Raw genomic sequence first — 72,089 nt, 5'->3', positions numbered from 1 at the left:
AACTGACACTACAGAAGGTTTGGCTATTGAAGATTAACTTCGTATAACGCATGTGTGCAGGCAGAGGGAACACGCAATTTCAGCAAATGCATCATTATAATCGCCCCTTGGTTGACATGAATTATCCCCAATTAATATGCTGCTGTTTATGAATGGGATATGAAGAGGAAGAATTGAACGGGCGCCATAAAATGCCGCTCTTGCAGTTCTGTGCTACATAAATACTTACGTTAGTTAGATGTGTAGATTGGTAATGTATGAATATTGCAGCCGTATTTAATTTCCACATATCGCCAGGTCACTGCTCTAAAGCGTGCTCAACGTGTCTTGTATTTCTCCTTCTTGTTTGGTATGCAGCCGGACATCTCTCTTAACACTTTGCAAGATCCGTATATCTAGTGACCGGCAGACTTTAAATTCAGGTAAATATTGTTTCTACATTTTTTTTCTTTTAAAAGCATACTGCATTCAATCAAATGTTCGGATTCACACATCTCACGATTTCAAATCAGTGGGACTCAACTTTTTCATGACCTGTGTGTCTGCCTTGCTCAGGAAGATTCTCCCCCTAGCAGAATGTTCATGCAGTGGGCATGGGGCAGTAGTGGCTGCCTCAGATAATAGTGCATTCCTGATTTATAAATGGATGGCCTTTCGACAGTGGCAGTCTATGCATCTGTTTTTATCCTAAGCCTTGTCTCCATTTGCAGAAGCCACGTTCACAGTAGTGTGAGCTCCGCCTTCGGAGTTCATCACTCTCCAAATTACAATTTGCCGTTCAACTCCGTTTGCTGCTGCACCACACCAGCCAAAGCGTGTTGCACGTTTGGCTTGAACCAATAAAGTACTGCTGCCTTGCATTGTTCGAGTCAACCATTCGAAGCACCAGCTTCTCCATCGCCACTCCTGTACGTTAATCGACCCGGCCCTGGTGTCTCCCGAACAGCAATTTTCAAGGATCTGCATCAAATCGACTTGCCTGTGCATCCTGGTACCAGCTCACCGTCCTCAAACCTGGTGAGTGCCCGATCGGCCCAGCTCGAGTAGATGCTTAAAGACAACAGCTACCTTCCTTTCGGCCCCTGACATCACTTTGCAGCTGGACCGCCACAACTGTCACATCTTTGAACTGAAGAGAACCTGCAATTGATGCAGAGAAGAAGCCCTATCTGTTGCCTACGGACATCCAAGACCGTTGCAAAGGTATTATTTAACAATATCTGTCCGCTGGTCCATCTTTGGGCTCTAAAGAGTGAATAGGACATTGTCATCACTTATGCAACATCAAGAACATGACATTTGAACATGTTTTTCCATTTCCTTTTCTCCCCCTTTTTTTATTTCCCAGAGTGCTGCTGCAGCTATTATCTGTGCATATTCAGTGTTCTTTCTACAGGGTTGAGGTTTACAGGGTTTTCTAGAAGTTTATAGAATCTTGATTGGACATTCCTTTTATTTTTTATTGTTATATCTCGCTGTAGAGTTAATATTGAACCACATTCACACCCCACTTGGAAATATAGCCTTCCCTCTGCCCAAGTTACCACAAAAGGTGAAGGAGGTATATCTCTTAACAGTGCCTGTTTTACCTTTATTATTGTTGGGCTGAGTGGGTGTTTTAGCCTCAACTATCTACCTTTCTGTGTAGTGGCTGTCCCTGGTGAAAGGGTGTTATTTGCCCTTACAAGGGAATAACGGGAGGCAATTCCTCAAGGCTACGGTCCTCCCAGTGGGCAGGCCAAACCTTGTCTGGAACAAATACACATAACCCTTCCATAACTGAACTGGGCCCACAGGGCTGATACGTCTGATATACATTTAATGTGGCTGTGATAACTATGAAAGATGTTGGCCACATACCCTAATTCAGGTAGGGCTATTTTTTACACGTTACCATGCCACCAAGAAAGGGTCTGTCAGTTGGAACAGGGTTGCATACTTTAAATCCAGCCCCTTTGCTACAGAGACCTGTCTGACACTGCAGCTGTCAAGAGGGCACCTGCAACCTCTGAAAGTGCTCTGTGCCACTGTTGGGGCAGGCTCTGTTTCTCTGGGTATCACTTCTGTGATTAAGCAGATCACTCTCAAGGAATACTTGGCTATTGGTTCTCTGGGTATCACTACTAGGGCGAGGGAGAACACTCACAAAGAAAATGTGACTCTTGGTTATCTGGGCATCACTACTGTGATGAAGTGGATCATTCCAAAGGAATAATTCACTCTTTGGGCTCCCTGGACCCCACCCGGCTTTTCTGCAACTTCTGTTATCTATATATTCATTCAGGAGCACTACCGGTTTGTCCTGGGGTCTCGGGTCGCTATTGGTTCTGCACACATTCTGTGTGTTTTCCTACTTTCTGCCTCTTTGGTGTGTGCGGCTCCACTGAACTGTTGCTGCAGCAGTCTTTGTACTTTTGGGACCACACAGTCCACCTTGGAGAGGCCACGCCACCGCTGGATTCTTCCTGTTTCTGCAGCAAGTTGGGTTTACTCTGGCTCGTGTGATTCCTTTCAGCTTCTTCTGAGACTGACAGTCTCTCGGTGCATTGGGCAGCTTGGGTTTGGATTTCCAAGGTTCTGCAGTGTGGATGCCAGCTTGCCTCACTGTGAATTCTGCTCCCGAACACTGCTATTCCTTCCTTGGTCTTTACTTTATATTGCTGGGACCACCCCGGCATAGCATCATTGTATGTTGTCAATGCTGCTGACTTAATAACACAAAGTAGTAATTTCAGGTTGGGAAGTAGGAGTCAATGTGGCCATGGCGTCTGGGCTCAAGTGTTTATATAGTTCTTTCATGGGATCGGAGTCCTTATCCCCATGAGGGGAGTCTCTCCCTATGAGGTCCTCCTGCTTTTTACCACCCCTAGAGTGACTATTGGGTAGCAGCCTCACCTCCCTAGCCTCATAGGGAAGGGATCCTGCTTGAGAGAAGTGACAAGATCCGGTGAATCATCAGAAATAAGTCAAATGGAGAATGAGTAAGAGGGGAAAAGATGAAAAAATGTGATTCTGGAATCACTCTTTACTCTTGCACGATTCACGAAGTGGGTCTTTGCACAGAGCGATATCTAACTAATAAAATATTAGAATGAGTAAAAGGGAAAATGATTACAAGTTTTGATTCTCAATTCTCTAACGAGTCTATACTTTCACATGATTCTCAAGGTTAACCTGGTACAGAACTTGAAAACGTTGATTTAGGATTGTTTAATGTTTGATTTGGTTGAGGGGAGAATGTTAGGGGCATAATGGACGCAGGGAAGTAGGGAAGTAGTGGAGAAGTGCAGTGTGCACAGAGATAAATGCATACTATGTTGTATGACTTCAACATTTGTTGAGTACTGGGACGAGTAAGAGTGAAAACGAGTAAGAGGGATGTATGGATATTAGTTTGCGATTCATGATTGGTACAAGTATTGATGAGAAACTGGAAAATACTAATTTGAAATTTTATGTGAAGTGTGATTGTAATAAATGTTGATTTCATGTTTGAAGTTGACAGTGTGTTAACTTTCTTATGTTTACAGTTTAGTATATTGTTGGCTCTTAAAAGAGCCTTTGGGTTTTCAGTGCGTCCATAAACGCTACTCTGAGAAACGATAGTCAAGTGTTTCGTTCAGATACCCATTTTTTTTTTCTGGCCATCTATTAGTGATTGGATTAACTCAGAATGTTTTTTTTCAAATGAGAGCTGTTTTTTTTTCTTACTAAAGCTATAGAAACATGTGGAAGCAGTGATGAAAAGCTTAACTTCTCGCACATAAAGCACATTTTTCTTCAATAACCTAGTGTAGGTAAAAAAAATAACCATACACCCAGTGACATTTTGGTTCACCATCATTGTCGACTGGGTTTCCTGCTCCACTGGTAGGATCACTGTTGCTTCCTTGTGAATGAAGTTCTTCATCTGAAATGATGCTCTCATTGCCATCATAATCTTTCTCTGTGCTGTCCCAGGGAGGTAAGGCAGTGTTTTATTGTTCTGTAGTGTCATCAGTCATAAAATGACATTGTGTTCTTGGTTCAATGGCTGAAGAACATCTCAGGTGCTTGACCTTTTATTGACCACTTTTCACATTCTATGGGTAGGACATCAATGATAAGTGAAATATAAAGAATATCTCCTTCTCTGTCATGCTAATGCATTTTAGTTTCAGTACAATACAGGTCAACAAAAACCTAAACAAGTCTGGTCAATTGCAAAACCATATTGTCTACAATGTCTAGGGAAAGACCTTATACAGTTTTATCAATCAAAGAAGTCAAACACACTACTAACCTAATGTTAATACATTTCAGGTGACATCCACTACTTGGTTCCGTATACAAAATATATTTTTATTTTAATCAAAGCACCATAGAAAATTTAGTACAAAGCATTTTTTAAAAACCTTATTGTAACAATGTTTTTTCTTAAGTTCTTTTCGACCCCCTACCACCTGGTCAAAAAATGAACACATAAAATACATGTGTACCTCAGACAACACCTTTCGACAATTGTGTTTGCAAACACAACAGTGCCAACATTTAACATTCACATAAATTGGTTTGTTGTATAATTCATCAAAACCAACGTGTTTCTGTCAAGAAGACCTTTTTGTGTCAGACATTCATCAGGGGAATGTATGTTCTTTTGTTCTGTGTCCAAACACTTGTATCCTCACGAGGGTTACGCTTTTCAAACACTGCTTGAATTAGCGATACATGATTCCATTTAATGGAGAGAGAACATTCCACAGCAATCCTTTTTTACTGAGATTGGAAAATGTCTTCAAACACTCTATTGATGGGTACGAGACTGGACACTCTTTCTTAAGAGGGATTGCTGTATATCATATACCACACGTATCACCACCTTCTTGTTATATTCAATCCTAATTTGTTGCCCCAACTCCTCAATGTGGCAACAAACAGCATTCTGAAAAATGTAGCACTCTGCTGGAAAGAAAAAAAGGCATTTTAGTTTTTTTCCATGCTAAGAAGAGAGGAAAAAGAGAAGATTTTGTTTTGTGGAGTGTGCTATGTTTGTATTGCTTGAGAAACCAGTGGGTGGCAAAGAATTTACCCTCAGAGGGAGAAAATGCATGGGAAGGATGTTGAGATGCTGCCGATTGAAGAACGTTTTGAGTTCTGTATTATATAGGCTTATTGTTTATGTTGCTGTATAATCTATTAAAGACTAATACATGTCAGTAATAGAGATCACTGGGGTATTATGTGAGGCTAAGGGTGGTTAATTAGTTAATTATAAAATTAAACATTTTGATTGAGGTGTTGATATATAACAACGTTTTTCATTGTAGCTTCTTTTCAGGCATAGGCGAGTGTTAGCATTAGTGCCATGGAAGGGGAAAATTAGGCCATCATGATAACGGTAGTGAATCCCTTTTGGGCACAGCAGTTATTGCTGCTTTTAATGACATGGTGTCTTGTAAAGGTGCTTGCTTCATTTGCCTGGTTTACGCCATAGGTAAGTGTTAGCATAAGTTGAATGGAGAGGGAGGAACATACCACCATGAAAATGGGCATGAATTGTTCTGGCAGAGTTAATGGGGTTGGTAGTGTCATGGGCCCAAGTTATTTGCTTTATTTGGATTTGCACGTTGGTGTCAGATTTTCTATGCCGTAAGTAATACGAGTTTGTAATAGAGATGATTTTGGTCTTAGGTATGCATTTGCATTTTAAAGTAGAAAGTATTGAAAGTTAAATATGTGAGTGAGGTACTTTTATTTAATTATGGTTTTTGCTTAGTGTCATTGAGAGAGACCCACATGTCACCATGGTAATTTCAGTGAATACCTCTGGTTAGCATAGTCATTTGGGTGTGGTAATGTTGTGAGGTAATGTTAAGGCAGTTGATTCATTTAGATCTGTAGGTTAGTGTCAGATTTGCTATGACCTAAGTACTAAAGATCAGCAATTAAGAGGATTGTGATTTTATGTATGTTTTAATATGGTAAAGAAGATGGTATTGAAAGTGTGATCTTAAATAAGTGAATTATTTATGTTCAGTGATATGTTTCACTGTAGAGTAGTTTAGGCTATGAGTAAGTAATGATTTCCATGGGGAGGGAGGAACATTCCACTATGAGTAGCGGTGAATCTCTCGGTAGGGAACATATTGGGCCTGGTAATGTCAAGGGTCTAATGTTAAGGCATTTGCTTCATTGGGTTTTTAAGTTGGAATCATGTTTTCTTTGACCTAAGTAATAAAGGTTGGAGCGGAGTTGGAGAGCCGAGGTGGAGAGCCAGTCTGCAGCTTTGTGCAGCCCATCCACGCTATTGTGCAGGAGGTGCCTATAAGTGCCTCAATACACCGCGGAGCAGTGAGCGGATTTGGAGAGCCAGTCTGCAGCAGTCCGCTGCAGACTCGGAGTCGTATGGAGCCGGAGGTTCGACCTCCAATTTCACTGAAACCCCTCTTGAGACCACGCCTAAGAAATTTTCCGTCTACCAAAACAAGCAAGCTGGAGGGGGCGATGGCCCCGGGATGAACCGACAGGAGGAGGAGTAAATCGGATTCGGCACCAAGACCGGCTTTAACATCACCAATGGCGGACCTTCTACCGATGGCGCCTGGACGGACATGTCCACAGGCACCGGTACAAGGTCTCGGCAAAAGAAGCAAAAAAGAAAATAACATCCTACTCGAACCACTAATAAACTGGCAGGAGTCCGCCGGAGTGAAGAAGCCCACAGCATTGGCAGAGGAGCAGGAGGAGTCACCTGCCCGGGAGGAGGGGGCTCAGGAGGGGCCGTGCCCGCCTACCTCGGTCATAGTACACCAAGCTGGGAGCGGTCCGCCATCACCGAAGGTGGCGAGTAGAGTTCGCTCGGGCGTGGTCGGAGGACGGTGCCCGTCCGACTTGATGCCACCGAAGGGCAGCGGTCTTGAGGAGAGTCCCGAACCAGAGTTCTGAGGATCGGGAGGTACACATACCCCTGGAGAAAGAAGCTGGAAACGGTGCGGCGGCCACCCAGCACGGAACCCGCAAAGCAGGTTCGATCTGGGGTCCACAGACTCAGCAGCAGGCTTGGAAACATCTGAGACATCAGACCAGCATTTGGGAGGAGAGGGGCTGTCACGTCAGCATAGCACCGAAGTAGAAGGGCTGACTAATTCGCCAGGTAGAGCTGAAATCGGCGAATTATACCCTAATATGGTGCGCATCCAAGTTATGCTCCATGACACAGACCTTGAAGGCGACGATCTCTTACAAAGGCATGGTAAAGGGCAACCAAGGGTCTTTAGACCTGTCATAGAGATCAGTGACAAGGAGAGGAACGCCTACCTAAGCAAAGAGGAGGAATCAGATGAATTTGGCTCGGAAAGTGAAAAACAAACGGAGGGAGAGCCGGAGGACTCGACTAAAGAGACGGATGGGGAGCAACTCAAAACTGGTTGCGCAGTGAAAAGAAAAAAGAGAAACCAATGCAATACCCCAGCCTAAGCAAGGCAACAAGGGACTAAAAACACAGCAAACATGAGAGCCCTGAATAAACTGTCCATGGGAGAATCAAAAGGAAAAAAGTGTCAGAAAACGGGGGCAAATATCTAAAGGACTGCCTAATCCACTTCTGTCTTGCCCGTTAAATGTGTTTTTTACCCAACAACATAAGAGGAAACAGAGTATAGAGACGGAAGTATCAGATGCGGAAACGCTTGAAATAGCAAATGAAGCACAGCCAGTTCTAAAGCGAGGAAAACTGAAACGGCCACATTGCCAACTAACAATCAAGGGCGAGAAACCGGTAGCCCCAAAGAGAAAGAACACCACTATTAAAGAACCAAGCAATGATGCAGAAAAGCCAAGGGCGGCAGGGAGTCGGGATACATCAGAACTGGGTTCATCGGTACAGAGCCTAAAGGCCCGATCAAGAGAGATGGCCCCCACCCCCCAGACTCAAAAGGCATTGAAGGGGGGTTCCGGCAATTACAGAGGAGATTGAGATACTGGAGGATGAACAGGAGTAAGAAAGGAGAAATTTGATCAAAGAACCTGGTACTCGAACTGTGAGTCCTTCACCTGACCGGAAAAAGAGCTCTGTCTTGCTTGGACAAAGCCCATCTGTCAACGGGCCATTAGACCTCTTCTCCGACTACGAAAGGACAAGAGTTAAAAGCAAATTGGGACAACCCTCAATTAAAAAATGGATCCTTAAGAAACCGGGTGAATTCGGATTGGAATACAAGATCCCCACTGGAAGGCTTGGTGCTCGATTCACCAATACCCGCAAGGCGATCTGAAAAAACCCAAGTATCGCCAAAAAAGAGACGAGTTAGTGACATTGCAGTAGCTATGCAAAATGAATAGCCAAATAAAAAAACAGACATGATAGCTATCATGTCGGCCATGACCATCGTGTTAGCACCCTTCTGCAAATTATATGAAGCTATAAAAAAAATGTACATGACAACACTGCAATCCTTTCGAATATAATAGGGAAATTAGCGATCGTAGAAGTTATATAACAGCATTTGAGGACAAAGCGCTCAATCAGAAAACCTGGGAAAGGAAAATCTTAGCCCTGGAAAAAAAGATCGAATTTATGGACACACAAAACAGAATTCAAAAACCAACAACACTGGTGCACGAGGAAATGGTTCAAGAGATTCAGGTGCGGCCAAAGCGAAAGGATGATAAAAGCGTCCCAACGCTCCCTCAAGTGTCAAACGAAAGGACGCATTCTGTAAAACCTAAAGACCCGCTGCCCATAACCCCCCAGATTGAGAGAAATGCTAAGTTCAAGAACAGCTTTGAAACGTTGGTTAAAGCAGACTGTAGAACTGGAGCGCCCCTAATAAAGGTTAACCAACTTGAGCCACTGATTCAGCTTGAAGAACAGAGCGCACCAAGATCGCCAAGAACAGCAGAAGAATTTTTAGTCAGCTCGGACTTAATGAATATATATTTACACTCAGAAAAGGAGAGGAAGGAGATAAAGGAGGACCGAACAGAAAGTAATGAAAAAAGAAGGCGAAATGATCAGGATGTTTCAGTTATAGACATAGATAAAGCGGCTAAAGAGGGAGCTGTCTGGAATAACGAGTGGTCTCTCCCAGCTGAATTCAAATGAGGCCCGGTTCAAAACCAAACCATACCGAAGCGGTGAAGAAAAGCAGGACATAAGCTATGAGGGTAGAGCAAGAAGGAGTCCATCGAAACCCCGATATGAACGAAAGGAGGTAGACAAACGAGGAAGCTTGTGGAAACACTGAGCCGAAAGTGGAGAACCACAGAAAAAAAATTGGACAAGAGACACGAGTTTCCAAATTGGAGCAAATGGAAGCAGATAAACTTCCTAATACTGAATAGACCGACATTATTGCAAATAACATGGAAAACAAAAACATTGAAAAAAATCAGAACGGAGGACTTTGAGCTTGTGGAACCATATCACAGGGAAATGAAGGCAAAAGCCTTTCTGCACATGAAATCGGCAGGCATTCAAAATATTGATGAGTCTGCATATGAAGAGCTAGAATTTTTGGGCTTCCGTCTGACGGAAATAAAAAGGAAGACTGAGAGTCAAGACGATGTTAAAAAAAAAAAGAGGAACAAAATCAAAAAGCACTACCGATCAAAAACGGAGGATCTGTACCGCAATAATCGATGGTACTCGTCTCAGGAGTCTGATGAATCCATCAGAAGACCTCATTGGAAGACTGGGGCAGAGAAGCGTTGGTTTGAGGCAACTAAGAGGGACTCTCCAAAAAAAAGAAGGAAAAGCCCAAGCAGCCGGGAGCAATCTGAATCGGATTGTAAGGGACCTAGATCCCAAAGAGGAACACCAGCAAGCCTCTCCCCGTACAGAAGTAGGTCCCAAATACTCGGACAAGAAGATAAATTCGTATGGACATACTCAAGAGACATCGGGATCAAGACAACCTAAAGGTCCCTGGAATTGGCTAATGTCAAATTGGAACAAAAATACTGGTAAATGGCAACAACCAGGGTTAGCCCGACTCGACAACATCTGTAAGAGAAATCGAGCGACCCGTAAAGGAAAAGTATAGTCTGGGCTCATGGAATACGCGAGGACATGTTCATCTCAGAACAGCTGGCGACGTCAATCTGGGGCTTTTCGACATAGTTTGTCTGCAAGAGAACTGGTTGTTGAACCAACCGGCTTTCGATGGCTTCGCAATGACAATATCACCAGCAGTGAAAGGCCTGTTAGGTAGACCATCATCGGGTCTTTTAACTGCTATCAAAACAGGAACGGGTCTGAGTGAACCCATCAAGTGGAAAGAGTCCTATGAAATGCTGGTAATTTTGACCTTGCAGCCAGAATTGAAGGACAAGAACCAAAATGGTCTGCGAAATCCCTTGGCCATAGCTAATTGTTATTGGAATCCACAGCGGATGTCGATAAAAACATTCTGTTGCAACATGAGTGCAATGATAGACCAGCTTTACGTTGAATTTGACAAAATTGAGCTCATCATCTGTGGTGATTTCAACGCCAAATGCTCGGTGACGGCGGTCGACAAACAAAGACCCGTCCAACCACTGGGAGGCTCTGATCACACCATCGAGAGAGGCAAGGCGTGGAATGAAGTTATTGCCTCAAACGTCCAAAATGTCGCCTCCCTGTTCCCAAATCAAGTGAACATCCCGACATGGGAGCGTGACTTTTCAAAAGCAACTCTTCATTATATTTTTGTCTCGAACGGGTTGATTCAAGACCTGATGGGCTTCAAGGTGCAAAAAATGGTGCACAGTGATCCTAACTTACTGATGTGTACGTGGCAAACAAGCATTTTGAAGCCAAGCTCTTACGATCTGGCCATTGAAACAAATATCCAACAGACCCGGCTACGACTGACTGAACAAGATATCGGGCAAATTAAACAGGCTTGGGAGCAGAGGGTCAACGGCAATGTCTTGAACCCAACGAAGGACAGACCGAATTACCTACCTCTTCTATTATCATTCCAAGTAAGGGGCAAGAAGAAATTAACAAAACCCGAGCATACGAACCATACCTATGACAAAGACCTGGTTGGGAAAAGAAAGGTGGGCCGCAGATTGAAAAGAATAGCAAAGAAATCAAATGCCCGGGAGGATTGGTAAAAATGACAAATGGAAATGAAAAGCTATAACACCTGGCGCAAACAATGCAGAGCAGCCCAATATCAAAACAATGCCGAGAATATGATGAGCAAACTGCAAACAAAAAAATCCAATGAATTTTGGACTCTGATAAAAGCAAAGCATAGCCCTCAAAGTGCAGTCAGTGTAATGCCGTGGCGGAAGAACGGTGGACCAACTATTTTGGAAAGGAATTTGAAGGCGTAAATCAAGATCCAACAACGATTGATCAGGTTTCCAACACACCCTGGGAAGGCCTCTCGAACGCAGAAAACATCGAAGCAGCCATAAGGAAACTGAAAACATCGAGAGCCCCAGGTCCTGATGGTTTGACGAACGTGGACTTAAAAATGTTCCCAACGCAATGGTCGGAAATGATCAGCATGATTTTCGCTGAATGTGGTAGAACAAAGATGATCTGAGTCATGGCAAAAAGCGCTGATAGTCCCGATTTACAAAAAAGGAGCTAGAAATGAACCTGAGAGCTACAGGCCAACAGCCCTATTGGACATAATAGGAAAAATCTATGCAACCCTCCTGCTAGCTCACTTCAGAATCTGGGAAAAAGACGGCCCTTCAAAAGACCATCTACAAACAGGCTTTCAAAAAAATGGCTGTACAACAATCAACCTAATGATGATAAACATCCTGAAAGCCAAAGTCAAAGAAGGTGCACCAAAGATCTACTTGGCTTTTGTTGACCTCTCGGAAGCTTTTGATAGGATCGACAGGAACAGACTGTGGTTGAAACTGCAAGGTTGGAATTGTCTGAAAAAAATACTCGATCCCATAAAAGCTCTTCATTCGAACACGAAAATCAGAGTTAAACTAAACCTCAAAGGCACACTTTCCGAGGAGATAGGGGTGAACAGAGGGGTCAAGCAGGGGTGCCCTTTTGCCGCGGTTCTTGTTCATAGCGTTTCTAGGTGATTACCAGCTGTCTGAAAGTAAAATAAGTGTGTTTCCTCCTAAAATTGGGAAAATGGAAATTCCACGTCTTCTGTACGCCGATGACGTCATCTTAATAATAGATCAGACCAAAGTGGGGCTTCAAAGAAATCTAGCTAACCTGGAGGAATACATCGCTGAAAACCAATTGGAGATAAATAAAACAAAGACGAAAATTTTGTAATTGCAAAAAGTAACCAACAAAGCAACGAAAAAACTAAATTGGTTTCTCGACAAGACCAAAATCGAAATCGTCAAAAATATCAAATATCTAGGGGTCCAGATGGACAGTTCAAGAACAGACATGAGTGCCGAAAACCAACTGTGGGAAAAAGTGAAATGTCTAACTTCCCAGACAAGAATGGTTGATTCCAAGTTTGGCAAGTTCTCCTTAATACCAGCGATAACCTTCTACAAGGCAAAAGTAATTCCTGCAATGACATATGGAATGGAAGCCTCGTTGTATATACCACAACATCTCTGGAGCAAACTAGAGGGCTATGTTTGGAAAACACTTCTGGGCCTTCCGAAATCCACTGCCATGCCGGCCATTAGGAGAGAGCTGGGGTTAGTCTCACTAGCATCAATGGTAGGTCAAAGCGCCATGAGACTGTACAGGAGACTAATCATGTCGGATACTTTCCCCATTCTTAACTTCATGAAGATGGAAATTGAAACGGGCAACTGTGAGGCATTGAAAAAATGGGTAAAGGCCAGAAAGACCAATCTAGCACTAATAGCATGCACAGAAGTAGAGCTGAAGGAAAATCCAGATCGAATCAAAAGAAAAATGGAAGAGATGGACTGGATTCTGACAACAGAGAAAGCGGTGGGAAACAAACTCCTAAGCCATTTGCCACCGGCTTTTAATAAACTAAGAACACTGAACTACTTCCAAAAATTTCCGGACAAGAAAATGAGAATATATGCCATGAAAGCGAGATTGAATCTTTTGTTGACACGAGAGATTACAGCAACTCGTGGAACCACAACCGACAAGAGATGTCGCCTATGTAAGGAGGATTCATCTGTTGAAACACTCAAACACCTGGTGATTGACTGTGCTAAAACCAAAGCAAACAGAAACCTCTACCTCCCATCGCTGGTGGAAAACACATGGATATTCAATTCTGACGATTTGTGGAACAGACTGATCTCTGGCGAAAAAACGAGATGGACCAGTGCCTTGGTCAAATTACTCGCATTCAAACATATAAACCGCCAAAGGCCCGAGGGTAGAGGGGCATAGGGCGCCAATCTCAAAAGACTGTCTTGGTTCCTTGCTCTCCTATACCAGCCACGGCTACGTACCAGTAAAGGTGGGAGGTTTATGTAGGTGGTGAAGTTTTAGCTTTTCTTTCGGCTGAAGATGAGGCAAAATTTTGATAACTTATTGTAAATAAGTAAAAGTTCAAATTAAAAAAAACAAAGGTTGGTAAAAGATGATTTTGGTTTTAGGTACACCTCAGTGTGGTAAAGCTGATGGTCAGACACAAGACTGAGGTGCTTACATTTAATGATTTCATTTACTGTACCTTAGGTGTAGGTGATAGTTGAGAGTAACCATAATTGTCATGGAGAGGGACAAACCTGCCACCATGCTAATATTAATGGATATTTGTTGGCAGGAGAGTTATTTGGGAGTGGTAATGTTATGAGGCAATGTTAAGGCATTTGCTTCATTGGATCTCTGTTTTGGTGTCAGGCTTTCTATCACATAAGTAATAAAGGTGTGCAAAGGATTGTGATTTTAGGTATGTTTTAAAAATGGTGAAGATACTATTTAATGTGAGATGTGAATTAAGGATTCATGTTTAGTGATTGTTTTCACTGTAGATTAGTTTTAGGCCATGTGTAAGTATTAGCAATAGTTCCATGGAGAGGGAGGAACATGCCAGCATGATAATAGTAGTGAATATTTTGGGCATGGTGTTTATTGTTGCATAATATGTCATGTAATTGTTAATGGAAGTGTTATATGGTTTACTACTTAGTTCATCCACATTGTTATACACTGCATACCTATATTAGGAGATTACCTTAAATCAATTTAAAGTAAGTATAGGAATTGATGTTCAATATAAGGTAATAAAACTTAAGGTGCAGAGGAGAAATGGTCAACCCTGACACATGGGTTGAAAAAACTGGAGCAGAACAAGACCACGTTCCCTATAAGGAAACTCCCGTCCTCTTCACCCTATCATATGCCCAGTAGTGAAGCCAAACTTTCAAGAGACAAAGTTCTTGGAATTATCGAAATCTTGGAATATTCTTTGTGTGTCAATGGGAATTCACAGATAACCCGTTCTCTCGTAACATGTTTCTACGAATGGACAAGATCAAAGCTGCCACGTATAATATAGCGCTCATTAATATTTATTGGAATCCTGCAGCCATAGAGATTGATGTATTTCTAGATGACCTTGAGTCTATGCTGGATAAAATCTCCACAGATAGATGTATACACTATGATGTTCTTACTGGTGATCAATTGCATACCTAAATCTGGTATGAGTCTTTCAGCCCGGGCTAAATGATGGTCACGCTTAATGGAAGAGAAACAATTTGTTATGGTAAATGGTTCCATGCAACATGACATACCACCTAAAAATACCTGGAATCAATTGCATCTATGTAGTCCTTAATCTCTTTGCAATAATTGACATGTTACAGGTTAAGCAGTAGCAATATAGTGATCATGAACTTGTGCCCCTTACATGGTCTTGGCCCGCTCCCACTACATTCTCAGAACATCAATTTGTTGTTCAAGCTATAACGTAGCAAATAGCATAAATCACTTAAATGGACACCACGTTTACTGAGTGATTTAGATCTCCCATTAGAATATCTTGCAGATATTCTTTATCCAGACTTAGTTTATAGAGACAGACTGTAAGTTGCAGCTTTACAATCCTACAAGACAGCACAGCATCTTTGCCTGAATTTTGACAAAGATCTCACCATCTTCATGCTTTTGATCATGAACTCTATAAGGTGAGATTTTGTTTAAATACATCAACCTTTGTTGGCTTATAGTCCTTTCAAGGGCAATTCTGCTGTGCCAGTATTGTTTTGTGCTCGGATCTGCACACCAAGTGACTCTGTTGTGGCTGAAAAAATGTCTGAATATTTTTCCTCATACGTTGTCAATTATAATTTGTGTGCACAAATTATAAGTGACAACGTATGAGGAAACATATATATATATATATATATATAAGGTGAGACTAAAATATAGAGCAGATAGACGAGCTGCAACAAGCTTTCCTTTGAACATAAGAAAAGATAAATTAAAGGCATTCATTATAGACGAAATATAACAATTGGATTAGGTCAAGATAAGCATACATGTTGTAGGTGGACACCCAACAGATGCTGCAGGCTATAGTGTCTAAAAGTTTAGCCCTACTAAGGGGCACTTGTAAATAAAGCTAATAACATCACACAAACACTGATATGTTAAATGCAGGATTTACAAAAATCCTCCATAAGAGGCCCACCTTCAGCCAGCAGTCATTGAAGGTTAGGGTGATCCTCTGGGTTGAGAACCCCTCCATGAATAGGGTACTCTGCCCCTTCTCCCTCTGAAGTTGAGTCAAGGGTCACCACAGGCCCTAGTCCCTCAGGAGTTGGATCAGAGTTGGTGCTGCAGCAACAGCCGTAAGAGAAGGGGCCACCTTCACAGAGGAGATCTTCTTACTCTTCCTTTTAGCCTTTGGTTTCCCCTTTGGCTTAGATTCCTGACTATCAGTAAGACCCTGTGCTACTTGTAACCTAGTGCCTGCAGCAGCAGCCAGGGATAACCCATCTAAAATTAACCCCATCTCAACTAAATCATTCCCCAACAAAATGTTTGCAGGCACATTGTCCTGAACCATTCTGAATTGGGACTATGGCTACAGGAGATAATTTGGGAGGGCCACCAGTTAACCTGACGGTTCTCAGAGGAGCACCTACATAGTCCTCTGGTGTGAGCATGGTCCTGTCCACCACTGTCATGCAAGCCCCAGTTTCTTACAAACCAGTGGACGACTGGCCATTAATGAGGACATTTCCCAAAAATCTTCTAGTGTTCTGTGGGATAGTAGCCAGTACCTTTGAGCACTGGTTCCAGTCCCCAAGGAAAACTAAGAATCTCTACAAGAGCACCAAAGGTGATTTCTGTGGAGGAGGGGAGGACAGTGGCCTCCACCTCAGTCATAGAGTAAGGGTAGGACAGGCCGACAGTCTGGACACCAAGTGCATTACCTATATACTTGGGTTGGGAGTGGGGGGCCTTTCTGTGGTCCAAGTCCCCACAGTCCCAACAGGTGCCAGGAATGCAAGCAACTGAATTGGATCCATTGGGAGCCTGATTTGTAGCAGGAGTACCACTACTCTTACTCCCACCCCCTTACTCCCACCCCCATGAGACCCATCCACACTAGATTGTTGGACCTTGGGGGAAGAATGTTTAAATGTATTCGGATGTGGCTGCTTCTGGGACACATCAGCTTTCTGAGGTGTCCTTTTCCCTTTGTCCTTGTCCTTCTGCTTGGATCCCTAGGGAACACCTTGTGGGATACCCACGTATCTGCAAACTCGGCCACCTTAAAGGGGTCTAAGATATTCTGGTCAGCAATGCACTGATGCAGCTCTGGTGAACATGCCTCAGAAAAGTGTTAAACAAGAGGTGAGACAATTCACAAAAGACTTCACTTTGTAACCATCAACCCATCCCATCATATTCGTATTTGCAGCACTCACCCAATCAACCCAAGACATATTCTCTCTCCTCTTATAATCCCTGAACATCTCAACGCAAGGTTTCTTGCCAAACTTGGCAACCAAAGCAGCTTTTGTGTACTCGTACTGGCTTCTTTCCTCCACACGCAGTTTCAGAATACAATCATAACCAGTTTGAGATACTCTACTTAATAAACACTTAAACCAATCTCTATGGTTAACCTCATGAATACCACAAGCCATTTCAAATGCTTCTATCCATTGGAGGATATCGGAACCCCCCCCCACATACACACCAACCAAATCTTTCATAAATTTGGTTAGTGGATACCTGACACGCTCAACTGTTTTGGCTGAAGTTTCCACCTTGGCTTTCTCCAGCTGGAGTCTTTGACATCCAGTGTTTCTGTCCCTGAGTATAACTTGCTGTGCCAACTCCTCCTTCAACTCAAGAAGTGTGGATATATTTTTAGTAAAGTTAAACATTGAGTCTTAAAACCAGTGATCGCACTGCTGTACTAACAGTGTAAAGACTGGAGGGGGTATCTGTACTTCTGCCATCTATATGGTAGGGTAACGGCACAGAACACCCCAGCAAGGCTCTCAATTTGGTAGACTGTGGGAGCAGCCAGTCCTAAGCTTTCAGTTGGTGATGAAGGCAGATTCTTAAGTGCAATGTTTCCTCAAAGCCCCCACAAAGGAATGTCCACACACTGTTAGGTGATGACACAGCTTCTTTTTATAAAATAAGATTTGCTACTACTATCATATTACATGGCCATGGTAGTGGCCATGTAGTTATGGTTAAGTTGCTGTTTCCATAGGAAGAGCACTTTTTGGGTGGCTTATAACTTCGCTCTCCCTGGACAGATCCTCACCAAACTTTGCAAAAAAAGTATTTGGGTCACTCTGAAAAAGTTTGAGGATTCGTCCAGGGGGGGCAAAGTTATAGGGGGGGGTCCCAAAACTTTTTTTTTTTCCCAAAGACTGAATGGGAAAAAAATTTTGCTCGCGCCTACAGCCAAAATCGCTGGACGGATTTCCACCAAATGGTGAAAATCCGTCCAGTAGTTTTTTTAAAATGACCAAAAAGTAGGTAAAAAAAAAATTAGTGATATGTGTTCGGTTCGCGGACACACTTCCCTGTTCGCTCCGCGGACAGTGTCCTGATTGGCCAATCATCTTGCGTGATGTTCGCGGACATGCAACGTGTTCGCTGATTGGACAGCGTGGAGCGCGTCAGATTTTTCAGTAGCGCCCGCCATCTTGGATTCGGGGATGTCCGCGGACAGCGCGGTGAAACTTTGTTCAAAATGTGTATTTTGTAGAGTGTGTTGGTGTGTAGGAGTGTTTGGGGAGGGTGGGAGTGTATGAGATGGGATGAAAGTTGTGTTTTTTATGTTAGACGTTCTTTTTGTGTTTGATTTGTTTGCGGACATCACGGGTGTTCTGAAATGTTCTAAATAAACTGACTGGGGGGTGTTCTAAGGACTCAATATGTGTCCATTTTGTTCGCAAACAAAGTGAAACTGTTCTAAGAACACTCGCGGTGTCTGGGGATTGTTCGTAGGGGGTGTCCTGAGGACGCTGTCCGTATTGTTCTCTGTCAAGTTGAATGTGTTCTAAGAACACCCGCGGTGTCCTGAAATGTTCGCAAATAAACAAAATGGGGGTGTTCTGAAGACGTTTTTGAGAACACTCCCGGTGTCCTGGAATGTTCGTAGGGGGTGTCCTGAAAACGGTGTCCGTATTGTTCGCTGGCAAGTTCAAAGTGTTCTAAGAACACTCGCATTGTTCGCGGACATTAAAAGTTTCCCATAGATCATAGTTGAAATGTTTGACTCTATGGATGTGATATGCTGCGGTGGTTGTTGCCAGGGCATATAGAGTCTTGGGTGCATGGCCATTTGGCCATGCACCCAAGACTCTATGCCCTGGCAACAACCACCGCAGCATATCACATTCATATTTGCATATAACTTTGGGTGAAAAACAAATGTATAAGGAAGAAAGGTATTAGATACTATGGATGTGATATGCTGCTATGGTTTTCCTTATTATTGTATACTTACTGTTTGGTCTAGTAATGGGAGTGCATGTTTTTCTTCTTCATTTCTGTGATAAAAGAAAATAGCATGTTAGTATTTTGTAATGACTTATTACATTGTATAAGCAATATACTTTTAATTTTTTTCGACCCTCATATTTAGTAGAGTACAAATCAGAGTACTGTGCAATTTGCTCAGTTTCTGTATTTGTTGCTAAAATCATTGGGTCTGTGGGAGAAATAAAAATCCATGTTGGATTAAAAAAAAAAACCTTTTTCTGATATGCTACAGTGTATTTTTTTGTTTTCAATGTTCACTTTTTGTTTCTGGCTAATGCTTTATACTTTGCTTTGTTGTATTTTTTTTGGAGCAGTAACAGATTCTTCATTTGTTTTGATATTATAAAATTTTGGAGCAGTTAGATACCAATTGGCGTATTCTAACTGTGTATTTTTTGGCCTAATTTAGTGGTATTCATTTATCTGATTAGTTGTTGTAGAATCTTTGCGCTGTTAGATAGCTTTTGGAGTATTCTAACAGTTTATATTATTTTAACACAAATTTATAATTTTGGGACAGTTGGATACCAATTGGCGTATTCTAACTGTGTATTTTTTGGTCTAATTTAGTGGTATTCATTTATCTGATTAGTTGTTGTAGAATCTTTGAGCAGTTAGATAGCTTTTGGAGTATTCTAACAGTTTATATTTTTTTAACACAAATTTACTTAAAGGTTTAAATACAGTTTATTTATCAAAGTTTGGTTTTAAGAACATCAAATAAGCGTTTGTAAGATTTGCTGGTAATCTCTGCTTTAGAGGAAAACCATCCACATTTCTTTTTTATATATGCAGTGTAGTGCCCTGAATTGGTTGTGGCTCCTGCGTGGTAGATTATACATATTGTTGTGAAGGTTTTCTTACCAAGTGATATTTGACCATGTGTGAATCCAGTCAGCTTGCAGTTGTTTTTGGTAGCATCTGCATTGTAACGTAGAAGCATTAGTATTACATATTTACTATGTTTTTGTATTACTAACGTGGAGAGATTATCTGAATTGCAGGTAGAGCATAATCTACCATGGTTTGCATTTTGTACAAGTTGCTGAAATGGAATGGATTCACAATTTGGTATTGATATATACATATATATATATATATATATGAAGCGTTCATTGGGGATTTCTTCGTGTCACATTGTTGCAGAGAGTGCATGTATGTTTCCACATGTATGAAATCTGAAGGATTTCATTTATAGGTATGTTTTTGTTTCCAGTACTTGTAGTAAGTACATTAGAAATTCTTGTGGATCTTCCTATGAGTTTATAGTGAATTTCACCATTCCAGCACAGTAGTCCAATTGTCGTCTTATTCCAAAAACACTGTGTTGTCAGGATTGTTTGCTGCATTTCTGTGAAGTACTAACATTTGCAAACACAATGGGTCTGTACTGTGTAAGTAAATGTCGTCAACAATTGGTGGTAATTGAAATAGAATATTCATTGCTACATTTGCATAGCAACTTACACCAACTATATTTGAGAATTTAAATGGTCCAGGTAGTTCTGTATCTAACTGCTTTTTTGGAGTTTGTCTTCCTTCTTTAAAGAAGTACCTGGTTTACTTTCTCTAATTGATTCTTTTTTGTTTGTGGTACTTGATGAAGTATTAGTTTCTTTTACTCTCTTTGGAGGATTTGCAGTGACGTCCTGTTGCATTTCTGTTTGATTTAGTTTTCTTTTACGTTTTAGTTTTTGTGAAACAGAATGTTTAGATGGGGAGTGTATAGTGAGCGAAGTCTATTATATTCTAAAATGCAAGGAATATCAGCGTTTACTTTGCTTGCATCAAAGTTGATTAGAAATAGACCGTCAAGTGTACGTAAGCGTGATAGTGCTACGTAGGTCATGCCTTCTTTGAAGACTGTTACCAATATCTCTCATTGCTTTGTCTAGGGTAAGACCTTGTGATTTATGAATCGTGACTGCGTATGCAAGAGTTAGAGAAAATTGTTCTCTGCATACATACATATCTTTGAAGAGAAGGAATCGAGCTGTTGAGCGTCCTATCCGTTTTACTTCTGAAAGTTTGTCAAAGAGTATATTGACAAACTGAATTTTATTGTCACGTGGGTATGTTTGAAAGCCAACAACTGTACCCAGTGCTCCATTAACTAGTCCTTGATCCACGTCAAGGTTACTTTTAATCATTACTCTGCAATTTAAGGATAATTTTAACATCTTTTCTAAGCCTGCTGTGTTTGAGATTGATTTTTCTAAATTTAGTCTTATTGTGGCTTGGTCACACCTGGGTAGTGTCATACCATGTACATCTAGTTGGTCTGTGGCGCTAATTTCCATTATTGGTTGCATTTCTTTACTTAACAATATTTCATTGAATTTGAGACAGCTTGCAAGAGTTGGCATTAAGGCCATACAATTGACATTTTTGTGGGCTAATTGTTCCATAACATCTGTAGCACATGCATTATCGCCATAAAGTGCATTAATGTGCCGGGTTTTCAATGTTGCTTCTGCTTCTTTAGAAAGTATACCAACTCTCAAACTTTTTAAAATGTTGGCATAAGTTAGATCTGCAGATTGTCGCATGTTTTCTGTTAATTCTCTGTATTGGAAATGTTGCCAAAGGTTGACATTTCCAATGCTGCCAACAGTTTTACGGCAGAGTTTGTGCCCTAATGTTTTAAAAATAGGTTCACCTTTTACTCGTGTTAATTGAAGCAGATCTCCAAAAACAATGTGTTTTCCTGCAAAGAGCTCTGCATAGTCTGTTTTGAGTACTTCTTGTAATCTGAGGTGAATCAAAGCTAACATCAGGTTGGAGACCATGCTCACTTCATCTATTAGTAGCATTTTCATTTGTTTCAATACTCTGCGTAATTCCATTGCAGCTTCTGCAGAAAGTTTGTAATAGTCTAATTTGTTCTGGTGTTCTACTGGTAATAGTAGTAATCGGTGTAATGTAACACCACCTATGTTGTAGGCAGCTAAACCTGTGGGGGCAGTGACAACGGATGACAGTTTGTTGTTTGTCAATTGTTGAAGGAACTTACTAATGATTTTGATTAGGAATGTTTGCCAGAACCAGCTTCAACACTGATGTACAGTAGTATAGGTTTATAATTATGGCAGGAACATTCTTTATTTTCATGTTTTACACCATGTGCAATTTGTTTTGTTACTTCTTGAAAAACGCTACTTTGCTCATTGTTTAGTTTTGATTGTAGTATAGTGACGTCTTCCTTATCTTCAAACTGACACATGGTGTTTTCTACTTCTATCATAGCTAATTCTGCCTCATTTGTTATTAGTGATTCTCCCAGTGGTTCTTGGCTTCCTGTAACAGAAGGTTGACTACTGTCAGGAGTATCATTATCTAGTTGGGCTTGGAGTTCTTCTTCATGTTGCTGTTCATTGTGCAACATTGTTTTGTACTGTGTAAAGTTTACATCAGTTATAGAGCTTTCATTTGCTTTGAAAGCATCCCCATATGAGTCATAGTTATCTAGTAATTGTTCTTCTTTTCTCCATGGTTTGAAGAGTTGCAGCAGGGACATGTAATATACTTCTTTATGTTGAGGAGTCTTCAATGACAATTTGATATGATTAATTAAATTTGGTTTAGTGAGTTTAACTAAGCTGCCTTCACAGTCTGTCACTCTATATTTACCTTTTTTTCCCTCAGGTTTCATATTTTTTTGTATGTGTAGTTTTAGTATTACTTCTGTTTGGGTAGTATGTGTCCAATAAATTGTTTTTTAAAATGTCTTGGCTGTTGGGATCATGTTTGGCTATTGTTTTCTATATCTTCATATGATTTTAGAACTCTTTTTCTAGATTTAGCTGGACCAAGACTTAGCCATACTATATTTTCAGATTTACCATACAATAAAGTACCAGTTAAACGATCAGCTGCTTCATAAGATCCACATTCTCTATGGGTGAGCATTTTTATGCCCAAGCTGTATAATTTCTGAGATACTGTTTTATCTGATGACAGGTCATTCCAGAGGTCTTGGAGCTCTGTCTTTTCTGCTTTAGTTAAGTATGCTGTGACATATCGTACAACTGCAGTAGAATTGTCTGCAATGTACTGCACATCTATGTTTGCATTCCATAAGTGGGCAATGATTGCATTATAATCATTGATATATTCTTCTTCTTCTTCTTTTCTTTTTATGTAATATGTATTTTTAGGTGACTTACCTTTTAACACTATGTCTAACTGAAGACATGAGGTTGTTTACTTGACCTGTATTTGTAACTGGTCTAGGGAAACCAAATCGGCATTTGGTGTAGTATTTGCCTTTGTTTTTGTATTTGCAACGACAATATTTTCCACATTTGTGTCTTTGAAATTGTAAAATTTGTGCATGAAGATCACCATTTGTGGCTTCTGATGGAATTTCACAAGTGACATATTTTTCAATAAACTGTGAAACAGTGGCATCACTGTCTTGACCAAATTTAGGAGCATCTTTAATCCATAAAAGCATGTGGATATGTGGTGCTCCTCTGGCTTGGTATTCTTTTCTCCAAAAGAAGTGTTGCACTTCTCCAAGGGGAGGAACAGTTTTATCACAAATAAAATGTAGCATAGCAATGAAGCGATGGTGAAAATATCTTGAAACATTAACAGGATCCAAAGAACAATGTTCTCCAGGTGTTAGAATATCTATGTTTGTTTTGTTTTTATTTGATATGCGTAAGAAATCATGTAAATCTTCCCATGCATATTCTGCACAACTTAATGTAACAAACCAAGTGGGTGGGCCAAGGTTTCTGATCATACAACGTACATCTCCATGACGTCGAAACCCGTACTCTTTAGTACCACGCATATTTGCTAATAAATTTGTAATATTTGATTGTAAAACCTCATCCTTTTGTTGCACTTTCTCTAATAATTGTGTAGCTGTCATATTTTGAAAGTGTGATCCTGATTTTAATATGTTTGCAACTCTGTAACATAAAGTTGCTAGTTCACTTTCAAAGAGTAGGTGGAATATGTATTCCCAGATTTAGACAAAATGTGGATCTTCAGAATACATCCGTAATGAGCGGTATTCTGAAGCTGATATTTGAATAGGTCTATCATCATACCTTCCTCCTTTGCCAGTAGGAAAGAGTAGAGGAAAAGCACATGCTTCTATACTTTTTTCCCATATGCTGATTGGCGATCCTTTTGTTTGACGCATTTGGTAAGTTTCCAGTACATCTTGTACGGTGTCATTACAGTGCAAAGGATGAATTGTATAATGGTCTAAAGTAATTGATATTGTAGCAGGATCTAGTAGCTCAAATTGACCACCTTCTTGTGTTTCCTGAATTATTTCAGTTGTATCGTTCAAGTTTTCTTCAATTTTAATTTATTTGTAATATTCATTATTCTCTTTAAGATATTGGAAGGCTTGTCTAACTTTATATAAATCTACCAGCTGTTGCCATATTTTTTTGTCTTTTGTAGGTACTCCATTTACTAATATAATTAAAGATTGCTGCATTGGACGTTGCACTCCTAGAGTATGCACATTTTCTTTTAGATTTAATGGTAAATAAACTACTTTTCCACAACTGCCTTTTACCATTTCAGAGGGAGGTAATTTTGCTGTTTTTGGTTGAAGGCGTATTATTGCTTGAAATGGGTGTACTGTTTGAATTATGATGCTCTCATATAAATTAAGTTGTTGTAGAGGTTTTGGTACTGGGTACAATTTCAACGTGAAGGAGTTTGGTTGTTAAGTTTTGTAGTGCAATAACTGCAAAGTATTAAGGGCTCAGTTATTTCGTATTTGTTTTCTGCTACAAGGTAGAGAGCTAATTCAAACCATTTAGAATCTTCATTGTCTTCTATTTTGTATGATAGGTCCAGAGTTTTTGTGTTCCTTTTATAAAAAAAATTTACGGCAACATACACATACATGGTTTGGTACTTCAGCTGATGTACTTTTAAATTTTAGTATTTCTTTTTTGTATGTGTTTAGCAAAAGGTTGCCATGTGTAGAATTGTTGCTTAATTGGTTTAAAGCTATTTCATTCTGTAAATGGCTTTCACTTCCAAAATATTTTTTCTGGATATAGTGAATTTCTTCAAGTAGGTCTTTTGCTGTACCATGTAGAAGGATGTTATTTAACTTTGCTAGTGCTAAAGCAGGACTTTTAGCATAGTACAGTTTATAGACTAGATTTCTTATAGTTGAATGATGTGTTGATATCCTTTTGATATCATGGAAAGTGGTTTTACAAGTAGGTCCTGTAATGCAGGCCAATGAATGTCCTTGTAGTCCTGTGTACTTGCGCACTGGACAGGTATCTATATTTTGCAGTAATTTAATTTTGATTTTGTCTTTGCTTTTTACATATTTATTGAGGAATTGGCGTAAAGTTTCAAACATTGTTTGGGAATGTTACACATTGACGTGCATGGCCATTTGTACACTAGACGTTCTGATTCAGTTGAATGGAGGGGTAATTCTAAGTTTTCAGGGCATATTTTTGTAAGAAGTACTTCTTGTTCCATTATGGTATTATTCACTTTTTCATAACCTCAACCACTGCTATGGATGGCAATTGTATTCGTTTGCTTTTGTTTGTACGCTTCTTCATTAAAGTATGGTTCTGTGCTTGTAGTGTGATTCCATTCACCTCCGCTAATACTTAAGAAGCTCTTTCTGTTAATATTTCGCTTATTGAGAAGTCTTTTTTGTAATTTAGTTATTCGTTTTGTTAGTGGTTTCATTTTGTTTAACAGTAAAATAAATACATTTCTTTTGAGAAGAACTGCACTGTCCATCAATGCTTCTAAGATTAATTTCCTACGATAGGATTTAAACTTTGAACCTGATTTCTCTCCTGTTTTTATAAGATTTTGAAGGACTTTTTGACGGTATATTTTGGGAAAAATACTTTTCTTGGTATGCTTACTTTGCACTATATTAAAATTTGAAGAAGTAGTTTTATCTGTACTGATAGCTGATTTTCTGTTAATTGATTTTTGGTTTGTTTTACATTTTGATAGAGGAAGCGAAGTTGTTGTACTTGAAACTTCTTGTGTTTCACTAAATGATTGTATTAGCTGTTTTGTTTCAACTTTTTTTACAAACTCTGCTAGAGATGGATGCTTATGTTGGACACCTTTATTTTCACTTGCTCTACTTTTGCGTTGCTTTCTACGGACTTGACTTTTGGTAGGCATTCTTTAGGGTCTGTTGAAAAAAATAAAGAAGATATGGGTTGGGGTGTTCTGGAATGTGTGTGCTGTGTGCATGAGTGTTTGAGTAAGATGATACATATGTATGTAATGGTGTGTGATTGTGCATTGGGAACTAAAACTAGTAGGGATAGGTGTTCTTGAATTTATGTGTTACTAAACTGGGGTTCAGATGACAAAAAAAGGTAAGCTAGTGGTGTGGAAAAGTACAAATAGTAAATCTAATGTATACAATTAAAACAGTTGTTTGTTCTATAATATAAAAATTGTAGTGGTTCAGTTGGGTAATTTGTGTGTCGAAAAATAGAAATTTGTGGGCCATTCTGGCTGTAAATCGCTGTTTAAGACATGGACATTTTTGGACAAAATGGTACAAAATCTCTATTTTTAGAAACCAAAATAGCTCGTATTAATGTTGTAGTATATTTGATTAATAATACAAATATTATGGTGATATTTTACTTACTTCTTTTTTAAATTAACAGGTAATTACTTAGTTTTTCTTTCTTCTTCGAATTCGGCTGCTTCTTTTCAGGAAACTGGTCTTCACTGCATTTGTAAAAGCTTCAAATTAGTAACTTTGTGTATATAGCACTGTTTTTAATTTAGATATTGATTTTTTTAATTGAAATCCTCAGTGCCTTCTGTAAAATCATTAAACTAATTTATTTACATAAAATACATTGCATCAGTTCAGTACATATATGTTCTTAATGAACAAATTGTATTGAATGACTAACTGTAGCAAAAAAATAATATCTTTACTATGGCTTGTGAAATTTATAATATGTTAGTGAATACCACTATTTCTGTAAGTAAATTTCTCTAGGTAATAGCGCCTCAATGGCATGTCTAATTTAAAGTAATTAAGTAAATAAATAAATAAAAACAAAAATATCAAATTGTATAAGTATTTTTATAAAGGTTTAAACATAGATTGTGTTTGCATGCAATTTTGTTTGAATATATGTAGTCTATATATTTCATTTAATAAATGTTAGTTTAACATGATTTGAGTGTGTGTATAAAGAAAGTAAATAGTATAAAGGTTTATAAGTGATAGTTGATTTTAGGAAATTGAAAAAAGTACAGTAAATTAATTTTACAGATTTTACAAGGTAAAAGTCTGTTTGAAAATGTGTTCATCTACTATACAGAAAATATGCATACCTGAAGTTTGTGTTCATGCATATGGATATGCATGGAGCTGCAAGTAGAAATCTTGAAGACTTGTACAGTATTTCTGCTAGATGGTGCTTGCCAATGATATGACACTTGTACTCAGAGATTCAGAGTACATTTGCAGTGCTGATCTATGATGATGCAGTTAGATGTAGAGGTCTTGAATGTGATTGGTGCATGATCATGTGATTTTTGAGGTAGATCCAATGAGGGAATGGCAGAGAGATTGTAGTGGTAATGGTAGAAGGGCTGTTCATGTTACGATATGTCCGCGGACATGGCGGGAGTTCGCGGACATCGGGAGATACATCCAGGGATTTTTGGGTTCAGAAGTCATGCAAATGAGAATAAGCACTGAAAGGGATTGGTCAGGAAAGTTTGGTGGGTGTGTTGTGCCAGGAGAGATTTTCTCAGATACTCTTTTTGCTGAGAGAACAAAAGATAGCTATGGCTGTGTGTTTCAGAAAACAGATTGTTTGGATTTTAGGAGATTCGTGGATACATTGGTTGAAGGTGCATGCAGAAAGCTGTGGAGTAGCTGTAGATCTTATATTCCCACATGTGGAAGTACACTGGCATGGAGTACGTGGAATGAAGTGGTTGGACTTGCTACCTCTCTGTGCTACTTTGGAGACAGAGCAACATCCAGACATAATTGTAATTCATTGTGGAGGGAACAGTTTAGGACATGCGACTGGATTTTTTTTGCAATTTGCTATGAAAGAAGGACTTAGGAAGGTTATGGACATGTTTCCTAATTCTCAAGTGATATTTTCACGGATTGCGCAGAGACAAATGTGGCTTCGTTCTTCATTTGGTCCACAAATGGAAAAAGCGAGGCGCAATGTTAATAAGGCTGTTTGTGCCTTTCTAAGAGATTTTGACATGTCTTCTTTTCACAATGAAAATATTATGTTTTGTAGTACATACATTTTTTTCGCAGAGATGGAGTCCATCTTACTTATGCTGGCAATCAGATTTTTCTGAGAAATGTACAAAATGCATTGCGACCTTTTTTGGAATGACAACAACGATTTTGAAGTAGATGTTAAGCATTTACAATTTTTGACATACAACAAACACCACCCAAAGGCTCTTTTCAGAGCCACCACTTCTTTCCAGAGAAAATTACAATGTTTGTGATGGAGTAGCAACCCAATTTTTTTAATGTTCACGAACTGTCCGCGGACTTCTAAAAAATACAAAGAGCCCTGCTTCATTTATTTTCACTTCTATTTTTTAACTGGGAAAGGCGGCTCTGAAAAGAGCCTTATTTTTTTTGGTTTTTGTAATTTTGTATTTTTTTTGGTTTTTCAGACACGACACACTAGGAGAGGAGGGTAAAGGAGGGTAAAGGGGGGGACACCAACCACAGGGATAAGAAAGGGCGAGCTGAGAGAGGAAGATGTAGAGTGGGTTTTATTTGGGTAGTGAGCAGGTCTTCTCGTGCTCTGAGACGATAGTCTCAAAAGCACTCCGAAGTCGCTCCCCCCTGCAGAGTACTGTGTCACAGTACATACATACAACTGTGACCCTTGAAAGGTAAGGGTCATCAGCATTCTGTATGGCCTGTGAGGCAGCTTGAGGAAGCCGATGTCCCACAGAGGTGGTCCTTGTGGTGACAGGATCAGAAACAGAGGATGAAGTATCAATATATCAATGCATCGTTCAATGCACTTATTAGGGTATATTTCTTGCAATGATTCTTGACACTTTTTTCGCAACATAATAAGAATCCCTTCTACACATATTTCATGAGAAGTACATACACATGTGATGTCATCAGTCATGTCATCAATGACATTTGTGATGTCATCTTTGATGCCCTGGGTGTTAGTCTTAGCAGTGCACGGTGGTGGCGCGAGTTATGGTTGCTTAGCTTACCATAACTGGCGAATTTCAAGGGTTTTTCGGTTTCACTTGGAACCATAACGTCCCTTTAACAAAGTTTTTTCACTGTATTTCATAGGTTTTTAGTAGCGCAACTTAACCATAATGTCCCTTTTTAACAAAGTTTTTTCACTGAATATACATATAAGTAATAACACTTTGTACTTGGAATACTTATTCAAATAATGGTAAATATATCCATTCTATGTGGTACCACTCATGACTTAAACCCAGTAATAGATGCACAAACTGTAGTCATTTTTAAATAGACAGGTGGATTCTTAAATTGGGTATAACAGCATGGAATAGGGAAGAAATGCAGGCTATTTATGAACGGTGGCAGAATGCTTTTGTTAGACTAGACAAGAAATTGAGTGAGGATCCACCCACCTGGGCAACCTGTAAGGGAACAGTTTGGGAGCAACTTATTTACAGCCCAGTCCAATAATGTTCAATAACCTTGTGCTTTCTTTTAAAAGCTTCTACTGCCCCAAAGTACTTGAGAGAACACATGAGAACATGATCCAATATGAATCTTGGACCCCTAGAGCACTCCTAAGGCTAGAAGATGCTCTTCTTCATCACAGTACTGATGGTGCCTTGGCAGGCAAAGTGGTAGTTTCTTGGCTTTACTCAACGATTCCCTCCGAGGATAGACCCCCTTTGGAAGAAGGAGCCACTGGGATGCTGAGTCAAAGAATAAAAAGGAACCAAAGCCTTTCTGAAGTGCAGCCGTTTGGTTCTTCACAGTGCTCCCCTTTGGTCAACCATTTCACTGACTATAGCTGTGAAGGTGAAACTTGCTGTGGGCTCTTTAAAGGATTGGCAGAGGAAAGTAGGACCCCTGGGGCCCTTCAATGGCTTCTGGCAGTGATGGGTGCATAGGTCACTTTTAGTGTCGGGTTTTGGAATATTGTGGTTTTCTGACTTTCAGTTCTTTGGTGCTGCAGCTGCAAAACGAATGGATGGACAGCTTCTGGCAACCTGAACTCGACCACTGGAGTGGACCTTGGTCCCTCACAAAGTCTGGACCCTTGGGACGTCTTTGTTAGCTTCGGATGGTGGGAAACCCAGTGACAGACTTTCCACTGCAACCAATGACTCTGGGCTCTCTACGTCCTGAAAAGTGGTCCGTGCTGACTGCAAGGATGTAATTGCAAATGTTCTTAGGCAGTTTGGAACTTTTGCAGCTCCAGGTGTCCAGAAGCACTATGCCCGGGTACCCCCTCTTCAGGGCGGTTGAGTGCAACAGATTCCAACAGTCACAAAATGAACCTCCAGATCCTGTGTGACACCAATGGATTTCTCTGGCTCAAGATGTCTAGCACTCATCTTCTGAACTTTGAAAACCCCTTCTCGGGATGGCATGTATGCTGGTCTGCCTTCCAGGATACTTCGATAGAGAGCAGCAGCATTGCACAATGGTCCCTCATAGCTCAGGGAGAGGTCTCATTTGCAGGTCCTCTCTGGATCAGTCCCTGGGAGACACAACTTTCAGATTAAGGTGAAGAAAAGCAGCAGCAGACTTCTTCTCTGGCAGGATTTCAAGGAACAGCTTCTTGTTTTGACTTCAACTTCTGAACAAATTGGTAAGTGAGCGGTCCCCAGATATGCACATCTGGTCCTCATTCACTCTGGCTGAGCTAGGCTCAGCCAGCCAATCGCACAGAAGCACATTCAGGCAGGCAGGCAACTAATCAGGCCATTCACTCCACCCAGACACCCATAACAAAAGATGTGGATTGTAGCAAGTATCCAGCCTTTCAGTGCACTACACTGCATTCATGTCCATTTCAGTCAGGGCTGTCTCATTCATTGTGTCACACACAAATAAGACCACCACAATAGAAAATGTGTATTGACTCCCAACTCTGTTAACACAGGTCCAACCCCTAGGGTGTACTCACAACACACGCCACCTGGGAAGGCTGCAAAGAGGCAGCCCCAGGGTTGTATATGGCATTTTCACCCAACAGCCAGTCAAGGGGAAAGGGAACAACAGAGACATATATGGTGTTTGTACCTTCCTCCTGAATGACTGTTGGGTGAAGAGACGGCTTCCCAGGACTTTAGGAAACAAGGTGAAAGGCATTAGAAATCAAGAGGCTAGAGTGTCCATCTTGCCTTTGAGTAGGAATACACTGATTCATATGGTAGGGCCTGGGTATCCCAAAATGGAGGATACTCTGAGTCCCTGCCAAGTCACCATATAGCTGCCACCAGCCCATAACCTGTTCTTTGGGCACCACCCAAGTGCCCAAAAACAAACATAAGGGGTTCAAGGGTGTACCCTCACCCATGGATGCCATAAGGGTAACCCATGGGTGTTGATCACTATAAGATAAAATGAAGCGCTGCACTGCCAGAGGTCCAGGCTGGAACTTAGTGGCAGAAAACATAAGGAAAACACACACAGAAAAGTGGTCTGACAAAGACTGGAGGCCCTGTCCCTCCATAAGGCATTTCAAGCATCACAGGGGGAATATCAAAGAAATCCCATGGGCATGGGTATTTCAATGCATAGTTGGTTGCCACTATTTGGTGAATATCGGAGGAATTATGTGGGAATGGGGACAGGGTGATTAAAAAGGAAAGGAATGTACACCTGCAGTGATCACATCTCATAGGCAGGGGGTAATGGATCTCTGTGCACAAGACCATGTCTAGAAGGCCCAAATAAACTGTTGGCCATGGTCACTTGCCATGGCTAATGGGCCAGTTAGAAACCCATTGGTGCAACATTGACAGTGGCAGCGGGCAAAGGCATTTGCTAGTGGACGACGACAAACCTATTCGTGCAACATGTACAGTTTGATGGCCCAAGGCCATGGCTAGTGGGCCCCACAGAAACCTATTTGTGCAACATATACAGTGGCCACGGCAGAAGGCCATGGCTAATGGGCCCAAAGAAACCCATTGATGTAATATCTACAGTTTTAACGAAGGCCGTGGTCCCTGTCCTAGTGGGCACCAAAGAAGGCTTTAGAAGAGTTAGTTGAGAATTAAGATGATCAGATTTAACATGAAAAATACATGAAACCCTGGTTAAGAGTTAAGATCAGATTTAACGCAACAGAACCCTTGAACTGCATCAATTGCATTTCGAGGAAGTTCACCTTAACTATGCGCTTCCTGTTGTGCAGTGTATGACGAAAAAGATGAATCACTCATGACATCACTCACGTCATCATTGGTGTCACTAATTACTAGGGCTGTACCGAATAGCAAATTTAATATTCGGCCGAATACCGAATAGTTTGTCAACTATTCGGCCGAAGCCGAATATGAAGCCGAATAGTTGCTTTATTTAATAAATCATGTTCCAAACTTCAAAAAACACTTATTTAAAAAACAAACACCATTTTAAATGCATTCTATACTTTTATTTCTCTTCATTGTAATTAATGTAGCATCTTTATTTAAAGTATAAATGCCAGAAATAAAGCAGATTTAACCAAAATGAAGGAACCAAATGTACAGAGGATTGTTGCATATTCAGTGCCATTTAAAGTAGGAGGCTTCACAAATGCAAAAGGACTGCCTTTGTGAATGAGATGCATTGTGTTCTCTTTCCAGTTGCAATGTCCATGTGGTCGAGTTTTGAAACTTCTTTGCAGTTCACATCGAAATGTATATAATGGTTCATGTCGGCTCATGCAGGACACAAGCCAAGAGGAAATCTGAAATGTGTGAACTACATCTCACAACTATTCACCCTAGCCGACTAAATGCTGCTCAGTTTTCACTAATCCTAGCCACTCTTTCTTGTCAATACACAAACATATGCAACTTATAATTTCTGATGATCTATCAGATAATAAACTCAGGCCTGAAGGCCGTAAAAAAAGAATAGGGGAGACTATGACGTACGCAATGGAAAGTGACATGACAGGAACTGAAAGTATCTATGCACATGTCTTTGTTTGTCTTTTCCAACTGAAAAAATTGCACATTGCATATAAGCATTCGTCAAAAGAAAATATTTTCCTCTATTGTTGCAATCTAAGTATATAAGATGAGCATGTTTTATGTCTATGAATCAGTAACAAAACATGCCCTAAAGAGCATATTAGAATATAAGATATTTTTCAGCTGTGTGATAGCAATTTGTCTGGTATAATTCTATTCAGTTTTGCAAACTGAAGTCTATATTTGCCTTTCTGAGTTCATGTTGCATTGTATTCAAATGAGAATGTCAAAGTATTCGGCAAGAGCCGAATAGCAAGAAACTATGCGGCCGGAGCAAATAGCTTTTTTTCAGCTGGAATTCGGCCAAATACTTTAAGCCGAAAGTTCGGTAAACCCCTACTAATTACATCATACATGTCATCACTGATGACCTCACTGATGGTGTCACTTGTTACATCATGCATGGCATCACAGACTTCACTTGTTTGATTAATTACATTTTGAAATATTAACAAAACATATATAATTATTTCATACATACACAGTACAAGGTATTGCTCCCTTGTTTCCTTAAATGTAACATGCAGTCTACAATTGTAAGTGTAAGCACATACACACATTATTACAAACAAGAATGCTATGTAAGCATGAATGTACCTTGGAATGTAATCTATATATGACATATATATCTATATATAATGTGGGTTTTTTTTGTGCCAGGATTTGTGGTGAAGTGTTTCCTATTCAATCCCACACTGTTTCAACAATCTGCACCACATTTTGCATAGTTTCCTATTAGGACCACCCTGAAATTACTAGCTACATGACATTTGGACATCTTACCCCTTTTCCTTGATTTCAGCACCTTCACCCATGAGATGATTGCCTGAAATTTGCAAAACATCAAAGTGTTTTGTAGAAGGACCGATCCCATCATGAGGAACAAAACTCGAGGTCCAGGACCTCGGATGTACGGTTTCCAATATATGTGCACCAAAATGCATTGCAATGAATTGCACCATGCCAGGGTGAGGTAAAAGGTGGGGAGAGAGACCTTAAGTTCCCATTATGCAGCAGCACACCAACTCTTGCCTCCCGAACGTCTGCCAGCCACACTTGCCCATTCACAATGCAGTTTACTTCAGGGTGTGAAGCGCATTAAGTGATGAACGAATCGGAACAGCAACCCACAGAATGTTAAGGATTTCAATCATGCGACGCACACCTGAAATGCTTATGTTAGATTAGATTAAATATTGAGATGATACACCACTCATATCACACCCACTTTTCAAATACCCCAGGTCACAATGGACCATGAACCAGGCTGGTTGATAAAAGATATTTATTTATTTTCAAAAGAAATCATACAATTTTTGATATGGGGCAGCAATCACCAATGGGGTGATAAGAACAACCGGAATGTTAGCAATGCACTTAGTTCAACCTTCTATTGACACAACTACAAAACACCAGGGACTAGGAGTACTTTTTGATTTTAGGTAAGAAAGCCCCTGAGTTAGAATTTCCCCCTGCAAGGTTCACTCAATGCACAAATCAATTTTAAGCAGATAAACGAAATCAGCAGGTAACCAGGAATGGCAGATGAGAAACAGAATTTAAATATGTCCTTCCCTCCCCAAATGAGAGAAAAATGGATTTAAACCCTGGAAATGCTAAGAATTACACTCGGAAATGGATGAATAAATGAATGAATGTGTCTAAAACACTTGAAATGAAAACAATTCTTTACTTGAGCAACACTGGAAAGATACTAGCAATCACAAGCAATGGATTGAGCAAAAGCATACAATTCGAAATGGAATGGAAGACTGAAAAAAGTTTATAATCAAAATGACACGTTGTAAAATTATCGAACTTTTGCAATTCCCGCCTGAATTTACCAAAACATTTTTTAACTAGCTGTTAAATTGAGTGAGTGATGCAAGATCTAGTGAGGTGAGTTTTTTTGAGAAGATGAAGGTGTGGAAAAGGAACAAATCAATTTTGACAAGGACAGTTTTACTCTACACTAGGGCATTCAGGCTAGGCTACCAGATTGAGACACAGTAAGCCCCGGGGTTGACTCGTGAGTTCAACCCTAGCACCTCTGCGCCCGCCCTGACGGACCCAGTCCGATCACTCCAAACAGGATTAATAGCTCAGGATTATACAAGACAAAATTATTAAAGATGCTGGCACAAGGAATCAAAGGCAGGGTTTCAATAATTATTTTTGACAATATTAGTTATCAGGATAAGGATAGGATGACTAGAGTGGAACTAAAGGCAAGGTAAGTTATGTTCCTATTGATACTCACATTCCACTTTAGTTTGGACTTTGGACAGCCAGCGGTTCTGTCGCCACACAGATCTAGTCTAACACAGGGCAGCCGGACAGGATCAGCTGGGCATGGACTAGTTACCAAAGGATAGTTCTTATGGTTACTGGATAAGATGGGGCATCAGGATAGCAGCAGCATGCTGTGAGTTTCAAGTCAGGTTAATTCAGGATGCTTCGCAAAGCACCACAGCGTTTTCCTTGGTTATGGGGATATTTTAGAATTGAGGCCTAGCTGAAGCAAGATCAGCAATACTTGGCCTTGTGGTTGGGATCTGGATTTTAGATGGATAAATGCAAGATGAAGACAGGAAAGGGACAGGAACAGGACAGGATGCCGGGCAGGAAATCGGTCAGGAATCGGTGTCCCTGGTGTTGACAGGGGCTCTTATTTATAATGCCAGGTGACATCATCATAGTATATGACAGGGGCAGCCTTTACTACACACTCCCCTAACAATAGGATTGGGCAAGGGTAGTAATCTCCGCCTTGCTCTCTGCTGGTTGTATTTCTAAGGGAATGATTTCAGGTTTATGAGGTGAGGTTTACAATGTCCAGAAACTCCCACATTTACTTTACTGAAAATCTGATTTTGCCAAAAACATACATGTATACACTTGCAATCGCTTGACAAATTATACCCAGAGGTTAGATATGATGTGCAGCACATATTAGTCCAAACCTCCAGTCTGTGCGACCTTGTTTCACCTTTCTGATACATTTTGGTGGTTTTACACATTACATGTTTGCTCTAAAATGTCTCAATTTTATACACAAATGCAAATTGTCCCCAGGGATGTATGTACAAAATCTTATGTTTGCCACATTAATACTTTCCTGGGAATCTGTCATATTTCGTAACTTCTGTTCCCCATACGGCAATGAGTTTTTACCAAGTTTTAAAAGATGGCCCACAAAATTAGATTTAACACTGCAAACTTTTAAATTTCTGCTAATTCTTGCTACAGCAATAAAGAAAGTCTTTAAAGTTTCTTTATAACCTAGGCTCTGGCACCAAAAGGCAGTCCCTTTGTTACTTGATCCTGTTTTTTCTGTCTTCCTTCAACTGCAAGCAGCTGTCATTTCCTTCCAGGCAAGGGGTTTTCCAGTCTTAATTGAAGGTTTTATTGCCCCTTCACACTTGACAGGTGAGTGTCCCAGGACTGCTATTGTCCCAGCCTAGAGCACCGACAAATGTCTGATGAGCTTGTGAACTTCCATTGTCCTATCCCATTCAACATTTTTCAAGCTTGCACTTTGCACCTACGTTTCCTGGAATTAGGGTGTATCTCCTTTCCTTGGAGGAGTTTCGGGGCCGTCAACTGGAATAACAGGTTTTCCCGAGAGTTTGCAACTCCAGCCTATGGGCCTCATCACGAGTTGGGCGGTAACGCCGGCGCTAATGGCGCTGGTGTTATTATCCCTACCGCCAAACCCACCGCCACTATTAGCGCCGGATCACGGGTTTGGCGGAACGGGAAATCCCCATTCCCCATTGAGCCCATTCGGGAATTCCCCATTGGGCTCAATGGGGAGATTTCGTGCTTTTACCGCTGGCGGATTTCCCATGGCAGTAAACGCACCAAAAATCGGCAAAATCTTGGCAGTTTTCCCCCCAGCTAAGAGCTGGGGGGAAATCAGACAAAGCCGTGATTTGGCGGACCATTAAATCTGGCAGGAACAGCGCTGCGGCCAGATTTAAGGGCTACCGCCAAACTCGTGATGAGGCCCTATGTTTTAAACTGATTAATTTCTTACCTTGGGTCTTGAATTAAACAAACCTATGACAGATGATATCCTATGTGTGTATTATCACCACTAACATAATTCCTTTACATGGCTAAGTAAGCAGGCTTTCATTAACAATTTAGTTTTAACAGGTCACTTTTTTCTCTTCAGTCAGCACAGCCGATTTGTCCACATGTTTTTAAAAACTTATCATTTCTTTCCTTAATTCGGTTTGCAGCTCATCAGATTGCCACTGTCTTGGCAGCTGTAGTCATTTTCCTTGCAGCGGGACTCTTATCTAAAGTATAGATACATTTATCCTTGACTCGGCTCAGAGTAAAAGTCTCTTTGAACTGCTGCGCCTGTATACATTTTGTCAAGAAATAAATGCTTGTTCCCGTGCAAGGGAAACCTGAAGTTGCTTTTGGTTTCTGAGTTGGATTGGCTGTGCCTTTTTACTCGCAGTGATTTCAGAATGACAGGTGGAATTGGCACCAAAGCAGCATTTTGAAAGGGAGAAAATGTTTAATTCTGAAGGGGAATTTTTGGCTTTTGCAGCAACGCAGTGCTGCTGTTTCCCTTGATTCCATATGTCTCAGAACACACTGGCATACATTTTCAGTGCATCCCCTTGTTCCATTTTTTGCCTGAAGTGTGTGAGGCAAGATGGTGCAGCCATTTTTCTGTTGCTGCCAAAACGCAGTTTTGAGGTCCTGGTGCGCACAGGAGCCAGCACAGCCTGGTTGCTGTTTCTTGCGCAAATGCAGCTCAGTGATGTGTGGCAATACGTTGAGTGGGTCAATATATCCCACAAGAATCAGTTACTGTGTATGCTTGCATAGCCCGTTCGGAGAAACTGTAATTCTACTAGTCTGTTATATTGGAATACATATTCATAATTTATTTTCAAATGAAAGGACAATAAATATTAATACCATTGCTATGTACTTTCTAATATTCATTACTTCTTTATAAATGTAATATGTAGTATAAGCAACAGATTTGTTTTGCATATTAACCAAACTTCAAATTCTTAGTTTATATACTCTCACAATAGGCACATACTTTTTTTTTGTTATTATTTTTTCATAAAATAATGTAGAAAATGTGTTCATTACAGTGAGGTGAATTGTACATATAAATGTGAACATTGACTATTTTCAGAACACTTACTTTTAAGCATGTTTCTACTTTTATTTCTTATTTTTTACTACTAAATATAATTATTATATTAGGTTTGAAATATCTGAAATAAATGTACCAGAATCAGGTACTTTTCCTGAAATGAAGTATTGTAATTGTTTACTAATACATGAAATTCAAGCCATGAGTATAACATTAGATATTTTTTATTTAAGCTTTATAAATTGATGAGTACTACAAATGTATGTTCCACATGTACTCATATCATACTTCTGCATCAGTGTATTGTTCCATTTCATGTTAAGTGTAGTCAATTAACATATGTATCGAAATAGGCCAACACAAATATTCTAACTGATTTAATCAGTAATGTAACATTTGATGTAGTTATTGATCACATCAGTGGTATCATGTATGATGTAATTAGTGATGTCAACTCTTAATGCCAACAGTGATGTCATAAGTGATGTCATCAGTGATGTCATCTGTAATCTCGTCATTGTGGTCATATGCTGCGCAAGAGGGGGCGCATAGCTAAGTTGGACTTGCTTGAAATGTGATTGCTGAATTACAGGGGTTTTGTTGTGTTAAGTCTGATCACCTTAACTCTTTATTAAACAAGTTGTTTTCACTATATATATATATATCAGTGAAAACACTTTTTTAAAGGGGCATTATGGTTAAGTTGCGCTAATAAAAACCTATGAAATTGAGTGAAAAAACTTTACAGGGACATTATGGTTACAAGTAAAATTTCACCAGTTATGGTAAGCTATGCAACCATAACTCATGCCACCACCGTGCACTGCTAATACTATCGGTCAGGACATCAAAGATGGCATCACAAATGGCAACATTCATGACTTCACTGACATTGCATATTATATAGGGACTTTTCAATAAAATTCTTAAGAGGTCTGTTTACAATGTTGCTACGAACATGTGAAGGGTAATCAGGAGATGTCTCATGAACTAATCCACTTATCAACAAAGGTACAAATTATGCTCTTTTTATTTGTCTGTGAGCCTCTTTCTCAGGGTACGGATGTTAAACCATGTACTTGCTACGTCATACATTATGTGGTAGTCCACGGATGTCATGATGTGACCGTGGATGTACCAGGATGTCATCATGTGACCGCACCCGTGAGGTGCAATGACGTGTCCGCAAAAGATGTCTGCACTTTGCTGGCATATTTAAGTTCAATATTTTTTCCTGTACCAGAAGTCTGCGGTCTCATAGATGCCATTATGGATGTCCCCGGACGTAGTCATGTGACCGCGCCCATGCAGTGTGATGACTTGTCTGGAGACTTCCAAGTTCCACAGCTCCCAGTACCATTCCTATTTCATTCCTAATCTTTTTACAACTTATCAAGGCCTTATTTGGGTGCCGTAGTCCATGGACATTTCCTCCAAAAGAACCCACACATTTCTGTTAGTCATTCTCAATCTGGCACACCAGCAGGAAGGACCTTTTGTGAGAGCTTCAGCGCAGACTCATTGAATCATGCCATCTGCAATGGCCATCCCTCTTCTTCCTCCCCCCTAAGGGCCACCACCAACACCACTGGGAAGATCTGCTAGGGCAACAGGGAACCTGCAGCAGAGGACATGCAGGAGGAAGAGGATGAAGAAGATGTAGCGGAGGAAGTGCATAGTATTTCAAGTGGGCAGAAGGAGTTGTCAGTGTTGAGGTTTTTTCACCACCATTGGAGGAGTGCCAAGGGCTCACACTGCCTGAGTGTGCTGCACTGAGTGTAAATTGTACTTGATCACAACCCAAAGGGGCAGTACTCCTTTTGTACTACCTCTTTGTGAAAGACCAAAGAAATATCAAGGCTTAGTACCACAAAATGAAATACGCTAATCACGGGTCGAAAAGATAAAAGTATCTTTTATTTCTGTAGAGAATTCAAAGCAAATAGTTAGCTATCTGGCTCCCAACACCTTGCAGTATGTACCAGCAAACAGTGAGGGGTGAGAGTGCTGGACATCTTAACACAGCCATTTATGTACAGTTTCCAATCATTGTCCAGCCTCTCTCCAAACAAATACTTTACATGCTAGGGTTTGTGCCCAGTTCACATGACAAATATTACATTATTGTATAATGGATTTAACAAGTTCACATGTCCATGAAGTTACAATGGTGACATTGTTTCTCTGATCCACAGTAAGCCTTGTTTCAAGAATCGCTACAATGCAGTTCAGCAAAAACACACAATCTGAGTTTGTTCTGCATTGTCTCATTGTATATATGAGGATGAGGATGAGGCTTGTGAGCACAGAAAACACTTGGATTGCAGTTCATAAGAGTCGCAAGGCTTCTTTGCATAGAACAGTCTGTTCTCGGTCGGCCTAAATGTTGACACAACTCAAAAGGTCATTCGGCTCATCTGCAGTTGAAAAGACAGTCCACCATTTTAGAACACAAAGCAGGGTTAAAATGTAAATGGCAGATGATTCTTAAAATGGTGGCGAAGTTGATCAAAAAGCAAAACATTTCAGACACGGCTTTCTGTGCAACGCGAAGGGGCTTAGGCCAATATTTATAACCAAGTGGTATTACATGAAAACAGTAAAATTTGCACCACCACACCTTCCACCTGATTGTCCTGATAAAGGTCATCCCTTTCTCAACGAATAGGATTGCTTTGGCCACTACACCCTCCTCAATCACTCCTGTCACCACTCGGGACACCACAGTGGGACAGAGGATTCCTTCTGCCATCTCACAAGCCATACACGAGGTTGTTGACCTGTAACTTGCATTGTCAACAGTACATTAAATGTACTGTGACACACTCATCTCCAGTGGGGAGGGACTCCAAAGTGCCTTCAAGGTGGCTGTGAAGGCACCTGAAAAAGACTGCCCCTACCTTTTTTTCTGCAGCCCTACATCTTCCTTTGTCCATCTGTCCAACATGTATGGTGGTTAGTGCCCCTTCCTCCCTCAAATAATCCAAAACCTTTGAAAAAAGGTTCCTCATGGAACCACTTTTCAAAGTCCAAAAAATGAATGAGAAAAAAATGATCTTATACTTCATCTACTTTGTTTATACTTAAAGTAGTAAGAGTCTATAAGAATATAACATTTTCATTAGCATTACATGTTATGCTAATGAAAACTGGAGACATTTGCATAGCAAAGAAAAGGTGACAGTAATGCATTCTTCCCAACCCCTTTTCTCTGCCATACAACATATTAACATAAAGTGTAACATGCATAGGAATTGTTTAGCCCTTATGCCTGGCTTTCACACTTACCACTCGAGTCACCCATTTTTCCGCAGCCATATGGTATGTGGACAGTACAACTGTCTGTGTACCTTTTGGAGAATTAAAGGGTGGGGGTTTAATCTCAGCTTTTTTTTTAAGACTCCTTTTAGTTTTATTTGTTTTATGTACTATACAAACAATATTTGTACTGTACTTATTTTTTTTAACAGTTTTTTAAAAGACTGCTTCAAACTTGTTATTTTTTAGTTTTTATATATACCCACTAACAGATTTACTACACATTTCATTTGTTCCTTTTTCATTTTCACAAACTGTTTCCAGGCATTCTTAACATTTGAAAGAAAAATCTCATTACCACCATCTGTTAAATGTACTCCATCTCTATGAAAAATGTTCACACCATAAAATGTTATATTCTCTTTGTGGAAAGATGTAATTCCTGCATCCTGTAAAAAAGCACAGAGAGCTTTATACACATTCCAAATGGCTTTTTGAATTTGTGGACAAAACCAGTTTGAACCGTTCTACATTTGTCTTTGAGTTATTCGTGAAACAATCTTAGAAGCTGGAAACCGTTCCGTTAGTCTTTTCAACGTATCCTTCATGGCAAACTGCAATGATACTCCAGTCACATACCCCAAACTGTTGCCTTCACAATGTACTATAATAATGTCAGGATGATTAAACCAAACCATATCCCTGCACAATGGTAACAATGCCACCCAGTTTAAGCCTCAAACTCCATGTCAGGAGACTTCCACTTTTTCCAATCGAAGATTAGCAGAGATGCCACAGTACTCTATGTAAACCTTTAACCAATGTTCCCATGAATCTCCCAGCATCCAGACACTCTGCATTTTCACAGCCATAGCCATCTTTCCACCACTTCAAACAAAGAAAATACTTGCTACCTTATGCTCTTGTACACTTCAAGTCCTCCTGCACAACCACAAACCCTCATTGGCTAATCCTGCGATGTCCACAGACCTTCACAACTGTCCGCGTTCTCCAGTCCTCTTTCCATAAACTGCATCCTTAAAAGACCTAGATGGCATGCGCAAGTTTGGGCACTGTCGTGTACATCCTCTGACACTGTTGCATATATGTAAGGCAAATGTCACTTCAGGAAATAAAAATCAATCCAAAAGAGCCAAAAAAGAAGCCTTGGCCGGAAATTAGGTAAAAGACATTTGACTGCAAAACATAAGATGGCTGGTTTTATAGCAAATTACAGAAGAGAAAAGACCACAAATGTTAAAGATCGTTCACAATTCCGAAGCCTCTGATTCAATGTAGTCATTTACTCTATAGGTGCTTCCATACATTTCCTAAGTTTATTGCTTTATTCTATCCTTGTGACTAAATTAAAATATCAGGCTGTTAGTTGACTAGCATTGAGATCATTTCCTAGCCCATGGTGGGGAATGGAAAACATGTTTTTAAACTTGTCATCTGAATTGGACATTTGATTGGTTGCTCTAGGAGGAGTATGCGTGGAGTGAATGACTGAAAACGTTTCAACCAATCCCTATGTGAGTGCAACAGTGAAATTATAATTTTTACATCTATTAACTTTAAGCTAATTGTTTGACACCATCTTACCGTACTCACCATTGTGAACTGTTCATTGCAAGTTTAACTTTGCAACTTGTCATTGGAAAAACAACTTGCTGCTTATTTGTTTCTCATGATTTCATCCATCCTGTCTGACATTATGCACTAGGGCTTGTTGGATATTTTGTGTAGATTTCTGGTCTGGTGGTATTTTTCTTACCGCCAAAGAATAGTGGTGAATTACTTAGTGGTGAATTACTTAGTGGTGAATTACTTAGTGGTGAGCATAACTTTCCTGTTGTATTTATGGCTCCATCATACACAAAACCTTCCTTATTGTATAATGTTCTTGTGATCTACACAGGGCCTTGGACCTACATTCAGAAACACCACAATTTCACATATAGCATTCTCAATAACCTGTGGTATTATCACTGAGTATCTACATCAGTGAGCTATGCTTCCATAGGCCTCATTACTGATTCATAGACCCCCCAGTAATCTATATTTTGTATTAGATTTCACCCAAACAACGTGCACTGGGTGAACACATGCATACAACTATTTATCACTGCTAAGTCTATCTATTCCATCTGCATGGGAAACATGACACATACAAATTAAAAAATCTTCCCCCATTTCATAACATTATCCCAAACGCACCAAGAAAAGATAAAAACAAAAACCCTCTACACAATCTGTTTCGATACAGTTTGTATTATAAACAGTTGCAATTCAAAATAAACATCTTGCCATTTTGCATTACCGCATTGTCTGTAACAAAAAGAAGAGAAAATTACAGTACTTTGTAACATTATAACATGATGATTAAATTTAGGGGATTCCCTTTTGGCTACTCTGCCTGCCTGATATTTTTAGAAAGTAATTCGTACAACAGCACACAGTAACCTCAATTCCACTTTGGATATTTACCAAAGATTTGCAGTTCTCTCCCACGCACGACCTCCCTTTGCTCACCTCCGAAGAACGGGCCCAGGGGTTGCCTTTGTAATCTTGAAGGTTTGAAGTCCACAGCGAGAACATGAAGTTCTCAAGCCGGTGCTAAGTGAGACTGGGCACGTCTGTCTCACAGCCCAGTCATCCAGATCATCTGTCTCGGGAGCACAGCAAAAGCGATCTGAACTTTTTCTGTCAGACTTTCTCCAGCAGAACTCTGCACCGTCCCACTCAGCTTACGTGGGGCCACTGCAGATACTTTGCACCAATCAAATTAAAAAGACTGCATCACCCTTCCTTCCACACAATAGCCCATTTTTACAGTAAGAAACTGTAACTAAAATCATTTCATGGCAGGCAGATTCTGCTTGCTGCAAACACAGTGAACAGAAAGAGAAAAAAAAATCCTAGTGCTGTTTGAAAACGAATTTCAGAACATGTGCCTCCACCTCATTTTTCACATAGAGATTACATTATAATGTTAATGAGTTAGCACTAGTGATTAGTACTTGTTAATTAGGTCAGTCAGTTAGATAAATAATGTAGTCTCCTGTGTATGAGGCATTTCAATGAATAGAAAGAGAAAACAAAATAATGCACCTTTACTCAACGCTCTGTAGCTTTTATATTGGGTTTTCTGGCTGCATTATGAGTTCCATACCTTGTCTCCAGCCATATATTCACCTGTTATATTGGCAACATAAAGATGACTATATGTGTTTCCCACATTACTGCTGGCAATTAAATGCTATCGCATTCAGTGAGGCACCATACTTTAAGGCGCTATAAATTATACTACATTATCCCTCCTTTTCTGACAATTTGGCAGTGGTCCAAGCCACAATTGGAACAAACCCAACTTGTGCGCCTCATTTTAAAAAACATGTTTTTGTGTATTGGGATATCTTTCATTCCCTATTGTTGCTATTATCATAAGCAACATCTTCACTTTTACGGATAAAATGATTAACCATAGTGCGTTCCCCCCAGGTTCCCCAATTAAACTGTACACTTCTATTATACCTAGGTTACTAACTGTAATGTTTTTTCTCAAATTCATTTTCAGTTTGTTTTTCTTCATGATTCAATAAGAACTCCACATCCGGGTCTATTGGGAATGCATCCCTTTGAAAAAACTCAATATGTTCTACTTGGCTTTCCAAAATATCATTTGTAATATGAAACAATGTTAAACTCCCAATCGAAACAATTCTATCCTTTGGAACTTGTAGGTAAAACACATTTTTTACCTGTTTAACAACAAATGTTCCATTATTTAAATGTATGATTGTCAGATTTTTCATACAGGTGCTGACCAACTATTTACCTTTGACCATTTTAGCTTGTGCCAACTTTTCACCTCCCATATTGCTAATAACTATTTCACATCCTCCTGATTACTTGGGTCAGATTTCAATCCGCAAATAGTGTCTGTAGCATCAGGAATAAATGGTTTCCCTGGACACATGTAATGTTCTTTAGATTTTACACAGGCTTCCAAATTTGGGATCAAGTAAACCTCAGGCTCCCATGACTGAAATGCCACCACTTCTGGAGTCTTGATCTTAATAAACGTATCTTCTTGCCAAAATCCCACATTATGTACCCACTTAGTTTTATAAATAGGTTCAGGAGCTATATAAGGGATGCATAATAAAAACCCTATTTCCAACCTTTCCAAATCCACATATAAGGGCATTGCATTGCCCATTTCAAATGCAATTTTCACCTGTACCATATCAATCTCCCTTCTGGTCAGCCTTTCTATCATTTGATGAATAATATCTTGTGAAACAAAATATAATGGTATATATCCTCGAATCAATTGTGAAATTGCAGTTTGAACTTCCCTCATGTAATTCATCAACAATCTATCAATAGGATTTATAATATTCAGGATCTCATTCAATATTTGTTCATGCTTAATTATCAACTTAGATGTGGGTTAAATCACTTCTGCCTGTCCATTTAAAATGATCGCAGTTTCATTTATAAACCTCACTTGTTCATCCAATCCATCCCTAATTCCATCTAAAGTCTTTTGTATCATTTCTAAATCAACACTCGGCTGTTGTGCTTTAGTACTCAGTGTCCCTACTGAAATGGCATTGGCTGTTGACCTTGTGGTACCTATTATGGCTCCAACTATAGACATCACCAATGAGACCGCAAGCATTACTGCTCCTCTTTTTCCTCTCCTTTGCTTTGTCAGCTGAATTCACAAATGTTTTTTCTAATTGCATCCACATATCTTTTATCGACTGCTTGGCATCCTCTTTTCTTAGTTCTAGCCACGCTTTAGTCTGTTCATCCTTAATTCCAGTATTATTAAAATGTTTTTCCATCAAAGTATCAGGATGCAAGGGTATATAAATGTTCTGGAAGATCATCCTTCTATCGCCCATGATGAATCCTGGTGCTTCTACCGCAATGCCAGATGCTAGTCCGGGCTCAATGACAACTTGTGCTTCCAAAGTATTGAAATTCCCTCTAGTCATCATAATAATTAACCATGTCGTTGGCGTCATCATCAATGCTACTTGTTTTATAGATTTGGTCTTCACCCCCCCCCCTGGGGCTTTTTTCCAGAATCCGTCCTCGTGGATTCCAGGACTCCATCGCCTCCCGTGTCCTCCGGTCCTGTGACCTCCGACCTCAAAAGACAGGTTAGAGTTCTAAATCAAATGGAAAAGAAACTGATTAAGTTCATAGCATTACTAATTTAATCCTTTTACGAAAAATTAAATATATATATTTAAAAAAATATTTTGCCCTTTTTCCTTTGCTTTCTGAAATTAAGCACATGTTAGAGAGAAAAACATACATAAAGCATCATTGATCATTTAACATTTTCCAACTTTGTAAACATAATTTCATTATTTTCAGCCCTCTTTTAATGATCATCACATATAATCTATATCCCATTACCACAATCACTTCTATTTTTATTTCTCTGTTATTGGACATTATGAATAGACTCATGTGTTTCCTTTCATGTATTTTAAGGGACCCAATCTGATTCTACACGCTCAAGTCTCTTTACTTCATGCTTGGGGTGCCAGGGCTTAATTTGGTTAACATGAACAAATGGTTCTGTTGCCGTTTCACCTTCAGTTTCGAATTTTTTTTAAACTACTGGAGCAACCTTATCTATAATTTGAAATGGCCCCTGCCAGGCAGCCAGACATTTAGAATTTTTCTGTTTACTTTTTCCAAAATGAAATTTATACACCTGATCCCCTACGCTATACTCTTTCAAAGATGTCTGTTTATCATAACATGATTTTGCACTGTCAGTGGCTATTTCTAAATTCCTCTGCACGAAAGCAAATGCATGTTGTAAATGCTTCCTCAGTTTTTCCATATATTCATGAACTGTACATTCGCTTACAATTGACTGTTCATGTGTCCTGTATAGCAGGTGTTGTGGCAACACCATTTTCCTACCTGTCAATACTTCATGAGGGCTAATACCTGATGCTTTGGCAGCAGTTGATCTGATTGCCATCAAAACCAGAGGTAAACGTAAATCCCAGCTGGAACCTGCCTCTGCTACACATTTCTTTAATATATCCACAACAGACCTATTACAGCGTTCAACTTCACCAGAAGAGGCAGGTCTATATGCAATATGTAGTTTTCTTTTCACTCCAAGGATTTGCCACACCTTACTCATTAGAGCGCTTGTGAAATGACTTCCTGTCTGATTCTATTCTTTGTGGTAACCCATATCTTGAAATTATGACTTACCAGTAATGTAGCTGCCGTTCGCGCACTACAATCTGGTGCAGGAATATACTCTATCCATTTTGACATTAGACAAACCACACTCAAAATATACCGGTTCCCCCTGCTCGATCTTTTTACAGGCCCTACATAGTCTATTTGCAAATCTGACCATGGAAGACTTAAGCCTCTTTTCATTAATGGGGCTCTATGCATTGGTGAAGCAGGTTTAAATTGGGCACATACTAAACATCCCCTAGTATATAATTCCACATCTTGGGACATATATGGCCAGTAAGCATAATCTTTCAGTATCTCCAATGTTTTTTGTGAACCTCTGTGTCCGGCAGTTTTTGCATCATGTGTATGGTGTAGCATTAGCCCTCTGAATGAAAGGGGTACCACCCACTGTACTTGTCCTGTTATGGACTCTCTAATCATGAGTCCATCCTGTAGTCTGTGTTTCTTATTCTTTAATAGCACCCTCAACTCTTTTCCCACACAATCATTTTCTGTTAAAGGGTTTTGTTCAGGGTCCATCAAATGATTATAATAGATTCGCAAAACTGGATCATCTTTTTGTACCTTAATCAGATCTTGATCTGGTGTATCATAACTCCATTGTACTACTGGTTGGTCCACCTCTTTTAGAGCTCTAGAGCGTGTAACTGCATCAATTTGTATTTCACCAAGTACATGTTCAATAGGTAGCAACGCTCCCATCACAGCCTCAATTTTAGCTAAATTATCTGCCTTATCATTTCCTTCTTTATCCTCTCCTGGAGCTTTTAAATGCCCAAAAATGTTCCAGTATATTGTCAAATCCTTCTCCGACACCAATATGTCTATGGCGTGTATCATTTTTCCATGTTTAAGAGGCTTGTTATTGTATGTAATCATGCCTCTTGCTTTCCAGCCAGGCAAATATTCCACAAAGCTATTTTGTGCATAATCAGAATCAGTCACCAGGACCAGATCACTAAATGTATTATCAACTGCAGTAGTGATTGCTTTATAAATGGCTGCCAATACCTCTACTTGACTACTCTTAGCCCCAATTCTCATCCTTATACTGGGAATGCCTTCACATTTCAACCAGACATTTCCTATTCCTGACACCAATTGTTTACTACTGTCATTTTCAATGTGAAAAGCACAACCATCAACATATACAGTTGGCAAATCCTTGGATGTCCTCATCAAAAGCTTTGTGTGGTGACTTTCCAAACTCCTGTAAACTAGAATCCACTTCTTCTTCGTTTGATACATGTTCAGCTGTACAGTCATGTAGATCTGCCAAACCTTGAGCAACTGGGCTCTTTTTATTTTGGCCATATCTCACTTCTACAGGAAAGCCTTGCAATGCCAGTGTCCATGAAGTGATTCTGGACTGTGATAGGTTACCCGACCTAATTCTTTTACTCTCTAAAAACTGCAAAGGTTGGTGATTTGTTTCAATAATTACCTTTTCTCCCTGAACAATGGGGCAGAAATGCTGTAGCGCCCACACAGTGGTCAAACCGGCCTTTTCACATTCACTGAACTTAATTTCAACTTGGGAAAATGCCTTACTTGCATAAGCAATGGTTTTGTGATTCAAATCATGTTTTTTGTGATAATACTGCTGACATACAATGTTCAGAGAAACCTATTTCTGTAAAGAAATGCCTATCCTTTATGGGGTATGCTAAACATGGTGCCTTTACAAGACATTCTTTTAATTTAGCCACTGCCTCAGACTGCTCCATTTCCTATTTCCAGGGTGTATTCAGCTTTAGCAGTTTAGTCAATGGGTGAGTAATTTCAGCATCATTTTCAATCAACTTTCTGTTATAGCCCGTAATTCCTAAAAAAAAAAAAACTTTTCAAACCTTTCACACTTTTACGATCTTTTAGTTTTTTGTATGGCCTCTACAGTCACTTCATGGCCTAGAAAATTCACTTTTTTTCTTGCACCATTGTGCTTTTTGTAAAGATACTTTGGCACCTGCTTTTTGCAATTGGCCCAGAACCTCTCTAAGTTCATCAAAATGACTTTTTAAGATTTCATTTTTTATCAGGACATCATCCATGTAAACTATGGTTCCTCTTTCCGCTGTATCAGGCATGGCTTTTCTTAAAAATATTCCAAATTCACTCCCACTATTGACATACCAGAATGGAACTCTAACCCATGCATATTGGGTCTTATCAAATGAAAATAAATTCTGAATCTCTGCTGCTAATGGCACGCACCAATATCCAGATGTGAGATCTAATGTAGTAAACACTTTTGAGCCATGCACCTGAGCCAGGCCTTGATCAATGAATTGCAGTGGCCATCTGGACACTGGTACCCTTTTATTTAATTCTCTCAAATCTGCACATAGACGCCATTGACCATTTGGCTTTAACACCCCTAAAATCGGTGTGTTGGATGTGCTATGAATAGGCCTGATAATTCCCAGAGACTCCACATATTTAATTATTTCTGCTAATGACTCTAAACATGCCAGTGGTAATCTATACTGGCACACACATACTGGGCTTCTACTACACCCTTCCGGTAGTGTGGCAACATGTTAAATAGTTAGGCCGCAATCATAAGCATCTTTAGCAAAGACCTCTTTAAACTCCATACATATTTTTCTCAATTCATTCTATCTTCATCGCTATTGCATGCTTCTGCTGATAAAATCTGTTCCTCTATCATCTTTGAAAATTCAGGTAAATCTTCCAGTTGAGGAATATGTGCTTTCTTCTAACTGTGTGGCTGTGTCTTTCTGTAAAGCAGCCACTTTTACATATTTTGATATATCAGCTTCCACTTCAATGGGCGGATTTTCTGTTTAATTTTCATTTAAGTCAAATGTTATATAATCCTTTTGATGACAGCACACTACCTCATTTGAATCATAAGGGTACACAGATTGAACTTTAAAGATTCCTTTGGGATGAGAATCCAGGTATTCTGGCAACACACCCCTGACATCCACATACCTTTCAGGGATATTTCCAATCACCATGTTATTTAGATCTGCAGTATAATGTGATTATTATTTTTTTTTTTTTGGTATGGCCATTCCTAATGAAGAATTTTCCTCCAAATGGCTATCTTGACACCCTTTATTATTCACCATAATTTTTACAGACCCTTCACGAACATCTGTCAATGGAATGTATTCATAGTCCAGGACTTGCTGTTTTATGGATTCATTCAAGCACACAAATGCATCAGAATCCTTCATCTGTTGTACATTTTTGCATTTTAGTGTTGTGGCAACCTGCTTGGTGAATGCCGGGATAATAGTATCCTTCCTTCCGCTGTAATTCAATTGCGCATGGGACCAGTTGTGCGCAATGTTAAGCCCTTCTTTTGTCTTCAAATTCAGGTGCTGGGCCACCTAGGCGTGACCATATTTTTTGATTAAGGAGATCTAACACCATACACATTCTGTGCATGATATCCTTGCCCATGTAAGTCATTTTGTGTCCCACTCACTATCCACACATTATGGTGAATTGTTTTCTGTCCAACACTAATCTTCAGCATACATCTGCCCGCAATTCGGTTTTCAAAGTCTGGACTGTCCAAACCAGAGACATATTGGTTTTGAATTAATAGAGCTGCTTTCCTGTTCAAGCGCTATGGTGGCTTTTATTATTTTAGAATAGTCATTTATACCAATGTGAACCCATGGTTGCTCATCTTCCATGTGTATTTCAGCAAGAGTAGTAATGTGTTTTTCCGTGTCTGTTTTAGGAGTAGTATTCTGTTTGCATGTTTTCTCTTTTAAATAAAAACGTAATGTATGCTCATCTATTGCAGTTTGCTATTTTTTCTTAGGGTCTAAATATATTTGTACAAATTGTTTCTCATTTTCACTCTGCATTTTATCTTGACACATCAAGATAACAGTGACGCTAGTTATACAACTATTCTGGAGATATACCTCTACTGCATCATTTGTTTTGGCAACAGTGTGACATTCATTTATATTGTTGTTTTGTGATTTTAATTTCTTAGTTCTCAATGGATTTTTGGTTAAGGACTACAGTACTCCATTCACCCTATCTATGAGAGGAGACCACCTTTTCAGGCAATATGTCCCCATCAGAAATGGAATTTCACAAATAGATGTGATCAGTACGTCCTGTTTCATTCTGTGTTTTCCTATTTTTATGTCAACCTCGGTAACACCTATAATGGGCACCTCCTTCCCGTTAAAGTTATGCACAGGACCTTCATTTTGCTTCACTGTGATCCGATTCTGTGGGGATCTCCCTTCATTGATACTCTTTACCAATTCTTTGGACAAATTGTGGCCTGTGCACCAGTGTCAATCATTGCAAATGTATTGCATTTCTCTTCTACAGTGATGGGAGCATAATACCAGTCTTCAACTTCCTCTAACACACATGTGCAGATTCTCACTAATTTCAGGACTGCCCTTTCTCAGGCCTTTTTCACTTTTGGCTAAACACATCGGTAAATGGAAAGACATTTTTCCTTCCTTTCTGTCCATTTCTGTGTGAGAGACTTTATTCATTTCCCCATGTTCAGAGGTTTTTTGGATTGTGGCCACTGTTTTCCCATCCATCCAGGTATCATCAGAGGTCACATTACAATCCTCTAACTGAACATGTGTAACAACGTCACTTGGCGATTTGTCATTGTTTAACTCTGCATTTGTGATCATTTAGTGTGGTACCAGTCCTTTTCAGTATTTCTTTTTTCTGCCTGCATTTGGTTATTGTTTTGATTGCCCAGGGAAGGAGTTATAGCATCCGCACTTACTCCCTGCTCACTGGTATTCCCCATGAGTCATTTTTGTTAAATCTGTCTTTGTACTTTTGGAATTTTAGGTTTTCCTGTTTCATTTGTTGCACATCTCCAATGTTCGATTTAGCTCTAGGTTAAACCGAACTACTTTCATAAAGGTATTTGCACTTTCTGTTACATGTTCATTTAACGTTATCTGTATTTTTGAATCTTTAGACACCTCAGAGTCATTATGGAAAATCGCATCAGAGCAATCTGTTTTCTTGGCACTGCAGATATCATAATTACTTAGTCACTTATCAGAAACCACCCGGTCATTGCTATGGCCTTCTGCCCCCTCCTTTTGATGACTGTTTTTGTGCTGAACAGAGCTTTCCTATTTGCTCAGCTAACATTTTCACTTGGGCCTCGAGACACTGGAATATTTCAATATCTCTAGAATCCTCTCTCTGTGGCCTAGATCGATATTGGTTGTTTTCCCCCCTGATTGGATCTATTCTGATACCTCTCAGGGGAATGATTTCTATTGGGATTGTTCCTGAACTCTTGATTCATATGTGGAGGGGAGTGGGGTGCACCCATCCTTTGATTGTAGTCTCCTGGTGGTGGTGAATCATTGTATTGACGTGGAGCGTAATTGATATTCTGCCTCATGTCCTGTCTCATGTTGCGGGTACTAACCCCTATGTTGATTCCCATTATCAGTAAATCAATACACATATCAGGATCTATCCTGATTAACATATATCATGGTGTAGGGATCAAATCTGCTTTGTGTCCCCAATGTCTGGTAGGGACCATTATTTCTTTGATCCTGACTGTCTCTGGTTATTGTTCCCACCTGTCTCCTAAGTACCTAGTGCTGATGTAGCTCTCCCTATGGTTCTTTCTGTACTTCACCATAAATGCGGTCATGCCATTCTGTGGCATTATTTGATGACCATGTCCCATGTGCATATAACTTTGCCTCCAGATATTGCACTAGTTCTGAGAATGTGGCTTCTATTTGAGACATTCTGAAATTCGCTTTTAGTGACACACTATTATGATATGGGTTCCCTCTAATGCACTGATGGTTGTGTGAGACACACTTTGCAATGCCCAGTAGGTTCTCTATGATCACTTTCCCGACCTGCAACGCACCATAAATATGTTGGATATTTTATGTAGATTTGGCGTCTGGCGGTATTTTCTTACCGCCAAAGAATAGTGGTGAATTACTTAGTGGTGAATTACTTAGTGGTGAGCATAACTTTCCGGTTTTATTTATGGCCCCATCATACACAACACCTTCCTTATTTTATAATGTTCTTGTGATCTATAGAGGGCTTTGGACCTACATTCAGAAATGCCACAATTTCACACATAGCATTCTCAATAACCTGTGGTATTATCACTGATTTATCTACATCAGTGAGCTATGCTTCCATAGGCCTCATTACTGATTCCTTACTGGTTCATGGACTCCCAATAATCTATATTTTGTATTAGATTTTACCCAAACACCATGCACTGGGTGAACACATGCATACAACTATGACTGCTAAGTCTATCTATTCCATCTGCATGGGAAACATGACAATGTACTACCAAAAAAAAAAAAAAAAAATCATCCCCATTCATAACGTATTATTCCAAACGCACCAAGAAAAGATAAAAACAAACTCCACAATCTGTTTTGATATAGTTTGTATTATAAACAGTTGCAATGAAAAATAAACCTCTTACCATTTTGCATTACTGCAATTTCTGTAACAAAAAGAAGAGAGAAAAATCCAGAGACAGAACAAAATTCACTCTAACATTATAACATGAAAGTTAAATGCAGGGGATTCCCTTTTGGCTACTCTGCCTGCCTGATATTTTTAGAAAGTCATTCATACAACAGCACACAGTAACCTCAATTCCACTTTGGATATTTACCAAAGATTTGCAGTTCTCTCCCACACACGATCTCCCTTCACTCGCCTCCAAAGAACGGGCCCAGCGGTTGCCTTTGTAATCTTGAAGGTTTGTAATCCACAGCAAGAACATGAAGTTCTTAAGCCGGTGCTAAGTGAGACTGGGCACGTCTGTCTCACAGCCCAGTCATCCAGATCATCTGTCTCGGGAGCACAGCAAAAGCGATCTGAACTTTTTCTGTCAGACTTTCTCCAGCAGAACTCTGCACCGTCCCACTCAGCTTACGTGGGGCCACTGCAGATACTTTGCACCAATCAAATAAAAAAGACTGCATCACCCTTCCTTCCACACAATAGCCCATTTTTACAGTAAGAAACTGTAACTAAAATCATTTCATGGCAGGCAGATTCTGCTTGCTGCAAACACAGTGAACAGAAAGAGAAAAAAAAATCCTAGTGCCGTTTGAAAACGAATTTCAGAACATGTACCCCCACCTCATTTTTCACATAGAGATTACATTGTAATGTTAATGAGTTAGCACTAGTGATTAGTACTTGTTAATTAAGTCAGTCAGTTAGATAAATAATGTCTCCCGTGTATGAGGCATTTCAATGAATAGAAAAGAAAGAGAATAAGAGAAAAAAGATAATGCACCTTTACTCTCAACTCTCTGTAGCTTTATATTGGGCTTTCTGGCTGATTTAGTTCAATATCTTGCATGCCTTCAGCCATATATTCACTTGTTATATTGGCAACATAAAGATGACTATATGTGTGTGCCACATTACTGCTGGCAATAAAATGCTATCACATTCAGTGAAGCGCTATACAAGGCACTATAAATTATATTACAGGCTTAGCTGTTTGAAAAACTTAATTTGCTTACAATGCCATGGATATATATATTACATTAATGGTGAAGTTGCTCAATTCATAGAACAAACACTTTTTGGGTGGCTTATAACTTTGCCCCCCGTGGGCTAATTGGGTGGAATGATATAATTTAAGTGCTCATGGTATTTATGATTGTAGTACAATTGAAATGAGTGCTTATGGATTTTGGTAATGTTACTTAGGTGCATACAACAATGAAGCTGGAATCTCTGGTTCTTTTTCTGTGAAAAAAAAAATGTATAATTTGTTAAGAAGGGTAGTTTAAAAGCTTTAATTGCATACCATTTTACATATTCATTTATTTGTTTTGACCCTCATAAACAATTGCATGTACTGTTTGGTACAATATTAGTGTGTGCTTCCCTTTTGTTGTATCAACCTCAATTAATCATTGAGTCATTGGGAAATGAAAACCATATAGGATTACAAAAAACTATTATTATGTGAGTATAAGTGTGATAGCATGTTTGAAGTGTGTTGTAATTAAGGGAATGTTTAAAGTAGTTGGATACGTGTTGGCGGATTCAAACTATATTAGACTTTACAAGACATTTTGTAGTAACAAGAACTGTGATGGTGTATTTGAAGTGTATTGCAATGAAAGGTATTTTTGAAGTAGTTAGATACCTATTCTAACTGTTTGTTTTGATGCAGTTTAGTGAGTAAATTTGGGTTGAAGGAATATTAAGAAAACATTTATCAGATTTGCTGGCAACCTATGTTTTGGAGTAACGGAGGTGTTATATTCAAACCAACCACTTATTTTTTTGACATATGCACTATAGTGACCTGAATTGGTTGTGGCACCAGTGTGGTATTTTATGCATACTGCTGTGAAGGCTTTCTTGCCAAGAAATACTTGGCCGTGTATAAAGCTAGTGAGCTTACAGTTATGCTTGGTACCATCTGCATTGTACCTTAGAAGCATTACTATGACATATTGGCTGAGTTTATTTGCATGTTGGAAAGATTGTCTGAATTGCAAAAAAGGGCATAAGATGCCATGATGTGCATTCTGCAGAAGCTGGTGAAATGAAATGGATTCACAATTTGGTTAGTATACATATACAAATCGTTCATTAGGGATGTGCTCTTGTGAAACATGGTTGCAGAGAGTTCACGTATATTTCCACGTGTATGAAATCTGGAAGATTTCATTTATAGGGATGTTTTTGGTTTCCAGTACTTTTAGTAAGTACATTAGGAATTCTTGTGGATCTTCCTGTGGCATAGGGTATATATTACCATTCCTGCACAATGGTCCAATTCTTGCCTTGTACCTGAGACACTGTGTGCTGTCAGGATTATTTGTGGCATTTCTATGAAGGATGAGCATTTGCAAACACAACTGCCAAGCCGTTTAAATAAATCTTGCGTACAATTGGTGGCAATTTGAAAAGACGATTGTCACTTTTTTATAGCAATTTCCTCATTAAACGGTTACATGATACCTTTGGAATTATGGACCGGGCACTGGACTGGCTGACCTCTTTTCCTCACCTGCCCTTCTCAGCTGCAACTGTGACCTTTCTACTGGTCCACCTCACTTTCTACCTGCAGAGTACTTCAGGGTCCTATTGTATCATTGTGGCTATTCAATATCTATCTCGTCCCTCTGGCTCACCTGATGTCCTTCTTTTCTAATTTCCAGTGTTATGTTTGTGTGTGGCTAATAATCTCAAGTCTCAATGACTGTAATATATGGATCCTTCTTATTGTGACACCTGTGCCATGTTTTCCTCCTTCCCTCTGGCTGCTTTCTCTGGGCCCTCTACTCCACTATTCTGTGAGGCCAAAAAACTTGGTCATCTCTAAATGTTGAAGGTGGTCATTCCCCAATGCAAATCCCAAACTCGGAATGAATGGAGACATCCCAGTAGGGAATGAGACCAGGAGAATGATTGCAAGTCAAACAAAGGTTTTATAAGGTAAATGATGCATGCAGAAGACACTGTTGCCCTGAAAGCACTCTACCAACAATACAGAAACACATTTTTATGCACACTTCTCGTCATCAGTGACAAATGGTATCGGGGATGAATATTGTATTGTAAGTTAATTGGTTCATTACAATGTTGCAGTATAGGCTATTCCGGGATGCTGCAGCTTGATTGGTTGGTGTGAGGTTTTCTCTTGTAGCAGGTGGGTCAACTGGGCTCATCTGGGAGGGGTGAAGGTCAGCCTGGGTCCACAAGATGCAATTTTTCTAACTAATTTGAACTACACAATAATCATTGGCATGCTAAGAGTAATGTACAACATAAAACGTATACCAGAATGCAGGGGTTGCCAGTAAATCGTGAGTAAACATATACACCTTCTTAACACAGGTCTCTGTGGGGGCAGGGGTGCAGTGGTCCTTTTTCCCAGGTGCCTCTTCTAGAGGGTTCGATCTGAGATTTATTCGCCTGGTTCAAACGAATGGATTGATAGGTGTTAGTCCATGGAGAATATATGATCACTTAGGATTAGGTATATTTGGGCAATCAAGGGTGGTCCGTGTGGAAGGGTCCCACCAGCTGCTACATGAAAGGAGGATAGAGGGGCATAATGCTGTACAGGTGATCATTTCTAAAGGTGAAGGCCGAAGGCGCAGGGACAGGTTTGTGGAGACTGATATATGGGCAGGCGAGGGCAGCGGAGGGCAGGCTCCGGTCACACACAGGGCAATGAGCTCAGAGGAAGAGAGAATACTTAGTTTGTAACAATTCATGCTTGGGCTTCTGTGAGAAAAGGACTGAGGCAGGACAAACGGCAGAGGAGGTGGCTGCGGTGTTGGGGCTGGCTGTGCCTGGCACTGAATGAGGGGACAGAATGATTATTAGAGATCATTGTGCGGCCTAGTACCAAGATGGGGTCTGATGTGGCACAAAATGAAGTCTTAGTGTGTCCCATGGCTTCCTTCTACTTTCGTTAGGGAAAGCCAAGGTGATCATCTTCCCACGATGGGATGAGCAAATAGACTTCATTTCATGCAAAATTTACAAGAGTGGGCAAGATTACCCTTCCTCCCTTACATTCCCCCCCTTTTGTTACTCTTAAAGTAACAAATAACCTTGGTTGTTAGTCTGCCTATGTTCCTCTTCCTCCATCACTGCTTTGTCTCAAGCGGAGTTACTTTATTTTCATCCAGGCCCTGCACACAGATCTGACTTTGACCCCTTCTTGCATATTCATCAGGAGTACAGGTCATATAGATACACCCACCATCCCCAGCCACATCTACCCACACCTTTATACCATTCTAGTTTATAGGGCTCCTTGATAGTGGTATGATGCAAATTATCCACTCTGTCGCCTGTGTTGTACCCTGCTTTAATACGGTATTTGGGCTGATGGTGGTCCCCTGTTTGTACTTGCACGTCTTTCACATCCTGAGGCACCTTTCTTGGGCTGTCCATTGTTACCATCATCATTGCACTACTAGGCTTGGATTTTGTATAGCATTGAACCCCTGCCTAGCACACACAAAAAATTAGCTGCAAAAAAATATGATGGGCACCAGTAACTTCATTGCAGTCCCGAACCACGATGGGACCCAATCAAAAACTGTCACACCTGTCACTTGTCTGCACACCACCTTTCTTCATTCCTTCTCCAAGGTTTTGTACTGCAGTTATCGCATGTGATTATTTCCCGTTGTCAGCATCTGCAGAAGGCTCGAAAGTGCAACATGCACTCCAGATTTTTCATCAAACGCCACCTTCCATTGCTGTAAGGTGATCCAGCACATAACAATTCTTCACGATCATCAACCGAAGGCCTCTGAGTTCTACCTTGATGACGTTGAACCCTTCTTTGGTGTCATTTGCTAACTGGATCTGCTCCCAACGGACTGTTTGCAACCACTTGGCGTTTGCTCGTTCCTGGATGCTTGGTATGAGTGATTTAAAAAATGTCTCTGCAAAATTGAACAGCTTGAATTGGTCAGGTATTTGTGCCAAAAGTTGGGAAGAGTCTTTATTAATATAGTTTGATGCCCTTCTTTTGTGTGACACTGTCTTGCAGTGTATCCTCCAACAGCACATCGTATGTGGGGGGATTTTTCGATGGTTGACTGGGACGCTGGTGGCATTCTGGCGGTCACACTCTCCTCCTGGACATGACTCTCCAGAATCACCATTAGGGCTGCATGCAGTGTGCCCAGGGCACAAGTACCTCTCCATGACAGCGGGAGGAGCAAGTACGTCTATTTGACACATACTCAGTAGTTGTCCATCAAAGCAGCAGTTCCTTTCTTCATGTCAGGGAAGATGAGTGTTTTGTTGCAGTGTTTGTTTGATCCCATGGGCACCTTTCCTCCTCCATGGAAGCAGAGTTCATATTGCACTTCACGTTGGATCTTGATTGGCTTCTCGAGGGCTATTACCCATGTTAGTTTGGCAATGTGCTGGGACCATACCTGAGTGCATGTTTTCTTGACCCATTGGAATTTTTTCTTCTGACATTCCTTGCAGTGACTCTGCCTTGCACATCACTGTTTCCTCTTGCCATTTGTTTTCTGTGAATAATGTCCCTTTTATGACAACAAAATGGTTTTTATGCACATCACGCCTTTTGGCAGGTCTTCTCTTTCTAGATCAATTGTAATGTTACTGTGTGTGCGCTTGGAAGGTACTTCACATTCTACAAAGTACAAGATGAATGAGATACTGGGCGTCTGCTACGGGAGTTTCCTGGGGTATTAGAACCTTCGGTTGCATGATGCGTGGGGTATCGGCGAACACACATAGCAACTCTAATTAGTTGCTTGCTTACCCATGGTGCTCATGGCAGAGTACCACTTGTTAGATTGATCTGGGTGACGGGGTCTTCCACTGCATCTAACCCCAGGCCATGGTGTGCATCATACCTTTTCTGTTCCACCCCCATTTTCCTTCTATTACTTCACCCCCCCCATACCAGTATGTAGTTTCCGAAGTCTTTGATACCGAATGGGGTACAATGGCTAAATTCATCTTTCATTTAGAGCATGATCATGTTACCTATACTGTTTGGTAGGATGGATGCATGGGGTGGGTGTTTGAGTCTTATAGTGTGTATAGCCATCATTTGAGGTAGGTTCAATGGTTTATGGGGTGAACATATGACAGCATTTATTAATCAGAAATGATATCATCTTCATTGCAAGCATTAAGTACATTTTCATAATTGAGTATTAAACCTGTGGAGCTTTCATTGTGACTTTTGTGCAAAGAGGTAAGGTCAGTGGAGACATTGTGGGCCCATATCAGTGTCAACCCATCCGATACCAAGAGGGTTCCCTCCTATACCAGTTTTGCCACATCCCTACCTTCTTTTATACCCTCTAAAACAAAAGGTATAGGCCAGTGAAGTCCAAAACCTAATATAGTGGAGAACACGATGGCCATAAAATAGAGGCCACACTCACAAGAATAAGCTCTAACAGCACTGACATTTTCCCTAGTGCTAACTACATTTGTAGCATTGTCATTGAGGGACCTCGTTTCTGCCAAGTTTAGTTTAGCTTCTTTATTTATACCACGCACCGAATCCTGAGGTAAGTGGGTGCTAGAGACTTAAAGCGAGTTCAACAAGTCACAACTCCAACTGTCAGCCCGACCTCACAGCCTGCCTCCTTGACATTGATCGATGGATGACTACAAACCACCTCCTCCTAAACACCACTGAAACTGAAATCATGGTGTGTGGCAACACCAAGCTTCTCCCCGACCCTTTACATTGGCCCGCATCCATGGGCAATCAACCCACCACCTCGACCACAGTAAAAAACCTTGGATGCACTCTCGACTCTGACCTAACCCAACAATGTCTCGAAGTCGTGCCATTACCACCTCAAAATTCTTAGATGCATTTTTCCGTACCTCTACTTTCCCAACAGACTTGCCGTTGTCCAATCTATTGTAATGTCTAGACTGGAATATGCCAACTCACTCGGTCCAAGCATACCACCTCATTAAATTACAAAGAGGACAAACGCTGCAGCCAAATCGCTTCTAGCACTTTGCCCAAGAGACCACACCTCTCCAGCTCTCAGAACTCTCCACTGGCTTCTTGTTGGACGAAGGGCGACCTTCAAAACCCTATGCATCACCCACCGAGCAGTGCACAAATCCGGCCCTTTATACCTACAGGACAAGATTAAACCCTACCACCCACCGCGCACTCTAAGATCAAGCTCCGCCCTCCTTTTAGTGATACCAAACACCTACTCAGTCAGGTTAGGAGGATCCTAGTTCTCAGCTCTGGTCCCCACTCTATGGAACTCGCTTCCACCCCACATTCGACACACGGAAGACTGCTGTCTTTCCGCAAACTACTGAAAATGTGTTTCTTTCCATAAAAAATCAATGCATAGAGCAAATGGAATGAATAGTCACAATAAACAGAAATCCAAGGTTGTTCTAACAAAGTAAATAAAAGAGCAAAGGGAGTCGATGGAATGGATAGAATGACTAAAATGGATAGAGTGAGTGAAAACAGATGCAATGGATGGAACAGATGGAACAGATAGAGTAGATGGAATGCATCAAGTATATCGGATGGAACGATGGAACGGATGGAACATATGGAACGGATGAGAGGGATGGAACGGATGAGAGGGATGGAACGGATGAGAGGGATGGAACGGATGAGAGGGATGGAACGGATGAGAGGGATGGAACGGATGAGAGGGCAGAACAGATAAGTGAATTGAACGGACCAAGCGAATGTCCTGGATTGTGCGGATGACAGACGGCGCGGCTGTCACAGATGTTATGGACAGTGCAAATGCTGCGGATGTCATGGGTCTGATGGATGCTACAGTTGGTACAGATGTTTCAAATGTTACCGATGATGCGGATGGAGCGGATACTACCAATGATGCTACGGATGGAGCAGATGCTATGGTTGGTGCGGACAGAGCGTACGCTGTAGACGGTGTGAATGCTGAAGGTGATGCGGAAGATGGTACAGATCTTGATCTCCTATATATGCTTTTTACTTATATCCCATGTTTACCCCTATCCATCCTGTCACTTTATATATGTATGCGGATATGTATGCCCTCACTGTCCTGCTCTCGTGCATTGGTCTCAGGTGCTTTACTGATGACCACCATATCACACTACTACACTTACTCTATCCTATACACCATCATTCAACTAGAACACAGCTATTCCATGGTAAATTCGGCCTAGCTGTTCACATACTAATATGACCCCATGAACACCTCCACCCTAATAAAACACAGCTAGCTGAGCACATTCTGGCTAGCTTGGGCATTCCTCAGGCCTAAAGCAGCCAGAACTCAGTCGGTGTCCACCCTCCAGACTGAACACATCCGACTGATTTCCTCAGCAGCACACCTACCGCTAAGAAGCAGTTATTATGCAACAACCACACCAGCTGTACACATATCCTGTGCGCCGATGTACCATACGACACTCTCTACTGACTTGAACTGCAGTTCCTGAAGGCGTTCAACCTACCTGCGCTTTGAGGTCATACCAATGATACATAAGGCGCTATAGAAATGAACTGTAACATAACATGCATTTTCATAGTATGTGGGAACAATGACGATAACAAAAAGTGCGAGTGACCAGGGTTACATAATTGGTGCAAAGTTGCTAAGTGATAACAAGTTAAGTACAGTACAAAATGAAATACAGTGAGAGAATAAGCTGGCCATGGTTAGAGCAAAATAAGTCTTAGTCAGACATTTAGCAATTCTTGTTCGCGAGACGGTCTTAATTTTGGCTCTAAAGGTCCAGAACAATGGTTCCATTTTGAGGTTAAGGGATAAAGCATTCCACTGTATGGCAGCTAGGACCGGGAAGCTTATGTCAGCTGCTTTTTTGTAGGTTGCATTTGGGAATGGTGAGGCAATGCGAGTACAAGGTTTTGGTTGGTCTAGCTGACTGGCGTTTGTTGAATTTAAGTGCCAAATATTTGGGAGCAGTGTTTGAAAGGCACTTATGGATGGTGACAAGTGATCTGAGGGCGATTCTGTCTTGTACTGGAAGCCAGTGGGCGTCCTGTCTAAAACTAGAGATGTGGGAGGACCAAGGAATGCTCAATGCAGCTCTTAAGGCATTGTTCTGTAGAACCTGGAGTTTAGGGTTGCGTTCAGAAGTGCCTAGGAAGAGAGTGTTACAATAGTCCATTTTGTAAAGCACTAGTGCCCTGGCTAAGGTAATGCAGCTACTGGGCAAGAGGACAGACTTGCATGCATTGATCAGCTTGTTTGTGTAAGCTGTTGAGGATGCAGTGGCGTTCACCTGCTTTTTGAGAGGGGGAGTGGAATCCAAGTATACCCCTAAGGTTTTGATTTCTTTGGCCACTTTGATGAAGTTGCCATCAATGTTCATGGATGCATATCGAGGGTCTAGTTTAGTCGTGGTTGGGATCCGATGAGCAAGAGCTCAGTTTTCTCATCATTAAGACACAGACTGTGGTTTGCCATCCATGCCTGGATCTCCAAGTATAAGTCATTCGTAGCACTCTGACAGCGGCATGAGAACCTGAGTATCGTCAGCATAATTTGTGTATGTGACACCCAGGTTGTCGAGACAGTCGAATAGGAGCTTTGTGAATATATTAGAGTGTTGGCAATACGCACAATCCTTGAGGTACACCGCAGTAGATGGGATGGGGTCAGCTGACACCGAAGATGAGAAGACCCTAGTAGTACGATTGGAAAGGAAAGATTGTATCCATGCAGATGCTTCACTAGAGAAGGCAGCTGCTGACGCCAAATGCTCTTTGAGGATTCGGTGGTCCACATGGTCGAAGGCTGCCGAAAGGTCAAGCAGCAGGAGTATGGCTAGCTTGCCATTATCCGTCACCTCATCCATTTGGATTTTAGACCCAGTAAGTTGTTATCCTCCAGGTGTTTCTGGACTGGTAGATAGGCCACTCTATCTAAAATCTTTAGGATGTAGGGAACAGTGGTGATGAGCCTGTAGTTAGTGGGATTTTTGGGATCTAGGTTGTGTGTTTTTTTTTTTTGTGTGTTTTTTTTTTTTAAGAGGGGCATGATCCAGGCTTTGTCACTGTCTGGTAAAGGTTTCCCCTGTTCTTGGTCACTCCAATCCCACTCCCCCTCACCTGAGCACCGGAGGTCTCGTCCACAGTTCTGCCTGTCTTCTTTTTCCAGAGTGCCTTTTTTTGGAAGGAAGCCACCTTGACCGTTGGATGGCAGTGGTCAGGAGGCCCCTCTCCCGGAACAAACTAATTACGGGAAAAAGCAGTGCAGCATAAAAAAACCTATCTTGGCTGTGACTGTATCCAGAAGCTGTCTCCAACTCAGTATGGCGGTGGGAACAAGAGTGTAAAGGGGTCCAGTACTGGGCAGGATCCACAGTAAGGAGTAGACTGACAGCCGGAATCACAAAATGAAATGGGGAAAACAGAAAGCCAAAGAAGTAAAAACAAAGAGCCACAGAGGAGAGAGGGAGAGAGAAAAGGTGACTGTGCCGCAAAAGGAGACACTCGGTCAAAAAGGAAAAAGGGGGAGCAGGAGGAATGGAAAGGAAACATACTGAAAGCTCCACAGCATGACAACCTAAAAGACTGATGCGAGTAGGCTGCAATGCGGCGGCTTCCGGGTTCGTCAGAGGGAAAAGGCCTTCCCACCACAAAGTGCTGCCGAAAGCTAGACCGTCACGCTCCTTACGGAAAGAGCGTGATGGGGAAGTCAATGGCTGCCTAGGCGCCAATGATTCCACACACGCCAGTTTATGTGGCGTGCGACAGGCCTCCTTAAGGCTGTTTGGTACTGAACTAGTTTCAAAAGAGGAGTTGATTATGGCTGTTACTAAGGGGGCCAAGTCTTTGGCACCTTCCTGAATCATTGTGGCTGGGCCTAGATCCCTTTGGCATCTGGACGGCTTGAGGCCTATGATGATATTTTCTACTTCTTTTGCCGAAACCAGAGAGAAGGGTGGGCAGGCAGGGGTCTTGTGGTTGGGGGGTGGAGAGGTGTTGGCATTTTTAGCCAAGCTATTCTTTTTTTGCTCCATTCTAGATTGGAGCAAGGCAACTTTGTCTGCAAGAGCTTTTTTGAAATTTTGTGCACCAGTCTGCGTCTTTCACACAAGATTCCGATGGTGTGGAGGGTGACTCAAGTTCCCTAAGGATATTGAAGAGCTCTTTCATCCTAGATTTGGCATTGAGGATTCTGTTGTCATAGGTCTCTTAGCAGTGGGGATAGCTGTTTTATAGGTAGAAGCTTCAGTTATGTTACAGTTGTTCCTGGCAAGGGTTTTCAGAGTGGTGGCCGGTCTAGTGCTAGTAGAAACATTATCTTGGATGGAGAAGATGACGTGATGGTCAGACTAAACAGTTGGTTCATTTTGGAGGATGGTGGTAGCGCAGTTGTAGTATGGCAACCAATCCAAGGTTATGCCCTGATTATGCATCAGATCTGTGATACGGTGGTTGAATCTGAGCTGGGAGATTGTTTTCCAGTGATAAGGCAGTTGAGTCATTAGGATATCAAGTATATCGGATGGAACGATGGAACGATGGAACGGATGGAACATATGGAACGGATGAGAGGGATGGAACGGATGAGAGGGATGGAACGGATGAGAGGGATGGAACGGATGAGAGGGATGGAACGGATGAGAGGGATGGAACGGATGAGAGGGCAGAACAGATAAGTGAATTGAACGGACCAAGCGAATGTCCTGGATTGTGCGGATGACAGACGGCGCGGCTGTCACAGATGTTATGGACAGTGCAAATGCTGCGGATGTCATGGGTCTGATGGATGCTACAGTTGGTACAGATGTTTCAAATGTTACCGATGATGCGGATGGAGCGGATACTACCAATGATGCTACGGATGGAGCAGATGCTATGGTTGGTGCGGACAGAGCGTACGCTGTAGACGGTGTGAATGCTGAAGGTGATGCGGAAGATGGTACAGATCTTGATCTCCTATATATGCTTTTTACTTATATCCCATGTTTACCCCTATCCATCCTGTCACTTTATATATGTATGCGGATATGTATGCCCTCACTGTCCTGCTCTCGTGCATTGGTCTCAGGTGCTTTACTGATGACCACCATATCACACTACTACACTTACTCTATCCTATACACCATCATTCAACTAGAACACAGCTATTCCATGGTAAATTCGGCCTAGCTGTTCACATACTAATATGACCCCATGAACACCTCCACCCTAATAAAACACAGCTAGCTGAGCACATTCTGGCTAGCTTGGGCATTCCTCAGGCCTAAAGCAGCCAGAACTCAGTCGGTGTCCACCCTCCAGACTGAACACATCCGACTGATTTCCTCAGCAGCACACCTACCGCTAAGAAGCAGTTATTATGCAACAACCACACCAGCTGTACACATATCCTGTGCGCCGATGTACCATACGACACTCTCTACTGACTTGAACTGCAGTTCCTGAAGGCGTTCAACCTACCTGCGCTTTGAGGTCATACCAATGATACATAAGGCGCTATAGAAATGAACTGTAACATAACATGCATTTTCATAGTATGTGGGAACAATGACGATAACAAAAAGTGCGAGTGACCAGGGTTACATAATTGGTGCAAAGTTGCTAAGTGATAACAAGTTAAGTACAGTACAAAATGAAATACAGTGAGAGAATAAGCTGGCCATGGTTAGAGCAAAATAAGTCTTAGTCAGACATTTAGCAATTCTTGTTCGCGAGACGGTCTTAATTTTGGCTCTAAAGGTCCAGAACAATGGTTCCATTTTGAGGTTAAGGGATAAAGCATTCCACTGTATGGCAGCTAGGACCGGGAAGCTTATGTCAGCTGCTTTTTTGTAGGTTGCATTTGGGAATGGTGAGGCAATGCGAGTACAAGGTTTTGGTTGGTCTAGCTGACTGGCGTTTGTTGAATTTAAGTGCCAAATATTTGGGAGCAGTGTTTGAAAGGCACTTATGGATGGTGACAAGTGATCTGAGGGCGATTCTGTCTTGTACTGGAAGCCAGTGGGCGTCCTGTCTAAAACTAGAGATGTGGGAGGACCAAGGAATGCTCAATGCAGCTCTTAAGGCATTGTTCTGTAGAACCTGGAGTTTAGGGTTGCGTTCAGAAGTGCCTAGGAAGAGAGTGTTACAATAGTCCATTTTGTAAAGCACTAGTGCCCTGGCTAAGGTAATGCAGCTACTGGGCAAGAGGACAGACTTGCATGCATTGATCAGCTTGTTTGTGTAAGCTGTTGAGGATGCAGTGGCGTTCACCTGCTTTTTGAGAGGGGGAGTGGAATCCAAGTATACCCCTAAGGTTTTGATTTCTTTGGCCACTTTGATGAAGTTGCCATCAATGTTCATGGATGCATATCGAGGGTCTAGTTTAGTCGTGGTTGGGATCCGATGAGCAAGAGCTCAGTTTTCTCATCATTAAGACACAGACTGTGGTTTGCCATCCATGCCTGGATCTCCAAGTATAAGTCATTCGTAGCACTCTGACAGCGGCATGAGAACCTGAGTATCGTCAGCATAATTTGTGTATGTGACACCCAGGTTGTCGAGACAGTCGAATAGGAGCTTTGTGAATATATTAGAGTGTTGGCAATACGCACAATCCTTGAGGTACACCGCAGTAGATGGGATGGGGTCAGCTGACACCGAAGATGAGAAGACCCTAGTAGTACGATTGGAAAGGAAAGATTGTATCCATGCAGATGCTTCACTAGAGAAGGCAGCTGCTGACGCCAAATGCTCTTTGAGGATTCGGTGGTCCACATGGTCGAAGGCTGCCGAAAGGTCAAGCAGCAGGAGTATGGCTAGCTTGCCATTATCCGTCACCTCATCCATTTGGATTTTAGACCCAGTAAGTTGTTATCCTCCAGGTGTTTCTGGACTGGTAGATAGGCCACTCTATCTAAAATCTTTAGGATGTAGGGAACAGTGGTGATGAGCCTGTAGTTAGTGGGATTTTTGGGATCTAGGTTGTGTGTTTTTTTTTTTTGTGTGTTTTTTTTTTTTAAGAGGGGCATGATCCAGGCTTTGTCACTGTCTGGTAAAGGTTTCCCCTGTTCTTGGTCACTCCAATCCCACTCCCCCTCACCTGAGCACCGGAGGTCTCGTCCACAGTTCTGCCTGTCTTCTTTTTCCAGAGTGCCTTTTTTTGGAAGGAAGCCACCTTGACCGTTGGATGGCAGTGGTCAGGAGGCCCCTCTCCCGGAACAAACTAATTACGGGAAAAAGCAGTGCAGCATAAAAAAACCTATCTTGGCTGTGACTGTATCCAGAAGCTGTCTCCAACTCAGTATGGCGGTGGGAACAAGAGTGTAAAGGGGTCCAGTACTGGGCAGGATCCACAGTAAGGAGTAGACTGACAGCCGGAATCACAAAATGAAATGGGGAAAACAGAAAGCCAAAGAAGTAAAAACAAAGAGCCACAGAGGAGAGAGGGAGAGAGAAAAGGTGACTGTGCCGCAAAAGGAGACACTCGGTCAAAAAGGAAAAAGGGGGAGCAGGAGGAATGGAAAGGAAACATACTGAAAGCTCCACAGCATGACAACCTAAAAGACTGATGCGAGTAGGCTGCAATGCGGCGGCTTCCGGGTTCGTCAGAGGGAAAAGGCCTTCCCACCACAAAGTGCTGCCGAAAGCTAGACCGTCACGCTCCTTACGGAAAGAGCGTGATGGGGAAGTCAATGGCTGCCTAGGCGCCAATGATTCCACACACGCCAGTTTATGTGGCGTGCGACAGGCCTCCTTAAGGCTGTTTGGTACTGAACTAGTTTCAAAAGAGGAGTTGATTATGGCTGTTACTAAGGGGGCCAAGTCTTTGGCACCTTCCTGAATCATTGTGGCTGGGCCTAGATCCCTTTGGCATCTGGACGGCTTGAGGCCTATGATGATATTTTCTACTTCTTTTGCCGAAACCAGAGAGAAGGGTGGGCAGGCAGGGGTCTTGTGGTTGGGGGGTGGAGAGGTGTTGGCATTTTTAGCCAAGCTATTCTTTTTTTGCTCCATTCTAGATTGGAGCAAGGCAACTTTGTCTGCAAGAGCTTTTTTGAAATTTTGTGCACCAGTCTGCGTCTTTCACACAAGATTCCGATGGTGTGGAGGGTGACTCAAGTTCCCTAAGGATATTGAAGAGCTCTTTCATCCTAGATTTGGCATTGAGGATTCTGTTGTCATAGGTCTCTTAGCAGTGGGGATAGCTGTTTTATAGGTAGAAGCTTCAGTTATGTTACAGTTGTTCCTGGCAAGGGTTTTCAGAGTGGTGGCCGGTCTAGTGCTAGTAGAAACATTATCTTGGATGGAGAAGATGACGTGATGGTCAGACTAAACAGTTGGTTCATTTTGGAGGATGGTGGTAGCGCAGTTGTAGTATGGCAACCAATCCAAGGTTATGCCCTGATTATGCATCAGATCTGTGATACGGTGGTTGAATCTGAGCTGGGAGATTGTTTTCCAGTGATAAGGCAGTTGAGTCATTAGGATCACAGAGGCCTAAATTGGTCACCAAGTAGGATGATTTGAGATCCTGGTTTGGTATTGTTGGTTAGGAGTTCAGAGTCTTCCTCAAAAGAAGAGTCATGTTCTGGAGGCCTGTAGATAAGGTGCATAAGAATTTGTTTAGGGTTGACTGTCAAAAATTCAGAAGGGAGGCTGGCAGACAAGTTGGCTGTAATGCCTAGGGATGTTTTAGCAATGAATGCTACTCTGCCTCCTTTGCCTATGTCTCCATCTTTCCTTATTATTGAGTAGCCATCTGGTATGGCAAGGGATAGTGCCAGGCCTGCTGCTTGATGCAGCCAGGTTTCGGTGATGGCCAGGAAGTGTAAGTCAGAGGAGATAAGGTCTGCAATATCAAGCGCATGGGTGACCAAGGATCGAGCATTGATGAGAGCGCCTCTGATGGTAGGGCGTTCAGCTATGCTGTGAGTTGCTTTTGGGGTTTTATCTGTGTTAGGAGTTAGGCTAGCTGGTGACGGGTTAGGAGACAATGGTTGGTGGTCTCTTCTTGTGAGTGACCTATGGAGAGGGAGCCGGGAGCAAAGGCTCAGGTTTCTCTCCTTCAATGGGCATGGGAAACCAAGGTGTGGGCGGTGAAGCAAATCAGCAGATCCATTCTATAGTTATGTTAATATTAAAGGATATTTATCCTGCACACTATCACCACCAGAGTGGTCCCCTGGTGTTCTAAAAAAAGGAAGGGGGGGTGAGTAAGTGGGGATAAGCTGGAAAAGTGCAAGCGAGCAGTGATGTATTGTTGGCAGCGTCAGCCTGGTGGGTTCATTGAATGGGCTTGGGATGTTGTATGGTCGGTAGTCGTCGTGTGCTATTGTGCGAGTCTCTTTGATTTGCTATGGTGTTGCTGCGGTGAAGTTTGTGCGGAGTGTTGTGTTTTAGGCTTGTGTTTGTGTTTGGTTAGAGTTTGAGAAGTGTATGCAGAGGGGTGATATTGTTAGTTGATTGGTTAATTGGCATTGCTGTCCTTGCAATTATGTCTAGGTGTGATGCTTGCTATCATTCACTATTCCATCTGAGTGTGGCACTTACTAATCTTCAATCTACTATCTAGATGTGAGGCAGGCTAGTGATCACGAGTCCATCTTAGTATTTCACTTGTTAACATTCACAGTTTTATTTAAGTGTGGCACATGCTAGCTTTTACATTTCTAGCTAGATGTGACACAGGCCAAAGTCAACAATTCCATCCAAGTGTGGCACATGCTAACTTTCATGTTCCTATCTAAATGTGACGCAGGCCAAAATTACGAATTCCATTTAAGTGTGGTGCATGCTAACATTCTCATTTATATCCAGATGTGAAGCAGGCTAAAGTTAAGAATTCCATCTAAGTGTGGAACATGCTAACATTGTTACATCTGTCTACATTTGAGGCAGGCCAATCTTCACCGTTCCCTCTAGGTGTGGCATTAGTTAACATTGGCAAGTATGTTAGTCTGTAATGCAAAGCTACATTTACAGTGCAGCCATGAGTAGATTTAGGTTGGTGGTCACAAATATTTTTAAGTGTTTATGGTGTATGTCTTTGGTAGTCTATGTTATGGAAAGGTAAGGTAGAGTGGTGGGGGCTTTTTAGAGTAGAGTAATTGCTCTACACACCACCCATGCCACACTTAGTGTTTGCTGGTGTCTGTTCGCTGCTGGCTTCATTGGCTTCCCCTGTGGACACCTGCCGACACACCCCACAGCCGCCACTGCAGGAGCCACCCCTGACCCCGGGGCCCCCAGCCGCTGGGGCTGCGACAGGCAGAGGGCTCCTCCGGGAGGGTTCATGATGTGGGGGAAGGGCCAATCAGGGCGTGGCTAGGTGCGGAATCCTGTTTATGGTCATCACGTACCACGGTTGCAACGGGAGTATAGGGTAGTTGTGGCGGCAGTGGTGGTTGTAGACTGGGAAGAAAGTAGGATGGGTGATTGGGTTAAATAATGGTAGAATAGTTGCCATGGTTACCACTTAGCAAGCCCCGCCCACCTGGTGCCTTCCTGCTTCCCGCTCTTTCACCACTTAGCAAGCCACCCCCACCTGGTGCCTTCCTGCTTGTGCTGTTTCCCTACTTAAGGAACCCTCCAGCTTCTTTTCCTTTGCAGATGGGGAGCAGGTGCAAGTGGATTTAGTTCACCTGGCCTAAGCTCCGCCCACCTGGTACCTTCCTGCCTGCTGCTCTTTTTCACCACTTAGCAAGCCCCGCCCACCTGGTGCCTTCCTTCACCATCACTGTCTTGTGGCCAATGCTGGATTTGACTTTTATGGACTTCATTCATTCACGGTGAGTCACTCTTTCTCAACTCTCATGCTGGACTTCCTTTGCATCTTGTACTCATGGTGGCCCTGAATCATGCTGTTCCCATCT

This window comes from Ambystoma mexicanum, chromosome 7q (assembly GCF_040938575.1).
Source record: "Ambystoma mexicanum isolate Mex_15411 chromosome 7q, UKY_AmexF1_1, whole genome shotgun sequence".
NCBI classification, from domain to species: domain Eukaryota; kingdom Metazoa; phylum Chordata; class Amphibia; order Caudata; family Ambystomatidae; genus Ambystoma; species Ambystoma mexicanum.
This window is presented reverse-complemented; position numbering follows the sequence as displayed.